The sequence below is a fragment of the Patella vulgata genome, chromosome 1 (genome assembly GCF_932274485.2).
Source record: "Patella vulgata chromosome 1, xgPatVulg1.2, whole genome shotgun sequence".
NCBI lineage: Eukaryota > Metazoa > Mollusca > Gastropoda > Patellidae > Patella > Patella vulgata.
The window spans coordinates 42,235,059-42,307,147 of record NC_065879.2 but is presented as its reverse complement, the minus strand read 5'-3'; the positions used below and the strand labels follow the sequence as shown (position 1 = coordinate 42,307,147).

General features: G+C 36.2%; 1 protein-coding gene and 1 long non-coding RNA gene across 2 annotated transcripts; one reads left to right on the top strand and one right to left on the bottom strand.

The window, feature by feature from the left end:
• Window positions 1–44,295: 44,295 nt before the first annotated feature.
• Window positions 44,296–48,449, bottom strand: LOC126820746 (uncharacterized). Its single transcript, XR_007680121.2, has 3 exons — window positions 48,324–48,449; window positions 45,246–45,356; window positions 44,296–44,331 (listed from the first exon to the last, which is right to left on the bottom strand). It is a non-coding gene; the product is annotated as an uncharacterized LOC126820746 (long non-coding RNA).
• Window positions 48,450–48,723: 274 nt separating this feature from the next.
• On the top strand, window positions 48,724–59,042 carry LOC126809916 (protein zer-1 homolog). The gene is made up of 9 exons (XM_050534784.2): window positions 48,724–49,122; window positions 50,336–51,108; window positions 52,502–52,684; window positions 55,990–56,104; window positions 56,620–56,763; window positions 57,185–57,243; window positions 57,447–57,509; window positions 57,730–57,784; window positions 58,995–59,042. Exons 2-9 carry the CDS (start codon window positions 50,372–50,374, stop codon window positions 59,040–59,042), a joined length of 1,404 nt encoding a protein of 467 aa, XP_050390741.1. The 5' UTR covers window positions 48,724–49,122; window positions 50,336–50,371.
• Window positions 59,043–72,089: the final 13,047 nt, after the last annotated feature.

The following is a 72,089-nucleotide window of genomic DNA, read 5'->3' as shown; positions in this document are numbered from 1 at the left end:
TGTCCATTTAGAAATAATTATGATATAAAAGAATTAATTGTTTCGGTAATTGTAGATTATTTTCTACTGGTGGCATTTCCACGTAGCCGAACTTCGATTGTCATTTCATTATTGAACCCTCCTTGCAAAGTAAATTGAGTATTTTAAATATGTTTTATTATCTCTTAAATGATTTATTTTAGTTCTGAAACTTTAGTGTTTTTATTTTATAATTGTATTGCATTTTAATCATTTAGTTTTTGGTCATTTGCTATGTCTGGATTTGGAAAGAGCTATTTCAATCTATGTCTGGAATTGGAAGGGGCCATTTCAATATTTATAGTATTGTATAATGGACTTTCCCATTATCTATTATCTTTAAATTTATAGGGTTACCAATTTCATGAATTGTTTAGATAAGTTGATACTACCTCAAGCTTTGCAGGGAGTGTTAATAATAATGTAACGTATACAAAACTTCGAGCGGGAATTAATAAGACATTAATTTCCCGTGATATATTACAAATGACAAATGCTATATGAACTTTGTGCTGTATGAACTATTTATATAGTCTTTAGTGAATGAAAACATTTTTGGCTACCATTCCTGGTTTTGAATGTCAAATATGATATGAAAACGAATATCGGTTTGTAATTTTTTGAACCGTTTCACCAGTAGTAACCGATGAACGGTTAACCAAGTCACTGTATACATCTGAATTATTAGGCAACCAAGTCTACGATCTTAATTAAAAAGATAGGTTGACACGCAACAAAACATATATGCTCTGAAAATTAAATCTTGTACTTTGTCGATCTACGGACAGGTGGATATAATGCCGGGCTAGTGCGACTGTTAACACCTCAGCTCTTTAATTGCATGCTTGTGGGTTTTAGATTTAATTCAAGTGAAGGGTAATTTTATTATTAAATGTACAACATCAATATTCATGAGCATACACCTGCATAATTGAACTGACATTGATTGTAAATATTACAGTGATTGAAATATAATAATATACTAGATGTGTTTCATTTATTTCATGTTATAGCTATAGGTAACCCATCTGATGAGCCTTGGTGGTTACCAGTTTAAAGTCGTATTCTTTCTTTTGAAAACAAATTGATAAAATAATCGTACACTCGTTTTCCAATCGTCTTCGTCTTAAAGGAGTCAAGTCTCTAACTCAATATCATCCACAGTCTTCGACATTGCAACCATGGGACTCATTGTTTAATTTAACCCAACATCAATGTTGTAACCGTGCAAAGATGGGCTTCTAATGTCCAATATTTAACACAAAGTTAAAGTTTTGAAATTGCCACACGAATCGCGTGCAAGAATGCTTTCAAGTTTCATTTGTAATAGAGAGACTCGAAGAATGAAGTTAAATATACCCAAGAGAATACTATATGCGGGTGTAAACTTGAATAACCAGGCGCCAAAGACTGGCATTCAATTTGGACTCTTCGCGTATGGGGGGGTTGGATGGCCGAATGGTTAGCACGCGCACGCTGTATCAAACGGTCTGTCATTGAGTCAACTGGCGGGGTTTCGATTCCCCGGTTGTACGTGACAAGGAGTTTGGTCGCCTGTCCAACCTGGTGGGTTTTCTCCGGGTCCTCCGGTTTCCTCCCACTGCTAAAAAGACCCCTACGCGCTGGCGAATTATTGAAATAAAATTGAACCATGTGTTAGTCCCGAAATGACCTAGTTTGTGTCAAGTGGACGTTAAACCCCATTTCTCTCTCTCTCTCTTCGCGTATTTCACCGAACATAACTGATTAGACATTACAGTAAAAACAGAAACGATTGAATGTAAATCAGTTAATAAACATTCATATTACATTATTATATGCGTTGCAACCCACTTATGTCCATTTCTAGGTGTCAAGGAATGGAAAGTCAAAATTCGTGGTATTGTCAAACGCATAAACAGTATGTCTTTTTATTTTAAAAGATATATACTACACCAATATTACATGTGTTGCAGAATTGGTTTAACACATTTCAAATATAATTGTAACATGGATATTTGCAATGGTTGATCCATGACAAAAGATTTGAAATATTTTGAAGAGACGCAAAAGGTTACGCCATACAGTGTGCTATGAGGGAAATTTTGCCCGGGCAGCAACGCTATGGCCTACTCTTGTATCGAATTCCAACTGCCAGGGGATCTTTTATGTGCATGCCAATGTGTACACTGGACCTTGTTTTTTTTGTCCCATCCAAACGACTAGACAGCTGTCCTCGTCAGGCCCTCCGTCCTGCATCACTGACAATGGGAAACCACACCGGAAAATCAGGATGAACTTTCTCGGCCAATGCAGGGGGTCGAACACCCGACCTCAAGGCTAGCGAGTCAGCGTCTTACCCACTTAGCCACATGATCCCCCCTTGGCCTATGTACATGTAGAGATGAATTTTGAGCTACCTTTATATATATATTTCTATTTTTAAAACCCGCGACAAGTATATTTATATCAAGGATGTAACCCTCTGTGCCCGCAGCTGATCAATTTATGTATTTTAGTTTAACGGTTAGAGGGAGGCAACTCTCTTTATTAAAAAGGATGATGTAAGCAAGCGGGAAGCGTGCAAAAGAAAGATGGCGAAGTAAACAGCGGTCTCAAACTATTTGAAACCGTTGTCAACGGTATTAACGTTAAAGTTTTCCTATAGATGCTCAATGCTTATGTCACACGGTTAACGGATATTGAGTGTCGATGGCGAACTGTATAAGCTGCTAGTTTAAGGTCTCAATTCGTCGTGTCTATGTGAAAGGCTAACGGTAAACAAGACATCGGCTATTGAGTATTGGTAACGGCATGGCTGCAGTTTCAAGTTAAAGGGACGGTGACGCGTTTCAATACCGCTATGTACAAGGTTTAAGGTTTACTTATAAATCCTATGGTGGACAGAATAAAGAAATTTTATGGTTTAAATGTATTTACTTTATCGAGTTTACGGCCACCATATTAGTTTCAAATAGTAAAAATTATTGACTTCTCGCCATACATACGTATTGTCAAATGGTTGAAATAGAATAGCCGCTCATATAGACTGAATGAACGTTGTAAAACTGTTTCGTTTAATGGTTATTAAGTGACTTTCCATAGATTAAAGTGCATGACACGTCCTATAGTGTTTTGATAGTTTGTCTACAGTCAATTGTCGACAGTTTATCAACATGGATTCACGTAAAGACTTGATAATAGAACTTCGTAATAACAATAATGAAGATACGGTAGCAGAACGGGATAGCGATGATGATAGTACTTTACACACCAGTTCAAATAAATCAAGGCACACGAAGAAAAGTCACAAAAGTTCAAATTCGTCTAGTTCGTCAAGATATTCAAGTTCTATGATCCGAGCAAGGGAAAAGGCCAAAGTTGCAGAACTGCTGACTGAACAGGCGATGTTGTCTAAAACTCAACAAATTCAGAAATTAGAACTTGAAGTGAAAATCGCTAAAGCTCAAGCCAGAGAGAAGGCTTTCCGTGAAATCGTTGATGAAGATAATGTAAACAGATTGTCAAACGAATATATTGTTCTTTCAGAAGTCAACGGATCCTCAAGTAACAGTGATCATTCTAGTACGGTAAAACCAAGTGATCTTCCACATACAACCATACCGCCATTGATACATGTAAATGATAAACAAACAAGTGCAAGTAATTTAAATCAACCCATCTCGAGTACACCGCTTATTTATCGTCAACCGCGAGAGCAAACCCTGCCTAACTGCACAAAGAATACCACACCGCAAGGTCAACGTCTTAACCCCACAGTTCGATCCCTGCATTGGCCGAGAAAGTTCATCCAGATTTTCCGGCGTGGTTCTCCCTTGTCAGTGATGCAGGACGGAGGGGCTGGCAAGGAAAGCTGTCTAGTCGTTCGGATGGGACGAAAAACCGAGGTCCCGTGTACACATTGGCGTGCACGTAAAAGATCCCTTGGCAGTTGGAATTCGATATAAGAGTAGGCCGTAGTGCCGCTGTCCGGGCAAAATTTCCCTCATAGCACACTGTATGGCGTATGCCCGTCTTCATTAGCCCAGGTTAGGAGCAGAACAGTATGACGTTAAACCCCATTTCATTTCATTTCATTTCATTTAACCCCACAGCCAATGAATTTCAACCGACAAACACTGAATGTTTGGATTCAACACAGTTACAGACAAGGTCAAACGAAAATCAGAATGCTACAAGCTCTAATATTCAACACGATGTGGTTTTGATGCATAGACAATTAATGGCTGCAATGACATTACCTCAACCGGAAGTAAATAAGTTTAAAGGCGACCCGATAGAATACACGCCATTCATTAAAGCCTTCAACGCAAGGATTCGGTCTAAAGTCTCCAACAGTGCCGATTGTCTCTATTATCTTGAACAGCACTTAGAAGGAGAGCCTAGACATTTAATCGACGGATGTTTACATCTAGATCCCGAAGAAGGATTTGAAGAAGCGTTACAACTTTTGGATCAAGAATATGGCGACCCATACAAGCTTTCAATATCGTACACAGACAAAGTTCTTAATTGGTCCTTAGTTAAAGAAGATTCGTCAGCATTAAAGAAATTTTCTCTGTTTCTCATCAAGTGTAGAAACGCCATGAGTAGTTTATCTTATATGTTAGTCTTGAATCACCCACCAAATATGCAGTGCATTGTACAGAAACTCCCATACAGTCTTCAAGCAAGATGGAGAGAACGTGTTGACCGAATGCGAAAGGTTGAAATGAAAACTGCATTATTCACTGACCTGGTAGACTTTATAAAGGATGCTGCAGAAGCTGCAAACGATCCCATATACGGTAAAGACGCTTTGGTGAAATCGAGTTCAACGAACAGTCAAGCTACTAAACCACATTATCAGCATAAAGATTTACACGGACATGGTAGGAAACCGTTTATACCCAAACAGAAAAGCTTTGCTACAAATACGAGTTCAGTATCGTCGAATTCCGGGTGCTCAAACGGGACCGGGTACAAAAATCAGTTATCAGAAGTTGGACTAAGCTGTAAACTTTGTAAGGGCGCTCATGGTTTAGATAATTGCCCAACCTTTGCGAAGAAAACAATGGAAGATAAGAAGACTTTCTTGGTAAACAATAGACTCTGCTTTAGTTGCTTCGGAACAAATCACATGGCTAAGGGATGTTTACAAAAGGCCACATGCAGTAAATGTCAAAAGAAACATCCAACAACTTTACATATTGATGGATTCAGTCTTCAAATGGTTGATAATCATCTTGAATCGTCTAAGGCTAGTGAAAATACAGCTAACTTGATATCAGATGTTATTCCTAAAACAGTGTGCAATGTAACCAGATCAGTAAACTCTATTATTTTACAACCCATCCTTCCAGTACGTTTACAGTGGAAAGATAAAATGGTTATTACGCTTGCTTTTTATGATAATGGCAGCAGCGGTTGTTTTCTACTAAAAGACACCCAGACGAAATTAAATGCCAAAGGAGTCTCAACGAAAGTACAACTGGGCACCATGCATGGTCAAGACATGTTAGACTCAGAAATGATAAATAACCTGTTGGTGCTTGACATCGATGGCAATAATGGAATAGAATTACCTAAAACGTACACAGTAGGTGAAATACCCGTCACACTCTCACAGGTTCCTACACCAGAAATCATTAGTAAATGGGAACACCTTCAAGATATAGCAAAGAAAATCCCTCAACTTATTCAAGGATGCGACATTGGGCTTCTCATCGGTAGTAATTGTCCCGTAGCTCTAGGGCCGTTAGAAGTAAAACCTAGTGAAGGAAATGGACCATTTGATTGCGCTTGCCTCATGGTTGGACCGTGTGTGGGCCAGTTGCCGTAGAAGAATCTTTGTCAACAAACGAAGTCTCAGTAAATCGCATAACTGTTAGAGAAGTAGAAAGGTTCAAGGAAATATTCTCACCGCAAACAGTTCTTGAAATGTTCGAAAGAGACTTTAACGAGGATCCGATCAATCAAAACTCAGAAGAATATGGTTTGTCTCAAGACGACAGGAAGTTTATAGCAATTGTCAATGATGGTATAAGTAACGTAAACGGCCACTATCAGATCCCACTTCCTTTTCGTAAAGAGCATATTCTCTTCCCAGATAACCGACTTCAAGCTGTTAAACGCTGTGAATGGCAGAAGAAAAAGATGTCAAGCGATTCTCAGTATTATGAACATTATAAACGTTTTATTCAAGACAATATCGATAAGGGTTTTATCGAGAAAGTTCCTGAAAATGCCTCACCGGAACCAGGACATTCGTGGTATCTTCCTCATCATGGGGTCTACCACCCTCGTAAATTAGACAAGATACGAGTCGTGTTCGATTGTAGCGCGCAGTACCAAGTTATCTCTTTGAATAATCAGCTACTACAGGGCCCAAACCTGACAAACTCATTGATTGGTGTATTAACTCGATTTCGGGACGAACGTATCGCATTCATGGGAGACATCGAATCAATGTTCCATCAGGTAATGGTCCCACCTCACCATCGAGACTTTCTACGACTTCTATGGTGGAAGTACGGCGACATTGATAACGACTTAGAGGAGTTCCGTATGTGTGTACATCTGTTTGGAGCTGCCTCATCCCCCAGCTGCTCAAACTTCGCATTAAAGAAGACTGCGGATGAATCAGAAGAAGAGTTTGGTAAAACTGTCTCAAATGTTATTCGTAATAACTTTTATGTAGACGATTGCCTCAAAAGTGTCAAGACTCCAGAAATCGCTAAAGACTTAATACGAAGGTTACAAGGTGCATGCCTTAAAGGCGGATTTAGGTTGACCAAGTTCATCTGTTCTGATAAAGAGGTTCTTGAATCTATTCCAGAGGACGAAAGGGCTAAGGAAGTTCGGGAGTTGGATTTGAATTTAGACCTACCAGTAGAACGAGCACTTGGCGTAAAATGGGTTGTTTCATCGGACACTTTTGGTTTCACAATCACCTTAAAGGACAGACCTTTAACTCGCAGAGGTATCTTATCCATGGTATCGTCAATCTATGACCCACTCGGATTTGTTTCCCCGGTAACGTTAACAGCCAAACGAATATTACAGGATTTATGCCGCCTTGATCTTGATTGGGATGACGCTATACCAGTGGAGTATCAACGACAATGGTTAAACTGGAAAGATAATCTTCTGGCTTTAGAGAAGATAGAGATTCAACGATGTGTTAAACCGGTTGAATTTGGACCTATACTATCAAAGCAAGTTCATGTATTTTCGGATGCAAGTTCTACAGCGTATGGAGCGGTTGCTTATCTTCGACTCAAGGATAATAACGATCGAATACACTGTTCATTTTTACTAGGTAAAAGTAGACTCGCACCCATAAAGACAGTTACTATACCGAGACTCGAACTAACGGCCGCTACAGTATCAACACGCATTGGCCAACTGTTGTTAAATGAGTTGACTGATAAACCGGATTCTGTCTTTTATCACACAGACTCAACTACTGTCTTAAGATACATTCATAATGACCAACGACGATTCAAAATCTTTGTTGCGAACAGAGTTCAAACGATTCGTAACTGCTCAGAACCATCCCAATGGCTGTATATCGACACTAAAAGTAATCAAGCTGATGACGCCTCACGTGGTTTAACAAGCTTAACATTCCTACAGTCAAACAGATGGCTTAAAGGTCCCGAATTCTTATGGAAGCCAGAAGAGGAATGGATCAAACAACCAGTGTTACCTGGACTAATTCCCTCATCAGATCCTGAAGTAAAGGATGAAGTTTCTAATTGTGTAACGAACGTAACTTGTTCTGATAATAATCCTGTGAAGTTGTTTATTGAACACTATTCAGATTGGCACAGATTAAAACGTGCTGTTGTTATATTTTTACGGTTTAAATCAATTCTACTGCGTTTGAGTAAGGACAGAAAAGATCATAATCATTTAAATAGATCAGAAGAAGCCTTTATGACTGAACGGAGGAAATCCTCATTCATATCCTTAAACTTACCCAGAACTGTATTAGAAATGGAGAAAGCAGAAAGTAGTATTTTTAAGTACGTTCACGAACATCAATACGCTGAAGAACTTAAAGTTCTTAGATCAACAGACTTCAATCAGAATAATCGTCGCCAACAGTTTAAGTGCAAAAAGTTGTTAACGAAGAATTTGTCAAATTTATGGAAGCTCGATCCAGTTATCGATAATGGTGTTCTCCGCGTTGGTGGACGGTTAGACAGAGCCGACGTCTCGGAATCCTTAAAGCACCCTGTAATCGTTCCCAGAAAGGGTCACTTAACAGAACTCATCATTCGCCATGCTCATCAACGACTTGCTCATGCAGGAAGAGGTCATGTTCTAGCATCGCTACGAGAAAAGTATTGGATAATAGGAGCCAACGCCGCAGTACGCCAGGTGATAACTAAATGTGTTCCCTGTCGACGCAACCGAGCTAAACCAAACATACAGAAAATGGCGGATTTGCCAGCCGAAAGAGTCAACCCCTCACCACCGTTTACCTACGTGGGATTAGATTATTTCGGACCGTTCTATATTAAGGATGGACGACGTGAACTTAAACGTTACGGAGCTATTTTCACTTGTCTAGCTAGCAGAAGTATTCACATCGAAGTTTAGAACTCTATGGAAACGGATTCATTCATACAAGCTCTTCAACGTTTCATAGCCCGAAGAGGACCCGTTAGACAGATACGAAGTGATAATTGGTGCCGAAAAGGAGCTTCGTCAGGCATTAGATGAAATGGACAAGGATAAAGTTAGAAATAAATTACTGCATTTCAACGTTGATTGGATATTCAACCCCCCAACCGCAAGCCACATGGGAGGAATTTGGGAGCGCCAAATTCGCTCAATTAGAAAGGTCTTCAATTTTCTCCTCAAGGAACATGGAAGATGTCTAGATGATGAATCGTTTAGAACTTTAATGTGCGAGGTCGAACAAATCTTAAACTCTAGACCTCTTACATTCTTTTCTTCTGATAAAGACGATTTAGATCCCTTAACGCCCAATCACATCTTAACTACTAAGACTCAAGTTGTTTTATCACCGCCTGGATGTTTTCAACGTGAAGATCTATATCTACGTCGCAGGTGGCGCAGAGTCCAGTATCTCGCCAATCTGTTTTGGACCCGATGGAAGAAGGAGTATATGATATGTTTACAGGAACGCAATAAATGGTGTCATCCTCAACGTAATGTCCAGATTGATGATATTGTTCTTGTGTGTGATGACAGTCTCCCTAGAAACGAATGGATAATGGGAAGAATCGTTTCAACAGAAACTGATAATAAAGGACTAGTTAGAGCTGCTAAAATTAGAACGTCAACCACTCAACTACGCCGACCTATTGCTAAATTGGTTCTACTACTTGAGAAGGAAGATGGTGATTAACGTGTTAAAGTGACTTTTAAGTGATTTAATGTTTAATAGTATTTAAATGACTTTAATGGTATTACGGTTTAACGTGGACAATTTTTAATGTGTTTAAACGGCTGCAGTTATTAAGACTGAATATTAGTTTGTAAATTGATTTCCTAATTTAGGGACCGGGTATGTGCCCGCAGCCGATCAATTTATGTATTTTAGTTTAACGGTTAGAGGGAGGCAACTCTCTTTATTAAAAAGGATGATGTAAGCAAGCGGAAAGCGTGCAAAAGAAAGATGGCGAAGTAAACAGCGGTCTCAAACTATTTGAAACCGTTTTCAACGGTATTAACGTTAAAGTTTTCCTATAGATGCTCAATGCTTATGTCACACGGTTAACGGATATTGAGTGTCGATGGCGAACTGTATAAGCTGCTAGTTTAAGGTCTCAATTCGTCGTGTCTATGTGAAAGGCTAACGGTAAACAAGACATCGGCTATTGAGTATTGGTAACGGCATGGCTGCAGTTTCAAGTTAAAGGGACGGTGACGCGTTTCAATACCGCTATGTACAAGGTTTAAGGTTTACTTATAAATCCTATGATGGACAGAATAAAGAAATTTTATGGTTTAAATGTATTTACTTTATCGAGTTTACGGCCACCATACCCTCTATCAGTTAACCCGTCACGGATTGGTTGCATTGGTGAACCGGTTCAAAATATTCGTTTCATATCATACCTGACCTTCAAATCCAGGAATTGTAGCCACAACGGGGATCACGTTGGTTAAGTCGGTAAGACACTGGCTATCTAGTCTGGAGGTCGGGTGTTCGATCCCTGCATTGGCCGAGAAAGTTATTCCAGATTTTCCGGCATGGTTCTCCCTTGTCAGTGATGCAGGACAGAGGGCTAGACAAGACAGCTGTCTAGTCATTAAAATGGGACAAAAAAATGAGGTCCCATGTACACATTGGCGTGCACGTACAAGAGCCCTTGAAGTTAGAATTCGATATAAGAGAAGGCCGTAGTGCCACTGTCTGGGCAAAATTTCCCACACTGTATGGCGTATGCCCATCTTCATTAGCCCAGTCAGAGCAAAACAGTAGGACGTTAAACTTTCATTTCACTAGCCACAGCTCTGTTTTCTTTCACCAAAGGGGGGGGGGGGGTGGATGGCTGAATGGTTAGCGTGCGCGCGCTGTATCATAAAGTCTGTCATTGAGTCGACTGGCGTGGTTTCGAATCCCCGGTTGTACGTGGCAAGGAGTAGGGTCGCCTGTCCAACCTCATGGGTTTTCTCCGGGTCCTCCGGTTTCCTCCCACGCCTAAAGACCCCTACGCGCAAGCGAATTATGTAAATAAAAAATTAAACCATATGTTAGTCCCGAAATGACCTAGTTTGTGTCGAGTGGACGGTAAACCCCATTTCTCTCTCTCTCTCTTTCAGCAAAGGGGGGGGGGGGATCAAGTGGCTAAGTGGGTAAGACGCTGGCTCGCTAGCCTGGAGATCGGGTGTTCGATCCCTGTAAGTTCATCCTGATTTTCCGGCGTGGTTTCCCTTGTCAGTGATGCAGGACGGAGGGACTGACAAGGACAGCTGTCTAGTCGTTATGGGACGAAAAACTGAGGTCCCGTGTAGACATTGGCGTGCACGTAAAAGATCCCTTGGCAGTTGGAATTCGATATAAGAGTCGGCCGTAGCCCCGCTGCCCAGGCAAAATTTCCCTCATAGTACACTGTATGGCATATGCTCGTCTTCATTAGCCCAGGTTAGGAGCAGAACAGTAGGACGTTAAACCCCATTTCATTTCATTTCATTTCTTTCACCAAAGACCACATAAATACTTCATTTAGCACTTGTCATTTGAAACAGTTATAGCCTATGTCTTGTCTGGAAGAGGGGGCATCATCACATTACCATACAGGGTATAAGTCGATGTTGAGTATAAGTCAAATTGCCAAATTTTACATTTTTCCGACCTACATCCATAATTAAGTAGAGGCGGTATATAAGATTAATGTTTTTCAACTCCACGAGTTTCGGGACTGTTATCCTAGTCAAATACCGTGCCGGTGTACGCCGAAGAAAGGTTGGGCCATATAAATAATGAGGGTCTGGGACAGTTGTCAATAACACTTGCATTTATAAACAAACATGAATCGTGATGACGAATTAGGATTCAATAAAAAAAAAAACATAGATATGGCCCATGAAGAGAGAAATTTTACAATAAAAAAAAATTAAGAGTGTTGGATATTGAACTGACAATGCAATCAAATGGACTTTCGGAAATGGCATTCTTATATAAATTTCATGGGCGTCAACATCTTGTTTTAGGACTAGTTACCTCCCTTAGACTTTGTTTATGATAATGTAAAAGACCGGATAATCTAGACTATGACCGATTATTCTCAAATGTTGACAACGCACCCACACTAATATTCGTAGAATATAGAATATTTTTTTCTAGATGATAGAGACTAATAATATGCCAACATTGAAATGTGTGCATAAATATGGTATATACTTAACTACACCAATATTATACCTATGTCATAGAATTTGTTACACACATTACAAATATAATCTTAATAGAGATCTTTGCTATGGTTGATCTATCAGTAAAAATTGGAAGATTTGTAAGGAACGCAAAAGGTTATTGTTTACTGGCTGCAGCAGGGAGCAATAACAGGAACACAGATGATTTTCAACTCACTGATACAACTCAGTTTAAACTTTAAGCCAAAGAGCTGTTATATAATACTGTGACAGGATATCTGCTCTAAACTAACTAGTCATCAAAGAATTGACTGTCAAAAGTTCAGACAGAAAGTATTTTAGGCCTACAATGCTTGTAAAGCTTTGGCCTACATTCTGATGATATTTGTGCTACCATAGATACATATATATTTATATCATTACATTATGTGACAAGTAGTAGTGTTTGGCAAGTAGTAGTGTTGTCTAACTTTCATTATAAAGCCCATATAAATCTTTTTAGAACTTCTTTGTCATTACTGCCACCAAGGGTGCTCAAATATACATGTAGGATCTGTAAAAAAAACAAAATAAATAAAAAGCAACTTTATACTCCCCCCAAAAAACGTAATTGGGTTAAACGGCCTACTGTTCAGCTCCAACTGGGCTGACAGCCAACCTACTGTGGATCTGTAACGAAATGGGGTTTAACATCATACTGTTCTGCTCAAACTGGGCTAAAGAAGTTGGACAAATGCTTGAAAGTGTGCTGTGATGGAAATTTTGACTGGACCGTGTGTACAAAAGAGCTTGGTTTTTTGTCCTATCCGAACAACTGTACATTAGCCCTTATCAGCCCCTCTGTCTTGCACCAGTTAAAAGAGGAACCATGCCAGAAAATCCTGATGAACTTTCTTGGCCACCACAAGAAAAAAATAAGCAGGGGAGTAAGACTGAAACCTTTATGTACAAGTATGTACGGCCAAACTTGTTATTTAACGTTATAGGCCTATGTATGTATATAATTAGAGTCTTGATTATCCATTTTTCAATTAAATTAAATCATTAACATTAACCTCCAGTGTTTGAATCTGTGAACATCTCGAGTACCCGATGGCATTGAGACTTGATTATAGACTTAGCAAGTTAATACATTAAAATGTCTTATAAAAAATTTTAACATTTACAGTCGCAAGAAATACCTACTTAACCTACGTACAATATATAGATTTAGCTCTTGCATTATGCATTATTAAATTTGCAAAAATATCAGTACAATAACAACAAAAAACAACAACCTGAAACACCCATAAAAATGTTTAGAAAATACTACATGTACTTATATTATAATTAGCACAGCCTGAATTTTAACAGTCTACATCATTAATAAATTCGTTATGTGTTTGATAATTTTTGGATCCAGATTTTTTAAAAACAATTTTGGAACCAGTATTACTTTCGATAACTTAAAGCAATGTTGATTTTGTTTATGAATAGTATGGTTTACGGACAATGTAACTGCATCGTGTTAAAAACAAATACTGACTGTCTGATATACAAAGTTGCGTGCAAACTTTTTCCACGGCCAGATTATTTTTTTTTATCAACATTAGATCTATCGGTATACTGTCAACGGAAGTTCGCATAAAAAGTGCACTTAACTTCAACTTTACTTTGCTGAATCCAAAATCGTGTGTGTATGTGTGGAATAGCTTTATTTAACTTTAAATCACGGCATCATTTCTTCTTTGGGAAAAATAATAACCTATGCCGCCATTTTAAATCCCAGAATTCCATACGTTCCGGTCAAACGAACAAACAAAAAATATTTAATAAATGATTGAAGCAATTTAGATAAATAACAACAATAACCGTAACCTATAAAAAAATATTGTAATATGAATAGAAATAATAAGATATAAACCGATTTAAACACAATCATCAACCGTGAACAGATCGTGACCTTGACCTTGCCCGAGACGATAAAAATATATTTGTACATCTATGTAGGTCTAAAAATGGCGGCTGTTCGTTTGAAAGGCCTGTAATATTTCTGATAATGAATCTATTCATATAATTTGTTTGTATACGCTCTACCATATTTTATATGAGGTTACATAATTACGTTATATTAAAAGAATAATCAAATCGGGGAATTTTAATTTTCAGAGATAGGTCTTTTATCGAGAGACGATAAATATATGGACTCGTATAGCTAGAGTAGATCTCTATGTTAATTGACTGGGTCATTATTATCTATTTTTCAGATTCATAACTTAAAAAAATGGAACTAGTCTTGGTCCAACCTTCATTTTTATATGGTTTTACAACTTATATAATTAAGTGTTGAACTTTTAAATTCGAAATAAAAAAACGGCAACAATCGACTCATGACCTATTTTATATATTGTATATGTAGACAGCCGCCATTTTGAATGACATTAACAACACACATTGATTTAAGCAATATTTTATTTAGATAGTTTCATATTAAGAACTAAATTTTCAAAAATTTAAGGATTCATGAACAAGGCCAAAGGTTATTATAATTGATCTCCATATTGTTAATGGTAATACAATTCCAAGAATGTACACTTGTACAAACATACATGAAGGCCTTATATAAATAATGATCATGAATTTTATATTTACTGGTGCAAGGATCATTAATTTTATATTTACTGGTGCAAGGTTGATGAAGGCCTTATATAAATAATGATCATGAATATTATATTTACTGGTCCAAGGATCATTAAGTTTATATTTACTGGTGCAAGGTACTACATTTAATAACTTTAATTATAAAAACACTTAATGCATTGTCGGCCTATGAATTTTATATTTACTGGTGAAAGGATCATTAATTTTATATTTACTGGTGCAAGTTACTATATTTAATAAATTTAATTATAAAAACACTTCATGCATAGTCGGCCTAGGTGTGGACTACTCCGAACATTTGGACAGTGATAACCTTTTAGTAGAGAACAACTCTGCTTTATGAAACAGTTTCCGACAATCAATCATTATTTGTTTTGTCAAATTTTTGGGTATCAAAATTGAGAGAGAGAGAGAGAGAAATGGGGTTTAACGTTCACTTGACTCGATGATACAACAAAAAACACAATTACTATTTTAATTAAAGCGACGTTTCGTTGAGGGTTCTCTCAACGTTTTCAAGTAAATGATGCTCAATAGTCAACGGGTGCACTCGTCCGCTTGCCAGCCTATCTTTTATAGTCCCATTGGTGTAGGAAAATTAAATAAAATTAAATGAGATTAAACATCCTACTGTTTTGCTCTGAGTGAGCTAATGAAGACAGGCATACACTATATACAGTGTACTATGACGGAAACTTTGCACGGATAGCGGCACTATGGCCTACTCTGATATTGAATTACAACTGTCGGAGTGAATTTTACGTGCATGCCAATGTGTACATGAGGACTTGATTTTTCGTATGACCCGAACAACTATACCTTATCCCTTGCCAGATACTCCACCCTGCCACAGTCCATAGAAAATTTCCGTCATAGCACTCTGCATTGCGTATGACTATCTTCAATAGTCCGATTGGTGCAGAAAAGTATGAAAATGAATTTTAAATGGGGTTTGAACATCCTACTATTTTGTTCCAAGTGGGCTAATGAAGAAGGGCATATGCTATAATGGTTAAAATGTTGTGATTTCGGGTTAAAATGCCGTGATGTTGGGTTATCGCCTTACGAAGGGTGATATCAGTCACCATATCTACTGGGTTTCTTTAATACTCATATTTATAGTATTTTATAGAGTCAGACTAGTGGACTAGTGAATGCACGGATTAGTGCACCCATGGACTAGTGAACCCGCAGACTAGTAATTGGTAATGATGGAAAAGTGTGTAAAGACCTCTTTTACAGGTTGGCGTGCACTTAGAACTATTGGTAATGACTATATGCGGAAATGCTGCTCTCCAGGCAAAATGTCTTTCCTAGCACATCTTCATTAGTATGTGCGGTAATGCTGCTGTCCAGGCAAAATTTCTGTCATAGCACATCTTCATTACTAATTTTGATAAAGCCACGGTGGCTAAGTGCGTAAGATGCTGGCTCGGTAATCCGGAGGGCACGTGTTCGATCCCTGCATTGGTGGAGAAAGTTCATCAGGATTTTCCGACATGGTTTCCCCTTGTCAGAGGTGCAGGAACAAGGACAGTAGTCTAGTCACTCAGATGGGACAAAAAACCGAGGTACCATGTATACATTGGCTTGCACGAAAAGATCCCTTGGCAGTTGGATTCGATATTAGTAGGCCATAGTGCCGCTGCTGGGGCAAAATTTCCCTCATAGCACATTGTATGGTATGTACCTGTCTTCATTAGCCCAGTCGGAGCAGAACAGTAGGACAATAAACCGATTTCATCAGGACAAACCTACATGAGGAAAAAACCTAAATTTCACAAACTTAGTAATTAGTAACGGGGGGGTTGGATGGCTGAATGGTTAGCGTGCGGGCGCTGTATCATAAAGTCTATCATTGAGTTGACTGTCGTGGTTTCGAATCCCCGGTTGTACGTGACAAGGAGTAGGGTCGCCTGTCCAACCTCCGGTTTTCTCCCACTGCTAAAGACCCCTACGCGCAAGCGAATTATGTAAATAAAAACTAAACTAATGTTAGTCCCGAAATGACCTAGTTTGTGTCGAGTAGACGTTAAACCCCATTTCTCTCTCTCTCTCTAGTAATTAGTAACACACTGGCTAGCAAATGAGGGGTTCAATTTCCGTGTTGGTCGAGAAAAATGAAATGAAATCGGGTTTAACGTCCTACTGTTCTGCTCCTAAACTGAGCTAATGAAGACGAGCATACGCCATACAGTATGCTATGAAGGAAATTTTGCCCAGGCAGCGGCGCTATGGCCTACTCTTATATCAAGTTCCAACTACCAAGGGATCTTTCATGTGCACTCCTGTGTGTACACGTGACCTCAGTTTTCCATCCCTGACTAGACAGCTGTTCTTGTCAGGCCCTCCATCCTGTATCACTGACAAGGGGAAAACACGCAGGAAAATCTGGATGAACTTTCTGAGCCAATGCAGGGAACGAACACCGGACCTCCAGGCTAGCGAGTCAGCGTCTTACTCACTTAGCCAACGTGATCCCCATGTTGGTCGAGAAAGTTCCCTTTGTTAGTAGTGGTGTAGGACAGAGGACCTCAAAAAAACAGTGTCTAGTCCATCACGTGGGTGTGCACGTAAAAGAACCCTTGACATTTGGAATTTGAAATGAGAGTAGATCATTCATTCATTCGTTTTCTCTTTGTGTGTCACCTACAGTTCGCAACTATTAAAGGAGCTAGATCTCTATTCTTGGGCACTTAGAAATGGATACAAAATGTAATGAAATGAAATGGGGTTTAACGTCCAACTGTTCTGCTCCGAACTGGGCTAATGAAGATGGCCATACACCATACAGTGTGTTATGAGGGAAATTTTGCCCCGACAGTGGCACTACGACCTACTCTTATATCGAATTCCAACTGTCAAGGGATCTTTTACGTGCATGCCAATGTGTACACGGGACCTCGTTTTTTTTATCCCATCTGAACAACTAGACAGCTGTCCTTGTCAGGCTCTCCGTCCTGCATCACTGACAAGGGGAAAAAACGCCGGAAATCTGGATGAACTTTCTCGGCGAATGCAGGGATCGAACACCCGACCTCCAGGCTAGCGAGCCAGGGTCTTACCCATTTTTGTCCCATTTTAATGACTAGACAGCTGTCTTGTCAGGTCCTTAATTGTTAGTATCATGACATTAAACTGACATTTGTTTTACATTTTACAACTAATATCAGGTTTATGTTAGAAAACTAACGTTAGATTTATGTTAGAAAACTAAAGTTAGATTTATGTTATAAAATTAACATTAGATTTACGTTAGAAAACTAACCCTAAATTAACGGTTAAAATTATGACATAAAACTAACATTACATTAACGTTAGAAAACTAACATTATTATAACGTTAGAAAACTAACGTTAGATTTACGTCAGAAAACTAACGTTAGATTTACGTCAGAAAACTAACGTTAGATTTACGTCAGAAAACTAACGTTAGATTTACGTCAGAAAACTAACGTTAGATTTACGTCAGAAAACTAACCATAAACTAACGGTTAGAAACCTGATGTAAAATTTACGTTAGATTAACGTTAGAATTATAACCAATAATACATATATAATTATTATGTCTGAATTCCGACTATATATCAATTGTTAGAATGTGCACCAACTTGTAATGTTATTTAATCAAGAAGTATTCAAAGGGAAAAAATTGGTTAGTTATCCGTCATAAAGTTTACGTTACATTTACGTCATTTTCTGACGTAAAAGTAACCATAACCATTATGACGTAAAAGTAACGTAAATTTAACCAAAGAATTTTACCATTATTGGACGCTAACCAAAATCTAACCATAATGACGTAAACTTTACGTAAATCTAACCATCAATGTTAACTGGGACAATATCTATGATAGTACTTTTCGAGTTATTTAAATATCTACGGTCTGAGATTAATATACTTTTTAACTCAAACCATAACGGCCTAAACGTGGCACGAGCCACCCACTTAATGTTAGTTCTACATGATGTTCTCGCTAGGATGATGTCTTCGCCCTAGCCTCTAAGCCGAGGAGGCTATGGGTGTAATGTTCCCGAGCTCCGAATGATGTCTGTTTCCCAGCCTCTCAATAATGTCTGGAGTGAAATTAAACTCGCTCGCTTTCTTATATAAAGATGGTACATGCATGAGTCAATATTGAGCTCCTGGAAATTGACCAGGTACTTCCTTTATCGGATTGGTCAGATGCATAGACGCAACTCTGGATTTTAACAAAGTGTACTTATATGGGCACCTAGGAGGGCGCCTAACCACGTTTCTAACGCACGACATTAATATATTTGGATTAGCAGACTATCAGACAAGTCACTGGTACTAGCTAACAACTTCAATACATTAACCAGAACATATTTACAGAACTTGGGTAACCTCTACAGTATTATAATACGCCCCTTTGCAATTCGTTAAATAAGCACCGTTGCTTAATTAACGTCGTTATCTAGCATGCATTAAATACAATACAAATACTTTCAGAATGACATTTCAAATTTGTCATTCCATGTCGTGAACAATCTTTAAATAATCACTAATAATAGTTACATATACTAAAAACTTCTACTTGTCCATTACATATTTCAAGTCCTACTTCTACTATATCAATACACTGATATGCATGCTACAATGACATAAATATACTGATTCAGGTTATAACACAATAAATAACACTGTTTCTAAGTCAATATAAATTCACTTTTGTTTAATAAATTCCATGCCCTATTGTTCGTTTTCTTCCACTTTAACCTAAACACAGAAATATATAACTAAAATGTTCCTGAATTATTCAAGTGTCCTAATTTAAAAATACTGTTAAACTTCACTTAATGTTGTTAAAGTTCAGTTTCACTTTAACTTCTGCAATTCATCCTCTTGGATTTCCATTGCTCTGTTCCAGCTACCATCGTCTTCTAAGTAAGGTATTCGTTTGTCAGAAGTCCCAACTTCTAAGAATTTTCGATCAGCACTTCGTTTGAAGACTTATGTTGGGATAAATTCATTCATCCTCAAATCAAACATGTCATTGTCATCAGACCAAAAACTAAGTAGTCCTACTTTAAAACTTTATTTCATGTTAGCCTAACATTATTTCTTAACCTTATTATCAACTCTTTCTCTTAATTAAAACTAACTTCATTTAATTATTAATAAACTTTGATGTTTCTCTTTAATCATCAGAATTCTAAAATAGTATTAAATTACCTTTGACCTCTTAACCATAACTCATTATATTAGCGTTTTATAATTTCCTTTATTTTTACAATTCCGCCAAAACAATTACATGGTTACCTTAACAACTCACCATCAGTAATTTAACGTTTTGACATAGTCTCATTAATATCCCTATTTTTTTCTCAGTGTTACATTGCCACTATCTGAATGCCATCCTGTTTTAATTAAAACTATATCCATGGCGAGTGGTGTGTACCCCACTCAACCCACGTAATATTATAGCTTCGGTCATTAATAACTTAAAGCCTCATTACATTACTAACGTTTCATCAATTAGTATTACCTGTTAACTGTGAACAGTTTCTACCTCATTAGTACTCATTAGCAAATCGTCTACAAAAACCAGATTCTGTACTGGCATTCCTTTTATTTCCTCTCGTTAAGACTATACCCTTCTTAGCACTGGAGCTATACGCAGCTTTTGTATACCCTCCATGCTTATACAGCAAGAACCGTGCCGTCTATTTGGCGGCCTCCATTAATCATATTTTTGACAGGTACGCCTCTTTTCAACATCAGCGCTACCGTATGTTTCCTCCGAATTCACACGACACCGCATTTTATTTAATTATCAAACAGCGTCTTGAAATAAAGTGATCGATATTTATTCAAGACCAAATTGTATTATACTCATGGTTCTATGTTTCTAATGTCCAATAAAACACAATTATTATATTTATTAGATTTCTAACTTTTAACGCATATAACAATTGACTAATAAGTTCGTGACTTCTTCTTTGACATTAAGTATGGTTTATGTATACACTACGCATGGTATTTTCGAGAATTCAAAATTTATTCGACAGCTAACCGCACATCCGAATCCAACCTTAAATTACCCATTCACCATAGTATGTTTTCACACTTTTAACTCATACTTTGAACTTATTCTCCTTTATACATGTTTTTTTTTACTAAACAACACGAAAATCTGGAAACAGATACATTGCATAAGCTACACGCTATATGTTGCAGGACATCGTGTTTCACGTTGAATCTTTTATTTAAAACCATATACCGACCCACACGCTTATCTCGCGAATTTACAAGGGGCCATTCAGTTTTAAATTGACCTGGGCATTTTCCTTTACCCTAAAACCTAACAGCTACTCGCGATTACATAGGTTTATACTTTAACCTAATTCTACTAAACACAAATACATATACAGGTACATTGCATTCATATGTACAAACAAAAATCAAGTCAACCTCCCTATAGACTTTTCGAAATATGTAGATACGATCTATGCCTGAAAAAGAACAATTCTTATGGAGTTTTGTGTCAACCGCGCAAAATCTCCATTTCCGAACTTTCTTCCTAGTTATACCGGTGAGGAATGTTTCCAACAGGTGCTAGGAATATTTTACGACTGTGAATAATTCGTGGGAAAATTCGTGGGTATTCTTGAGTATTTGTCACAACTGTCTTACAAGAGATTGTAAAATTATTAAAGTAATCAACAAAGGCCTACGCGAGCGAGTTTTAATCTCACAGATAATTGTTTGGTGATTGCTTGTTAATCTTTTGTGACTTCGCACCCACCGGTTGAAGGCCGGATTATACAGTATTGATTCAATGGAAATCGCGTGACGGGGCGGTTGATTGATGTCGTAATTCGGAATACAGAGTATGGATTACTCAAAGATTTTTTGGCAGGAATAATAAGGAAATAAATCGGGCGATGAAAATGATGTCGGACTTCACGGATTGTCGGAGTATTCAGAGGTCGGATGTGACAGAGTTCATTGTATAATAATAATAATGTATATTTATATATCGCCAATTCCATCCAAAATCACATGTTCAAGACGCAGTTATGACACTCTGTACACTTTACACTAGTAGCTTGATCACTTGTATTCTAGATTAAATTAAAGATTTATATCCAAAGGATTGCAATTTGAATTTCGGTATGTGTAAAAGGCACTATTCTTGGGAACGAAGATTTCTTAATGGTTTATAAACTTGCAAAAGTTCAGTCAGATATTCTTGGCTGGATCCATGTAAGCATTTAAACACAAGACACAAGATTTTGAACGTTATTCTGGAATGTACTGGCAACCAGTGAAGTTCCTTCAGAATAGGTGTTATATGACAGCGTCTTGATGTTTTACTTATTATTCTCGCAGCGGTGTTTTGAACAGCTTGTAAATTTGACATTAGTAATTGGTTCAGGCCACTTAAAACACCATTACAATAGTCTAACCTAGAGAACACTAGAGATCGAACGAGACTATGGGCTGTTTCATTTGTCAGAAGATGCCGGATATTTCCAATGGCACGGAGATGGAAGTAACATACTTTGCAAATGTAGTTGACATGTGTTTCCATTGTTAGGGCTGAACCGAGCATCACTCCTACGTTTTTAACATTGGTCAGCGCCTGAATGTACGAATCGGCAATCGTTAAAGTAGTAGAGTCTAGGTTTGTCACCATTTAACTTTAGCATATTAGATGTCATCCATGACTTGATCTGTGTGATGCAAGCCGAGGTCCGCTGGTAGAAATCAACATAACAATCTGCCGAAAAGGTACAAATAATCTGGGTGTCGTCGGCATAAGAGTGATGCTTAAAACCATGTTTACTAATTACACCAGACAGTTGGTTGGTGTAAAGGACGAAAAGTGCCAGACCTAATGCAGATCCTTGTGGAACTCCACAGGCTAGAGATGTTCTCTCTGATAAGTCGGTACCAATGAGAACAGACTGGCAGCGGTTTTGAAGATATGACTTGAACCATTTTAGAGGATACCCATCTATACCACAGCGGTTTAAAAGATTCCCCAGTAAACGGTTGTGGTTTATGGTATCAAAAGCAGCCGATAAATCGAGCAACACCAGAGAAGCAATACAGCCACTGTCTGCAGTAGAACGTAGATCCTTTACAACCCTAGGTAGGGCTGTTTCCGTGCTGTGATATTGTCGGTATGCTGATTGGAAAACATTCAACAAGGAATTTGCAGCAAGATGTTCATTTAGGCGAATATTGACAGCTTTTTCAATGATCTTTGACAGGAACGGTAAGTTTGAGACAGGAGGATAATTTTTCATGATGTTTTTTTATTATCCAGGTTGTCTTTCTTTAGGAGTGGAAGGACAATAGCCGATTTAAAACAGTCAGGAAATATACCAGTTATTAAACTGTTGTAGTCCCGAAATGACCTAGTTTGTGTCGAGTGGACGTTAAACCCCATTTCTCTCTCTCTCTCTCTCTGTTAAACTGTTGTTGATTAATTGAGTGAAGAATGGGAGAAGGTGACCAATAAGTTGAAGGACAAGGTGTGTTGGGATTGGATCTGATAAACATGTTGTAGGTTTTGATGCCATGATGATGTTTTTGATTTCCTCTTTACTAAAGGGTCTGAAACTATATAATTTGTGTCCACCAAATAAAGTTGTTTGGGAATTGTCAGAATATGTAGATGAATTTAGTCCACTGCGAATCTTCTCGATTTTGTTGATAAAGAAATCATTGAACGAGTCAGCAAGACTTTTGTTATTGTCTGAACTTGAAAGTTTTCGATCTGATTTTTTGCCAAGAAGGGATTTAAAAAATCTATGGACTTTACCATGATCGTTGTTGCAGTTTTGAATATAAGTTCGACGATACTTTTTGCTTAGATTTACTAATGATCTTTAGATTGTCACGTTTAGCTTTACAGTAGATCTGGCGGTGGATTTCTAAATGGGTCTTCCTAAATTTACGCTCAGCTCGATGACGTGAGCTTTTTAATTGTTTGACTTCATTATTGTACCAGGGAGCGCTGTTCCGTTCAGTCACAGTTTTGTTAGTTGCTGGGGCATGTTTGTCAAGTAATGCAGAAAGAGAATTATTATACTGATTAACTTGAGCATTGACATCACTCATTGGATCCAAAAGTAGTTTTGAATTTGAAATATCAACTCGAAATGTACTCCAGTCAATGACTTTTATGTTTCTGCAAATAATTTCCTTTTTAAGGTTTTGAGGTCTAGGCAATTTTAATATTACTGTAATGTAAAAATGGTCAGATATTTGTCTATTTTCTACATGTACTTCCTTGACAAGGCCAGAGTCATTTGGCGCGAGTACCCAATCAAGAGTATTACCAGATTTATGAGTTGGTTCCATAACATGTTGATTATAACCTTTACAGTCAATGAGGGACTCATATCTTTTGACATCCGACTTTAATGTGTTATTTATCTGTATGTTAAAATCACCAAGAATTGTGGTATTCGGTTTTGAGTATGAAGACAACAAAGTTGCAAATTCCTGGTAAAAATCAGACGATGAAAGTTTATTCTTTGCCGATTGGGGCGGCCTATAAATGCAAACTACTATAAAACACTGGTTAGAAGCTGTAACTCTTAAAGGTAGCTGTTCAAACGTTTTAGCTTCAAACTTGTTTGAGAGAATGTGCACAAATGAATATAACGGGGGTGTCATGGCTGTTATAAGTGTTCATCGCCATTGGGTTTAAGCCAAGATTCAGTGATAACTAGCATATCTGGATCATCTTCAGTGATGAGGTCAAAAGAGAGAGAGCGAAATGGGGTTTAACGTCCACTCGACACAAACTAGGTCATTTCGGGACTAACATATGTTTTTTTTTTTTTTTAAAAAAAATTTTTATTTCAATAATTCGCTTGCGCGTAGGAGTCTTTAGCAGTGGGAAGAAACCGGAGGACCCGGAGAAAACCCACGAGGTTGGACAGGCGACCCTACTCCTTGCCACGTACAACCGGGGATTCGAAACCACGCCAGTCGACTCAATGACAGACTTTATGATACAGCGCGCGCACGCTAACCATTCAGCCATCCAACCCCCCGAGAGGTCAAAAATTTCAGTGGTTTTATTTCGGCTTGATTGCGTGTTCCATAGCCCCAATGTAAAAGAGTCTGCCAACTTATGTGTGATGGAAATGGACGTTTCTAATCTGCAAGTATTGCTATTAGTGTTGATATTATTTGATTTAAACATGCATTATGCAAGAGCAAAATCTGCTTATTACAAGTCTTTCCTTAGGCCTGAAATGTTATCTAAATTAGCAATTAGACATTAATTAACTTATCCAGACCATAATAAACTCTGGATGTCAAGGCTAGCCTTCGATGTTGGCTGGATTAGATTCCTATATGCCGCTAACGGCCATTGATAATTAAATTAAAAAAGTGGAAAATCGAGACTATGCTGTTTATATTAATGATTTTAGTAATGATGACCGAGACTATGCAAAAATTTCACCCGCTTCTTTCTCGCTCATAGTGTATCAATTTGACTGAAATTTTCAGCAAATTCCCTTTACACTACCTAGTTTTTAACTATTATAGCGAGAACTGCCATCTCTTTATCTTATCTCCCATAATGTATCTTAGTTTCTGACGTTTTTTTCCTCCCAGAGGCACATCTACGCCTAGTTTTTTTTATATTGTTTAACGATGTGATCAGTGGAATCTTTAAGAAAAGTTTTATGTTCAGGCAATACTAAATCACAACTTGACTTAGAAAGGAGTTCATCTTTAGATATAGTGATTACATGTTTATTAACTGAGTAATTTGTGAGCATGATTAATAGTAAACAAAGGATTACTGAAAATGGCTCAAGTTTTGGTGTTAAAAATCTTGATTGTATGCTTCAGTAGTCACTCACTATATGATAATATAGAAAATAATACAAACTCAAAATACTTCAGAGTTATCAAATATTTAGGAAATAAATTCACATCCATGGGTGCACTATTTCTTTATAAAGCAACTGGTCATAAAATCCAAAATGTATAATCAAGATACCAGTATAAAACAATGAAAACACACAGAGCACAGTGTAGAGCAGCCACCTAAAATAATAACGTTTACAATATCAATCATTATACCACCACTTTTAAAAAACTGCAATTGAAATCTACGAGAACAATTGTTCCGGCAACGGATGCGTACTATCATAATTTATCATAAATTATAGTCATACTATTTTCATGCGTTACAATATGATATTTCGACAAAGATTTCCCAGTAATGAAAACTAAAACTTGCGCGCAGCGTGAGTTATTTATGATTTTTGGCAGTGGAGGGTATTCCATAGTTAAAATCCATGATTTTCTGGCTAATGTGGGCATTCCATATTTTAAGTGTGCAGTTACGTTTTTCACATATCCAAGTATATGTAAAATAGAGCCTTCGAATACCGATTTAAGGTAAAACACATTTGGTTAAGTGGAAAAATTAAGTATTTTTACTTAAATTTAGGAAAACCTTTGAATACGGACCCTCGTCTTACAGAGCTTTTGGTTTCGTCTAATAAGGCTTACGGGTGTGTGTGTGTGTGTGTGTGTGTGTGTGGGAGGGGGGATAAAAATAAATAAATATGGCAAGCTAAATGTATGTTCATACAGTTCATTTATATATATAACTAGTTTGGAAAATAGTCTTTATTTTAATTTCATATGCAAATACATTACCACATTTAAAATAGTTACATGGATGTACACTTAATCGTAATTTAAGAATATATATAATATAGTATACTCTTCAATAAAAGTAGGGAATATTCAGAAACAATACAAAACTGCGGAAATGCACTGCTGTTTTTATTAGAGGTAACCAGTGTATGTTAATAAAAGGCCAATTCCCTACACATGAACATAAACAGTGAAAATGGACGTTTTTGATTTTTGTTTTAATAATGAGTAATTGCTCCACCAATCCTCAGACATTCAGCAATTCGTCGTGGCATGCTTCTTATCAACCGTCCAATCATGATTTGGGGCAATCTTGTCGGCAGTGTTGTCGGCTGACGTTAACGAACACGTCTCCCGATCAAATTAAACGTAACAAACTAAAGCAAAGATACGCTAAACAGTAAATCTTATGCAAGAACCGATAGGAAAGCAAACGCGGATAGATAAACCAGCACGCGGCAGTTTTCATCAACTCTTCCTTGAAGTGTCAAATTTAACAATGAACCCCTCCCACGTGTATGGTGCTATTGCGTGTCGCATGTGCAGCTCAGTGGTTCTTCATTTGTGAACATACTCTCAAAGCATGTCAAATGTCCATGACTATTTATCACATCGCAACCTGCATAGGTATTTGCATTTCAATATCCCCTACTTTTTTTGAAGAGTGTATAATAAACGAGACGGAAGGTGGTCATTTTTGTGCTCCATCCTGCTTAGGTTATTGTATCAGTTTTGCGCAGGACGGAACGCTTCCCTCTTAAGGCAGTTTTTGCGAACCGTCCTGTTGTGTGTTTTGGGTTGATTAGTTTAGTTGCCAGATGGCAGGAGACTATTAAAATGGGTTCGCCCGTCTGTCTGTCTGTCCGTCACACTTTTTGAGACACAATAACTCTTTCTAATTGAGCTAGAATGTTCAAACTTGGTTTAGGTATTTATTAGGTCAATGCCTTGATGGAGTTCGAAGATGAGCATTTTCTGCTTAGGGTAAGCAGAGATAAGCAATTTGATTGGTCGAGACTTTGGAACACAATGACTCTCCTTCTAATTGAGGTAGAATGTTCAAACTGGGTGTAGGCGTTCATTAGGTAAATGCCTTGATGGAGTTCGATGATGAACATTGTCTGCTTACGGTAAGCAGCGATAAGCAATCTAACTGGTTGATGCTTTGGGGCACGATAAGTTTGGTTATAATGAAGTGAGGGCGATGAAACTCCGAATATAGATTCATTATATCATTACCTTGAATAAGTTTGACTAACAACTCTGCTTTTAATTGAGGTAGAATGTTTGAACTTGATCTAGATGTTCATTGGATGAATGTCTTGACTGAGTTCAGTGATTAACATTTCGAGTTGAAGCTAAGCAGAGCTAAACAATTTCATTGGTCGATGCTTTGGGGCAAGATAATCTTGATTTTATCTGATAGAGAGTGATGAAACTTAGTGTATAGTTTGATTGCACGATACTTTTGAAAAAATAAATAAATGTGCGATTATGTGTCATCTATTTATTTTGGGATTTCGGCGGGCGGGGGGGGGGGGCTTGTTGTATTAGATTTGCTCAGGACGGAACGTTTCCCTCTTGGGGACAGTTTTGCGAACCGCCCTGCATGCGATTTGTCATGCTTATTTTCTCAATACCTATCTTTGGGGGTAGAGAAAGGAGAGAATTGAGACAAAGTGTTTTACCTCTTCCTATCGATATGTCAATCATTGATAGACGTTCGTTCTTTAACTGATTGCAATCGATTAGTAGGTGTGAAGGGGTTGCAATATGTCCACACGGGCATTTAATTGGTGTATAGGCGTAGTCTTTGACTACATCTATTGTTTTGAGCCTCGTGATGAGTTTGCATACTTTGATTGAGGGGTGATTGATATACACCTTGTCTACAAGATTGCTATATATTTGATAGCGATAGGTGTTTTCTTGTTTTAGATGGGATTTCCATGCAATTTTGATCTACTCTTTTGCTATGCTTGGAAATTCCTGACTGCTGTCTTCTAAATAATCCAGTTCTTTTAGTGACAACCCCTCTTTCGCTAGTTTGTCGGCCTGCTCGTTGCCGAAAATATTAATGTGGGAAGGGATCCATGCAAGGATCACGTCCCTCCCACTGATTTAAATCTTTTGGTTTAGGCCCCTAACTTCGTGGATTATGTCCTGCCTGCTTTTGGAGATCTTGATTCTCTATAGATTTGATGCTACTCAGTGAGTTTCGTGACCATAATAATCATTGTTTTTGTTGGGATTGATATGTTTCCACCTTGTACTGATCAGCTGTCAATATACACCAAACGTAAATTTACTTAAATTATCTTCCGTCCTTTTAGCGAATAAACTGGATAATACTTATCCGACTGAGCCAGAATTAACGGTATTCTTAGAAAACGTGCATTTTTTTAAAAATTTAGCTGCCTCTGTAAATAAGCAGATCAAGACGGAAGCCAATTTTCAAATTTCGTCAAAACTGGCGGGAAATGAGTTCACGTCGATTTAAATGATGATTTTCTTAGAGCTTGATGAAACATCTCTTCCAGATCCTAGCGTAGTAAAGACAAGTAAAACGAAATTTTGAACTATAAAAACAAAACGAAATAGGATCTGTGTTTTAATTAGATTGGTGCGTCTTTTGACTGTTTTTCAGGGAACAACCACTTGGAAAATTTCAACCGTGCCTTTACTCAAACAAACAAGACTGATTGGCATCCCACAAAACAAATCATCATAAAAAATCAACAATTTTATTTTTGAACCACAACGGTCTAGCCATTTTAAGTTTAATAAAAATAATTCTCTTTATTTAATATAAAAATATACCATAGAATTTTATATTACTAGTTAGTGCCTTTATTCTGGTGTTAGATTGAACTGATGTGATTTGGTGATATATTGTGGATCATCTGGATTAAATGGTGCAACTAAAGTTTTCTCTATATAATTACATTCTCCTGATCCACTTACTAGAATGATTGTTGTTGTTCTGTAAATAAAAACAGTACATAAATAATGGAATCTGAATAATTTCATGAAGGTTACAATGCAACAGCCTTAAGGGGGCACCAAGCAAGGTTCCACAAACCTGAGATATTGGTAACTAGTATTATCAGGTCGGTCACAAATCATTGCCAAATTTAGATACTGTAATTATTACAGATGATTAGAGATTGGACTAACATGATACAGTTTTATTCTATAATTTGCTTGGTGTATGGAGCTTTAGCAGTGGGAGGAAATCAGATGACCCAGAGAAAAACCCTGAGGTTAACAGGTGACCCTACATATGATTGGTTTTATTAGTCCATGAAGTTCAGTTGCTGACTAATCAAAATAGTCATACTTCCTCTGGTGTTTTTATGCGCCTACATATGTCATACATATTCAAATGAGCGTTGATTAAGGTTTCTGAAATGCACTGTTCAATCCTAATGGCAGTAGAAGAAATTGCGGAATAATATATACACATTCCTGGTATCTGTTTTTGTATTTAGCCTACTTCTAAACTTGTGTAAACAACCAATGCCTATGATTAATGAGTTGAAACATTATATAAAAATGACCATATAAATTGTGATTATATTCAGGAAAAGGGCCAGCTGTGAACAGTTTTTTTCTGCCCTATGTATTGTATCTTTATTCACTACAGAAGTCGAAACAGACAAAAATTTGGCAGGTGAAATCATATAACACAGAATTATAGAAAACAAGCCAACAGTGAGGTTGATGTCCCCCGCCGAAATCACAAAATAAATAGATGACACACATTAATTAATCGCACATTATTTTTTTTTTCAAAAGTATCGAGCAATCAAACTATACACTCAGTTTCATCTCTCTATCAGATAGAATCAAGATTATCTTGTCCCAAAGCATCGACCAATGAAATTGATTAGCTCTGTTTAGCTTCAGCTCGAAATGTTAATCATTAAACTCAGTCAAGACATTCACCTAATGAACATCTACATCAAGTCTAAACATTCTACCTCAATTAAAAGCAGAGTTGTTATGTTCCAATGTCTTGACCAATCAAATTGCTTACTGCTCATTAGCCTAAGCAGAAAATTCTCACCATCGAAATTAGTCAAGGTAATGATATAATGAATCTATTTTCGGAGTTCCATCGCTCTCACTTCATTATAACCAAAGTTATCGTGCCTCAAAGCATCAACCAATCAGATTGCTTATTTCTGATTACCGTAAGCATACAATGTTCATCATAGAACTCCATCAAGGCATTCACCTAATGAACGCCTACACCAAGTTTGAACATTCTAGCTCAATTAGAGAGTTATTGAGTTCCAAAGTATCGGCCAATCAAATTGCTTATCGCTCTGCTTACCCTCAGCAGAAAATATTCATAATCGAAGTTAGTCAAGGTATTGTTGTAATAAAGCTATACACCAAGTGACCTCACTCTCACTTAATTAGAACTAAAGTTATTGTGTTTCATGTATATCAACCAATCAAATTGCTTATCTCGTCTTACTATGGTGGCTGAAAGCGTCCATTTAGATTGGCGGGTTTCTAGATACAACGCGAGAGTCGCCGTTAAGCCACGCGACGAAAAGGTCGCCGAAAAAATACATGATATACATGAAACACAATAACTTTAAGATCGGCGCCTTTTTCGTCGTGCTGGCTTAACGGCGACTCTCGCGTTGTATCTAGAAACCCGCCGATCTAAATGACGCTTTCAGCCACCATAGCTTACCCTAAGCCGAAAATTCTCATCTTCGAACTCCATCAAGGCATTGACCTAATAAACACCTACACCAAGTTTAAACATTGTAGCTCAATTAGAAAGAGAATTATTGTGTCCCAAAAAGTGTGAAGGACAGACAGACAGACGGACGGACAAACCCATTTTAATAGTCCCCTGCTTTCTTCGAAAGGCGGGGGACAAAAATTAACTTGTATACCGTGTGCCATATTCAATAGTTGGGCAACAAACACACAAAGCAGATCGTTGTTTTAATACAGATTCATCACTTAATTTATGACAGTTCTCTTCCGCCATCTTTATTAAAACTGGATCTGGATATAATCTGGAATAACAAAGAATATTATATGTAACCATCAATTCCGTTTATTTGGCACTTACTGATAGATACATCTACATAAAATAAATGTCAATGCCTCTTAATTAAACAAAAGTTGAGATACATCAGTTGAAAGGTTACTGCATAAATGAAATTGAAAATAAAAGTTGTAACCTCTCACCACAGGGGCTTCATGGTAAAAAACTACAGATCGCCAAAAGAACATCATCCATTATCTCCTTCCATGTACATTATGTGAATAATTGTACTTACAAGCAAAGTCTCAACAAAGCTCTGTGAAAATATTAGAATTGGCTCCCTTCACACGTGACACATGTCTAATAAATAGAGCTCTCTATGTCAAATTGAATGAAATCTCGTGAACTGTTTCAGATGAGTTGTGCTTACCAGCAAACATGTCAAATGGTAACAACTCAAACCAATCAGAAGTAAATATTCGGTTGGCCGTTACAATCAGTGGGAGGGATGACATCAGGGTGAGTCAATTTAGTTGGGTACGAGACCTAAAAACGTTTCTATATGACAAACAACTCTCAATAATACCTTTTTTTCTTTTGCAAATTATATTCTAACACAAACTTTTTAAATTAAGAAAAACATGAGCATTGGTACGGTACCGCTGCAATATACGTCGACATTCATGATGGGGGTCGGGGCATGCACCAAAATAAATAATTGCTGTCTTTTCTTTATAGTATAAGGAATAAATATGCAAAGTTCCAAAATGATCCATTCAGAATTGCAGTCTGTAAACGATAAACACAACCAGTGGCTGCCAGACAGGATACGTCCACATTTTGCAAGAGATGGATAGAGAACAAGCTAAACAAAACTCGATTTTTCGTAAAATAAAGGGCCATAATTCAGGAAGTTACGATCCGATATGCGCGAAACCAAGATCTTTGGGTTATAAAGCTATATTTCAAGTTTCATCAAAATCAGATATATATACCATATATTTCCACTATTTGCGTACGGGGGCGGCCATTTTGTCCAGCAGTTTTGGTCCGATTTTCACGAAAATTCTCACTCAGTCGTCATTAGGGTGTAACGGTGAAATATTCAAGCCTTTTTTCAATCGGATAAAAATTGTGACCATTAGAGGGACCACAAGCTAAAAACGCGATATTTCGATCAATCAAGGGCCTTGTCAAGGGTCATAATTTAGAAAGTTACAATTTGATATGCACGAATATAACCCAAGATCTTTGGGTTATAAACATGTATTTCAAGTTTCATCAAAATAGGATCAAAATTGAACCCAAGCGTCATTACAGTGTAACGGTGATATATTCAAACAGGTTTTTAAATCAGATAATAATTGTGACCTCTAGAGGGACCACAATCTAAAAACGCCATTTTTCGTACAATCAGGGGCCATAATTCAGGAAGTTATAAACCGATATGCGCAAATATCGAAAGGAACCGAGATCTTTGGATTATCAACTTAGATTTCAAGTTTCATCTAAATCAGATGAAAATTGTGACCTATAGAGTGTCCGCAAGCTAAAAACGTGATTTTTCGTACAATCTGGGGCCATAATCCATGAAGTCATGGTCCGATACATGCCAATATCGAAAGGAACCGAGATCTTTGGGAGATAGACATATATTTCAAGTTTCGTCAAAATCGGATAAAAATTGTGACCTGTAGAGTGTCCACAAACAAATTGTGGGCGGATGGACGGACGGACGTCCGGATGGACAGGGGCGACGACAATATACGTCCACATGAAAATGTGGGCGTGGCTCTGCCCCTGGGGGTTGTGACAGAGAGAGAGAGAGAGAGAGAGAGAGAAAGAGAGAGGGGTGGGGTTTAAGGTCGACTCGACACAAACTAAGTCATTTCGGGACATGGTTCAATTTTATTTCCATAATTTTGCTTGCGCGTAGGGGTCTATTAGCAGTGTGAAGAAACAGGAGGACACGGAGAAAACCCACAAGGTTTGACAAGTGACGCTACCCCTTCTCACGTACAACCTGGGAATCGAAACCACGCCTGTATGATAAACACAAAAATTGGGCCTACGCTCTGTCTCTGCAAAATCAATAGTTGCCGTCCTTAGGCTATAAGAAATACATATGTAAATTTCCAAGACCATACATAAAGAATTATGGCCTCTAGGCAACAGACCCACAAAGAAAAAATGGGTGTGGCTCTGCCCGTGGGGGCTGGGCATCCACCCAAAACAATAGGGATAATCCTTAGGGTATAAGAATAGGTATGCAAATTTCAAAAGGATCTGTCCAGAATTGTGGCCTGTAGGCGACAGACCCACAAAAATTGGGCACGCCAAATATTACAGGTCATCCTTAGGGTATGAGAAATAAGTATGAAAAGTTTTCAAGACGATCCATTAAGAATTGCGAACTGTAGGCGACACACAGACACACAAAGAGAAAATGGGCGTTGCTCTGTCCCGGGGGGTTGGAAATGCCCCAAAAACAATAGGGATCATCCTTAGGGTATAAGGAATAAGTATGCCAAGTTGTATAAGGAATAAGTATGCCAAGTTTCGATACAATCCATTAAGAATTGACGTCTGTAGGCAACCCACAGACACAGACACACACAGATAAGGGTGACGGCAATATACGTCCACATTATGAATGTGAAAGATAAGCTGACGTATAAAATTGTGTTGAAAGTATATCTGGATAAAAAAATATTTACTGATCATCGAATTATCTACCCTTGATTCTGAAGAGTTACCGTACATAAAATAGTACACAAAGGCGTAACTCCTGTATAAATGAAAATGTATATGTGATCCACTACTTTTCAATATGTTATACGATGGCCTGAACATATGTATCTCGGCAATAGATTATTAAATTCTTTTTAAATTTTACATATAATCTAATTGAAACATCTGTGATGTAAACGTATTGCCAAATCACTATTATTTATTGCGAAGTGCAAACCCCCAATTAAGTAAAATTTTGTTAATGTATACATGTATGTTCTTACAGTGTTCTATCCAACATCAAATTAAACAACCCATCAATAACCTGATCTTTTTCTTTAGTTCTAGGATACTGGTTTATCACAGATCGAAACTGAGGTTGACCGTTGCATACTTTCTGCCATGGTTTATGATATGGTGAATTACTAATGCCGATACATTCTGCCAAAATAAAACATTTAACATAATATTATGTGAAAAGCTGGTGTGCAAATGTAAAATTATTTTGATTTTTTTAATGTTTTGCAATGGTGTCAGGCTTTTAGAATTCTATTCTGTTGGTGTTGAAATTTGTGGTCCAACTTAATTAGTTGTAATTGTAAAGTTTAAAAGGTCACTACTTTTGAGTTCTACCCAATACATGACCTTCAAAATATGTAATTATAGAATTATCTTTCATTATGATCACTATTTCATTACATTTATCTCAGGCAGTAGCGGATCTAGAAGCTGTGAATAGGGGGTGGGGGTGCGGGTCCAAATCTAAGGTGCCAACAACAATCCCACCCCACAATGAATGTCAACAAAATACTGGCTATAACACTGTCTGATCGCCCCGGTAGAACATACACCGTATTTCTTATATAGTTGTTCGCCAACCTTTATCTCACCGAAAACCAGTTTTATTCAAGTTGGCATAAAGTTCATATGATTGTTATTGGTTTTTGTCAACCTTAGAGAAGTTACTATAACACTGAGCAACCTGAAAGGGGGGGGGGGATCTGGTGAAGGCTTCTCCTGCTGAGAAAATTTTGAAAATTTGAGTCAAGATCCTGGCTTTTGAGGTCATTGCTGGGAGAATTCTTGTGAATGAGAGGATCAGAAATGGGAGTCAATGGGACAGAATCCTGAGATCTGCCTGTTTTGTGAGAGTTAACAGAAAATTTGTACAGTCTGTGGTACGACTAACTGGGCGGTTCACTATAACCGGGAATAAGATAGTGATGAGATAGTATAAGACCACACGGGAGTGGAAGAAGAATGGTGCTATGAGGTAATCGGTAGCAAAGTATAATAAGTAATTATTACTAGCTAGCTTTTAATTTTTTGAGACTGGGCCTATTGAGTTCATCCATGGGAGCAAATTCTTGTAAACAAAAGGAACAGAAATAGGACAGAATCTCGAGGCCTGCACTGCGTGTTAATTCTGCATGTTTTGTGAGAGTTGACAGAACATTTGCACAGCCTGTCGCCTCACGACCTACCTCCCAAGGGCTACTAGTAACTGGGCGATTCACTATAACTGTGAATATGACAGTGAGAGAGTATAAACCATAGATCAGGAGTGGAAGAATGATGATATGGAATCGAGCGCCATAGGGGCAAAAAACAATTTCAGACAACTACGTATAATATTTATGTAACTGGGACTGGTCTAAGGGGACTTTTCCCCACAGGGGGCGATTACGTGGTCGCATATGGGGGGGGGGGGAGGGCTAAATTAAAAACTAATTTGCCCTACCTTCTCTATTTAGTTTATTAGAGAGATTATCTTCGTCAAAGTTTGTAAAATAGTTCATATTATAATGGCCTTTGCTGAAAAGTGAAGTTTGAGTATGAATATGATTACACTGAAATTCATAGTTTGGTCCGATCCTCAATGTAAATCCGTCGGCTTTTCGGGTAACAATCGTGGAACAAGTTTTATTTTGTAGGTTTTGATGTTTGATGACGAAAAACCAATGTTGAAATTTTTTCGGAGTAGGTCTTCATAGTGTGGGATGCCATTATTTGAAAGGCAGCCATTTTGCGATAATATTCCAACTTATATTTTGTTTTCAACTTATTTATAATCTTATCGACATATCAACTGTGATTTGGCACTGTATTGGTATTGACAGGGGTCATGACTATATTTCAGATTTTTTCCATCACTTCATGAAGATATTTCCAAGATGGCGACCATTTTTGGTGGGAAAATCGGACGATTTGCTGATTTTCATTAAGTAGTAGTGTTTGGTGTCAATATATATATACTATTCAAAAAAAGTAGGGGATATTTGATTTTTAAGTGTTATTAAAGTCACCTAATGAAACTGACGAAGAAACAAATGACAAAATGAAATGAAGTTCACATTCATCGATTTATTCCAAATGATCGTTAGACTAAGTAAGGGACAGACTGACCATTATAAGGGTAAAATGATACCCGGGGTCAAACAGCAAAGTTACCACAGCATCACAACCAAGTCAGTTACGGGTAAATCCTCCTCTGTTTGCCAAACAAGCATTGATCCGACGTGGCATACTGCTAATGAGACGTCTAAGGTCATTTTGGTCCAGATTGTCCCATTCCTGTTGCAACGCAGCAGCAAGTTCTTGGACATTGGCAGGACGTTGTTGACGTTGACGTAACCTCTGTCCAAGCATGTCCCAGACATGCTCGATGGGGGAGAGGTCGGGACTCAGTGCTGGCCAAGGTAATGTGGTGATGTTCTGTTGTTGGAGGTAACCTGTAACGATCCTGGCCCTGTGACATCTTGCGTTGTCATCCTGGAAGATGAAACGGCGGCCATGACGTCGTGCGAACGGCACAACATGGACTGCCAAGATGTTGTCCCGGTAGTACTGGCCTGTAACACGCCCTGCAACAACATGTAAAGCCGTTCTTCCAGCAACAGTGATGCCTCCCCACACCATAACAGAACCACCCCTAAATCGATCATGTCTGATGACGTTAACGTCTTGGAAGCGCTCGTTTCGACGACGCCACACCCTCCTACGTCTGTCCAAAATATCAACAGTGAACCTTGACTCATCTGAAAACATCACATTGCTCCAGCGTCGATTATCCCAGTGTTGACGATCCCTACACCAACGACGTCTTGCCTGAATGTGATGATCTCTCAAACAAGGGATCACACGAGGATGTCGGGCGCGAAGGTGACCCCTATGCAGTCGATTCCGAATCGTCTGGCCACTCACTCTCACACCAGTGTCTGTTTGAAGACGAGCGCTGATCTGATTTGCTGTGATGACACGATTTCTCAAGGCCAAGGTACGGATAAATCGATCCTGGGCTTGAGTTGTCGCCCTTGGTCGACCTGAGCGTGGTCTGTCCTGTACAGATTGTGTATCACGGTATCTGGACCATAGCCTGCTTATGACAGACTGAGAAACATTCATCGTCCGCGCCACAACCGCCTGTGTTGTGCCGATCTGTAGCATGCCAAGGGCACGTAACCTTTCATTTTGGGTAAGCCGACGCATATCAAAATTTGTTTTCTGGTCACTAAAACAATTAAACTGATGTTTCCACCCTGGAATTCAATGCCACAATGACTGTAACATTCAAAGTCAGAGTCGTGCAAATCTTGGGTTGGACCCCCATGATGATCCCAAGCATCACCTGCATTCCATGCGGTAGCTATTGGTGCGTTTGGGCGTCACATGTAACTGGAAATGTTTCTTCTGTTAGGTTCTATAGTGACTTTTTTCGTAGTCATTTGCATATTTTAGTATTATGCCCCCAAAATCAAATATCCCCTACTTTTTTTGAATAGTATATTTATGGGGGTGCAGAATCCATTTCTGACATTTACATCCTTGTAAAATGATCACATGTTTACATATTTAGCATATTTCTAAGACGGCAGCCATTTTAAGTGAGGAAAAGAGACGATGTGCAGATTTTGATTAAGTAGTAGTGTTTGGTGTCAATATATATGTTTACGGACGGGGGGGGGGGGGGGCGCCGAATCCATTTCTCACATTTACAACCTTGAAAAATGATCAGATGGTCTCATAGTTAGCAGTCAGATCGGGATGCGTTCTCACCACACTCCCGTGACGTGCCTACCAGGCGTAAGATGCTCTCTCGCTACGCCTATAACATCCTCATTAACTTTCAAAGCAGAGAACAATCAAAAGTCAAGCAATCAAGAACAATTTTTAGTTTTCTTGATGTTTCCTCTTTGGACGCTAAGTTGGAACTAACGGACGATGTTCAGTATCTTCCCTATATATACATAAAGGAGCTTCGTTCCTGCCTAACGGCAACGTGTTTCAGGGTGGTGGGGACGTGGCTGTAAACGAAATATGTGCTAAGAAACTCCCATCGCATAGATTATGTTATCAACTGACTTCCAAGCTGATTGTGGAACGAGCATGTGACCGGTTACCTTGACGTCACTGCCACCCGTTATTTCAATAAATGACGGGTAACAGCGTCATTTAAGTGGTGATATAGTTTGTTATTCCTTTCAGTGACTTCTTCCACACGCAGCTTGGGGTCAGTTGATAATATAACCTATGTCACGAAGGTTTCTTATAGCAGGTATTAATATTTCATTTGTAGTTCTTGTTTTTATTTCTCTGCATACCACTTTATATTCAATATCATACATTTCTGTTCTATTTTTAATTTATTAATTTATTATTAATTTATTAATTCTCACATTTTTAACCATTAATTTTGTATCTATAACTGACACACAACATAAACTGAAAGTCTTGATGGCACCACCAAGTCTTAAAATCAGACTTGAATCCAACTACTACAACACGATCGACCAAGTAAATGTGCTATTTTCCTGGAAAATTGATATTAGTGGTCAACTCGGATGAGGAATTTTCATTGTTGGATAATATTATACGTAATGGGCAAAACACACCACTGCTTCCACGAACATGCTACAAGCTTGTACATAGAAGAATTGGATTCAGAAAGCTTTTCAGTAATGTGTTTAGGAAACGTCCTGCCACAAATGGCAGCCAGAATTCTAAATATGTTAACGTGATCATTTTACACAATTGTAAACGGCAGAAATGAAATCTGTGCCCCGAAAACATATATCTGATACCATAGACGACTACTTAATCAATATCAGCACATCTTCCCATTTTTCCGCCAAAAATAGCAGCAATCTTGGAAACATGCAAAATATGTGAACATGTGATCATTTTACACAATTGTAAACAACAGAAATGGAATCTCAGCTCCCTAAAACATATATTCTGTTACCATAGTCGACTATTTAATCAATATCAGCACATCATCCCATTTTCCCACCAAAAATTTGGCCACCTTTGAAATATGCAAAATAGGTGAACCTGTGATCATTTTACACAGTTGTAACGGGCAGAAATGGAATCTGTGGCTCTGAAAACATATATATTGACACCAAACACTACTACTTAATCAAAATCAGCACATCGTCCAATTTTCCTGCCAAAAATGGTCGCCATTTTGGAAATATCTTCATAATGTGATGGAAAACTATCTGAAATATAGTCACGACCCCTGCCAATATTAATACATTGCCAAATCACAGCTGATATGTCGATAACATTATAAATAAGGCGGAAATAAAAAAGTAAGTTGGAATATTATCGTAAAAAGGCTACCCTCAAATAATGCCCTCCCATACCATGAAGACCTACTCAGAAAAAATATCAACATTGTTTTTTTGTCATTAAACATCAAAACCTTCAAAATAAAGTCTATTCCACGATTTCTACCCGAAAAGCCGACGAATGGGAATTATATAACAAACCGAATCGGACTAGTTATTCAACAATTTTCACAGAGCTACTATCCCTTGTAAACCTTGTAAACGCAAAGTGAAAGTTATTGCGATTTCTTTTCTCAAAATTACTGAGATTGTTCGTTTTATCCTAAGCAAGAACCAAATTGAAATTCAATGTTGTGCAATGATTTGTTTCAGTATAACTATCCCTGTCACCAAATGTTTTACCGGTGAGAGTTTGAGATTATCTTTCAATATGCCCACATTTTCATGTGGACATATATTGTCGTCGACACTGTCCGTCCAGACATCCAGAATTTGCTTGTGGATTCTCACAATTTTTTTCCGATTTTGATGAAACTTGAAATACAGCTTTATTTCCAAAAGATCTTGGTTCCGTAACTTCATGGATTATAGCCCCCGATTGTTGAAAAATCCCATTTTAGCTTGTGGACACTCTAGAGGTCACAGTTTTTATCTGATTTTGATGAATCTTAAAGTGTATGTTTATAACCCAAAGATCTCGGTCCCTTTAGATATTCACACATTTTGAACCCTGACTTCTGGGATTATTGCCCCTGATTGTACGCTAAGAGCGTTATTAGCTTGCGGTTCCTCTAGAGGTCACAATCTCTATCCGATTTAAACAAACGTTTGAAAATATTACTGTTACACCATAGTGATGGTTGAGTTTGAATTTTGTGAAAATTGGACCGAAACTGCCAGACAAATTGGCCACTCCACGTACGCACATTGTGTTAAAGTATGTAATATCAAGTTTGTGGACCCTCTAGAGGTCACAATTTTTATCTGATTTTGAAAATATGTGTTTCTATCCTCAAGATGTCAGTTCCTTTCGATATTCACGCATATCAGACTTTAACTTCCGGTAATAAGGGCCTTGATTGTACGAAAAAATCACAATTTTAGCTTGTGGAACCTCTAGAGTCTAGAGGTCACAATTTTTATCCAATTTTAAAAATCGTTTAAATATATCACTGTTACACCCTAATACTGGTTGAATTTGCATTTCGTGAAAATGGGACCGAAACTGTCCCACAAAATGGCTGCTCCTTGTATGCAGATAGTGTAAAATTATGCAATACCAATGGTTGTGGATTCTCTAGGTCACACTTTTTATCCAATTTTGATGAAACTCAAAATATATGTTTATATCCCGAAGATCTCGGTTCCTTTCAATATTCAAGCATATCAGACTGTAACTTCCTCGATTATGGCTCATGATACAGTGGACTCTGTCACATCCGATCTCTGATCACTCCGGATGGCTGTGACATCCGACTTGATTTTTATGTCCCGATTTATTTCCTTATTACTTCAGCCAAAAAATCGCTGGTAAATCTGAATTCTGTATGTTCCGGATTCCGACATCAATCAGCCGCCCCGTCACATAATTTCCATTGAATCGACACCGTATAATCCGTACTTCAAACGGTGGGTTTGAAGCATCCAATTATCGGTGAGATTAAAACTCAATGGGTGTGAAGCCAGAAAAGATTAACAAGCAATCACCAATCAATTATCGGTGAGATTAAAACTCGCAAGCGCCGGTCTGTGTTGATTACTTTGATAATGTTATAAATTCTTTGTTGATTATTTTACAATTTATAATCTCTTGTAAGAGTGCGCTTGGTATTTGATTTTAGTTACTCATGTCAAATACCGCGACATTATATAAAAAATTGCCGCGATTTAAGAATCATTATACATTATTGTATGTATTCAAAACGTAAACGGTTACATGCATTGATATTTATAAATATATTCTACGCATGCATTGATATATCATGTAAATGATTTTATGACTATATTGTACGCATGCATTGTTAATTATTTAATGTAATAAAATATTGAAAGTACAGAAAAGTTTATCATTTATAAAGGGAATAGCATTCTGGTGATTCGAAGCTACAATATAAAAATACTTCCGGTTTTCGAAGTTACAGTATTTCCGGTTTTGGAGAAAGCCCGGTATTCCGAAACGCTGTTTGCTAAATGTGGGCATATCTTACATGGCAACCATTTGTTTAAAACTTGAGGGAAAATATGCATATTGACCCAACTTTCATTAAGTTGAATGGAAAGGATTGTCTAATTAGTGCATTCAGAGCAAGACCAAAATCATGCTTTGTAATTTAAGATGGCACTGTCGACAGGATCTTTTAAATGATGTAAAAAAAACTTCATTTAGGATGATAAATCAATGTTATCTTAATCCATGTGCTGGTGACAATAAGATATCTATGTTTGTTGAGTTGTTTTTTTTACCTGTGATCTAATAGTATCAGATGGAAACCATTATAACTTGACTTATCAGATGAAATTTTAGATATATAATCTTTTGGATCTTCTGTAGATGATATAAAATCAGACACCAAAAAGCCTGCAAAATATATGTAAAGGCTGGAAACCTTGGTAGATTGATTATGGTATGGTATTAAGTTTTATTCTGATAGTGATATAGTCTTAAGTTAATACTGTAATTTAAGTGCTCTAAATGGCAGGGGCAGTAGCCTGAAATCTAATTAAAATTGATTTTCTACCTACATGGCTGAGAAAGTTCATCCAGATTTTCCGGCGTGGTTTCCCTTTGTCAGTGATGCAGGACGGAGGGCCTGACAAGGACAGCTGTTAGTCGTGCGGATGGGACGAAAAACCAAGATCCCGTGTACACATTGGCGTGCACGTAAAAGATCCCTCGGCAGTTGGAATTCGACATAAGAGTAGGCCGTAGTGCCGCTGCCCGGGCAAAATTTCCCTCACTGCACACTGTATGGCGTATGCCCGTCTTCATTAACCCAGTTTAGGTACAGAACAGTAGGACGTTAAAGATGGGTTCCCGCGTACAAACTGGGTGATTTAATGGTATATATGGACCAAAAACATATTCAAACTAATTAATTTGTCATAATTATGCTTCAAATGCCCTGCTATTAAATTTCGATCAAACCAGGTCATGTTTACGTTACGTCTTGGGAGTCAGAGGAGCACTGCATACATAAGACGATCTTGTCTTTAATCGCTTACTATTTATTATAAATATCGAATCCTAATTAAATTCTCGGATTATCCACTACCCGCGTCTTTTTCCGTCATTTTTATTTCAGAAAGTATTGTACGTCTAACTCTTCGTAAAGTTTATCAACTTGTACATCAAGCGCTCAATGTTCGCTTGTGACCTTTGACATCATGCGTGCAGAAGTTCCTAATCGTCGGGCTGTTGATTAGGGGAACCCTTACATTTTTGTCCTGTATACGTTCCATGAGTGTTTTTCGGGGAATTCAGTATTTTTCTAGTAAGATTGGATATCTCTACTTTCCATATATACAAAATTGCCATACTTTTATTGGAAATAACCACCCGATAAATACTTTTCTGGGAACCCATCTTTAAACCCCATTTCATTTCATTTCATTTCATTTCTACCTACATAAGACCACATATACTTAAGAGTTTAAACTACGTTACATGTTGTGTCTTCAAACACTGAATGAAGCACAGTCAAGCAGTGGGACATGTTTATTTGTAAAACTACTTATTATTGTGGATGGCATGAAAGTCATATTGGCCATTTAGTCTGGAATATTGGGGCTTTAATCTAATAACAACTAAGAAAATATAAAACACACCTCTTCCTTTTTTATTAGGATGCATCTCGCCAAAAATATTGAGCAGTATACCAATTCTGCCATTCTTGTTCATACCGAGCCATGTTCCACCTTCTCTTCCAGGTTCTTCATCTAAACCTAAACAAAATCATATAAAACATTAAAGATGAAATTATTTCTCAACACTTTATAGTCTCTATCACCCAGATCTATATTGCCAATATTCTTCATTGGATCGGATCTGTCAGTTGACGAAGAAAACTATACAACTAATTTGGTATGGGAACAATAAATTTATAGGAAACAATAATTTACAATGCAGGTACAAAGCTTATAAAATGTCAAAGTTTAAGTTTATAACCTTGACCAACTGTATCCTAAGATGAATAAAGGTAAGTTGCTAATAAACGAAACATTTCCCCACTGCAGCTAGTTGTCAAAGTAGTCCATAAAGGACAGTTTTTCTACTTGATCAAGGATCATAACTCTGATAGTAATCATTAGAAATAGTTGAAAATCTTCAAGGAACATAAACACAGTGGATAAATTTCTAGTCAATTGGAATATGACTTTAGCCTATATATAGAGCCAACACAAGATCTTTCTTGTTGGAAATAGTCTAATGAACATAAACACTGTCGTGTATAAACTTAAAGTCAATAGAATGATAACTTTAGCTGATTGTGGATGACAAACAATTCTTTAAAATACTACAAGATTATGGGATTATCAGTGTAATGGTGATATTATGGCTATTTTATTCCAATTTGAATTTATCAGATATGTACATAAACCAGAAATTAATATGGTGCTCACTAGTCATAACCAAAATCCTATACTAAATCAGTGTTCTTATTACCTGAAATGCAATTCAAATCTTTGGCCCAAAAATCAGCCAATTTTGTAGGTCTTTTCCAGTATTCATCTCTATTATTTACCAAGACTAGTTTGTATTCATCTGTTTTAGCGTTGTTATTTACTAATAGAAATAACAAACACATTTTTGTTCTGAAGTTAACAATAGTTCTTCATTTGCAGCACCTATAATAACAAGAATATTATGTAATATGAACATTTAAATCAAATCTAATATGTTAATAACTAACTATAACTATATTATGATCTGTTTGCCAAGTTGACATTCGTCTTCATTTGTCTTAAAAGCTCTATGATTTCCTGAAGAGAATGTTACCGGACACTTTATCAGCTTTAAAGCCACAGACACTTGTGAAACATAGCACATACATATATCCAACTTTTTCAAAATATCAACTTTCTATCTCATCCCCAGAAATGTATCTTATGAAGTGTATAGTTATATACACCAAGTATTCACGCCATGAGAAATAATCTGACAAGAGTTGTGACCCAATTTCACCCAATATTCCCTAGTCCCTTTAAATGTTATAGGTTTTCTCGTAAAAATTGTTATCTATGCATGTTCATGTATGTCCAAGTGTGTGTGAATAGGAATATTCTCTTCTCTCCTGGTCTTTTGCTTGTATTTTGTATGTATTTCCTTTATAAGCTTATATATGTAAAGTAGTTGGATGTGTCGATGCAATAAAATCTATGTTATACATTTTCAAAGAAATATCAACGTGTAGCTGTCGGATGCAGTTACAGGCAGGCTTCTTGTGCCTAAATAAATCTGTCTCAAATTACACCAACACCCAAAGACCTTCATTAACATATATAGAAGTGACTTTAAATTACTGGTAAGCTCTTAAGTCTCACGTTAATAAGTGTTTATAAACCAAAAAAAGAACTCCTTCCCTTAGCTGTACATGATCTATTTACCCAATTGGTCTCAATAAGAACATCCCTGTCCAAAATATAAACTCAAACTATTTCACATACATGTATTGCCAGTTCTATAGAATTTGTTACCCTGAACATAAAACTAGCAATCAGTCCAGAAAATTAAATTAAAAACTCATTTGTTTATAGCTTACTCTATATAATAGCCTTTAGACTTTGTGGTTAGAGTCTTTCATTCGTTGGTGAATAATCGAGTGTTGAGAAAATAATTATTTTCAATTTGAATTTACATTTACATCAGGGATCTGGAAATAATATCTGAGTCAAATCATGGTCATGGAGCTTTATTATAATATTTTACATATTAGCCTAGGCCTACAGGACGGGCTCGACTAAACACCGGAATTCACAGGAATTCATTTACAATCACCAGAATTCACATATAATCACCGGAATTCACTTCGAAAACCCACGATTCCTCCCACAAAACTAATTTATTTTAAATGCATAATACATTATAATGTAAAGAATAACTATTTTGATATCTCTATAGGCCAGATGAAGGCGCTGTAGGTCTATTCATTTGATTATGATAATGTAGGGCGCGTCGAATTATCCACTAACTCCAAAACAACACCCAGTAACTCCAAAAATGTTGACTGTGGAAACACAAAATAACTGCTTTTGTGCCCAAATCGGAGGTTCATGACTCGTGTATGTGATTTTTGTTGACCAGAAACTATGTATAACTGCTTCGTTGCAATTCGTTGTAATGTATATTAGTGATTGATTAATAGTTTATGAAAACAGTATATATAGTGCAATAAACAATTCAATATTATAGCTATATTTATTTATTTATAATTGCAAATTGTTTCGATTGTCACTTTCGAGCATCGACATCGTAACTTGTTTTGAAATAAATAAATGAAATCAATTTAGATAAGTACCGCTGACAATTAATTGTCTCTGCTCAGAGTATTCTCATGTTATGATAGTTTATTGTGTTGTGATTGTATGTGTTTTGTCACCTTTTACAATAACAATATTTAAATTTAATATGATTCGTAAATCCGATATTTTGATCATTAAAGCGAGATTACTCAACCTATGTGGAGAAAAACTTGTAACTCGTCAAATTTGCGATGTTTTAAAACAGTTATGTGTAGAACCTATTTGTAATTCATCAAAAAGCCTCTTTTATCAGCATTTCAGGCCTAATTTTAACTTACAATATTATTTGACCAAATCCATACACCGGAATTCATTTACAATCACCGGAATTCACTTACGATCACCAGAATTCACTTTGAAGATATCAGAATTCGCCCGTAAAATCTTCCTATTTACTTATATTTTCCATTAATATTAATATTGAATTACTTTAAAACACATAAAATCACCGGAATTCACATTGAAAACATATAAACAACGGAATTCACTTTAAACATATCGGAATTCGCACTGAAGACCTTCGTATTTGCTAATTGAAAACATATAAACATCGGAATTCACTTTCAACATATCGGAATTCGCACTCAAGACGTTCGTGTTTACTAATATTTTACATTAAAAATAAATTACTTTAAACACCACAATGACCGTAATTCATATTGAAAACATAAACACCGGAATTCACTTTAAAAATCTCGGAATTCGCACTTCAGACCTTCGTACTTACTAATATTTTACACTAATAATAAATTAATTTAAAACACCGGAATTCACTTACAAAATATCTGAATTTTCACTTAAGACCTTTGCATTTACTAATAGTTTACATTAATAATAAATTATTTTAAAACACCCGCAATTCACTTTGAGAAAATCGGAATTCGCCCCAAGACAATTAATTGTATTTTCCATTAATATTGATACTAGTGGTATCTGCTGTAAAATGATATTTCCAGATAGTCAACTCGGGGAAACACAATATGATAAGAACACTGCAGTAATCCATGTAAAATGTCAAACCGAACATTTCTTGAATGTGGAGCAAAACATTCTCAGTGTAGATGAGCTAAGTTTATTTGAAAATTAATTTGGTAATAATAAGCCAATCAAATAAAGTCTCATCACAAATGGTTGGATGTTTTCATAGATAATCGGTTGTAGCAAGATTAAATAAAGTGTAAAGTGTAATTGTGAGTTATCTTAAACCACTAACGAGACGCAAAAACACAGGGGTCACACAATTTCGGCTTAATCCTTACTGATTATTCCTTAAATAAACACTGACCTGTTTAGTAGTTATTTTAATAATTCATTTGCAGTGGATATGAAGTTCAAATTTATGTTTAACTTGTTTGTTGACAGGGCCCTTTTGTTGATTGTCTCTAATCATAGCTATAATATTAAATTGTTTATTGCACTATATATTTACCATAATATGTTTCATGCATATAATTACTGTTTTAATAAACTATAATCAATCTTTAATTAGAATACATACAACGAATTGCAACGAAAGTATACATTTATTTTTTGTCAACAAAAATCACATACATACACAAGTTATTTCCCGTGAACCTCCGATTTAGGTACAAAGCAGCGAGGCTTCTTAAATTCAACTAAATTGTTATTTTGTGTTTCCACAGTCAACATTTTTGGAGTAATTGGGTGTTATTTTGGAGTTATTGGGTAATTCGACGCAGATTGTTATTTTGTGTTATTTTGGAGTCAGGCCTTTTGGGTAATTTGACGCACCCTACGTTTTCATAATCATGATGCATATTTTGAAATGAATTCCGGTAGTCTTTCAAATAAATACACTTACAGCGCCTTCATATTTGGCCTGTGGAGAGATCAAAAAAGTTATTCGTTATATTAAAACGTATTATATATTTAAAATAAATTAGTTTTGTGGGAGGAATTGTGGATTTTTGAAGTGAATTCCTGTGAATTCTGGTATTGTAAATGAATTCCGGTGTTTAGTCTACCCGTCCAGGACTAGGTCCCTCTCCGATTAAATCTGTCCAGGATCTGAGGATGTTTCAACTATTAATTTGTATGAATCTTATACAAATTATTAGTGGTATTCCAAGGACTTATTTTAAATAGGACAGTATTAGATTTTGGATACTTAGATGAGTCTAATCCTATTTCAAATATTATATAAAATCAAAAGTAACTAATATTGGCGTTGTTACTACTCGTATATTTCGTAATAATAATGTAATGTGATGAATCAGAATGCCTTATTTAGATTGTTAAAATTGAGATAAATTCATGCAAAATTTTAATGACAGTCAAACAACTTTAACATCTCTCACAATAACATTGACTATTGAACTTTGCTACTTTTAGGAAGTGGTGTCTGCTTAAATTTAGACTGATATGAGACATTATAACGCAGTTGGGTTGGTTTCCTGTTTACAATAGAAAGGTCAAGGTTGTCTTAATGGGAGAAGTTGTTGGTTTAAGATGTAATAAATACAAACTCTTCAATAGTTTAAGAAACAATCCAAGAAAAATCTATTTTGCTGTGATTATATGGCTTTATAAACATATTTTGCAGTGGTACAATTTTCTCAGAATCTAAACTTTGCACAAATAGTAACGATAATACCACAAAATATCACGTGATCCCTTGGAAATTTTCAATATGGCTGCGCCCATGAATAATACACAGTAACCCTATTTGTTTGTTAAACTTGTATAATACCACGGATTGCCAGTGTTAATGTCACATTTATAATTTTCCTCAATATAACAATACACTCTGAATAAATGACATTGTTTGGTCTTAATGACAGGCGACAATATCTTCTCAATTTTTGAGAGGTGAAGGTTATTTTTTGGTAGTTTACGCCGGAAGTAATACAATTACAATAGTCAATAGGGTACATATTTTAATGACCAAAACAAGAGTAATTTACGCAGAAATAATAACAATAAATAGTTTTGTAAAATTAACCAATAAAGTTTTGGTTTAGTAATTGGAGGGATTTATAGAACAAAAAGATTATTGATTTGTATTAATTTGTAAGGAATTAAATTCAAATTGCCCCTTCGTTTCATCATCATATTCATTGATTGACTACAATTTACAAAGACTTGAACAAGTTGAAGGTATTTTTTTAGCGTTTTCTTTCTAAAGCCTATAAGGTTCAAATATCAGCAAAATCATTTTCTTACTTAGGTTTGTTTGTAGTAGTTCATTTATAAAATTTGGAATCTATAATACCGACTACTGTGCTTAATTAAGTGCATGCAGGACCCCACGAACCACATCAAAACAAAACCCATGGACAATATAGACACAAACTACGCAGACACTGAAGCAATAAACAACAAAACAAATGTAGGATATGTATATAAATCAAGTGAATGTCTATATTGACTTCCCTAATATAGTCCTACATGGACTGAAACTGTAGGCTACACATTACTTTTACTGTTGAACATTTTGGCCACAAATGTTTAAAAAGGGAGCTATTGTGACAATAAAAGCAGCTCTTAAAGAGCTAACTAGTTAGGGGGTCAACTTTGTGATGGCTGAAACCAAAAAATCACAGTTTAATTGGTTGAATTTGATGCTGTTTAGGAAAAACATGTCTGTGTAGGGTCTTCTCCCCAATACATGTAGGCCTACATGTATGTAAAGGATGTTGTTCATTAAGCTAATAATTTTCCGTGAAGCATGAGTATAAAACTGAATGAATGTTGTTACACTTGAAAAAATTTGCCATAGAGATTGTTTTCTGAGGAGGGGGTTGGATGGCTGAATGGTTGGCACATATGCGCGCTGTATCATAAAGTCTGTAATTGAGTATACTGGCATGGTTTCGATTCCCGTGTTGTGCGTGACAAGGAGTAGGGTCGCCTGTCCAACCTCGTGGGTTTTCTCCAGGTCCTCTGGTTTCCTCCCACTACTAAAGACCCAACCATATGTTATTCCCGAAATGACCAAGTTTGTGTCGAGTGGACATTAAACCCCATTTCTCTCTTTCTCTGTTTTCTGAGGAGGAACCTATCTTAATTTTCAATAGCGAATGATTATAAAGCCAGTAACAGAAAGTCAGTGTCACAAAAGCTAATATCCACCTTCTTATATATAATTTGTGACCATTCTCCTGCAAGTTTTTTGGGGGTTAATTTACAGATTAAAGCCAACAGAACAATTGTTCTCCACTAATAATATCTTTTCTTGATCACAGTGAGGTATGCAGACATCATGGTGCTGATTGCTTGAAAAGTTGTGCGTTGGTAAAACTCAGTAGACAACAGCCTTAAAGCTTGCATTTAATATTTATTACATTAAAAATTATTTTTTCACTTTCAGAATTTGAGTTGCGAGATATTTCTGTAAGTCACTAAAATGACAAATGGTTGGCCAGACAATAGTCCAGACAGATTGGAAGACATCTGTGTACAATTTTGTGCTACAAACATAGAAACATTTGCTGCCAAAAATGAAACGAGTGGTCAATATCATTTACAAGAGGGAATAACTCTGCCAAAGTCTATATGTGACAAATTGTTGAAGGCTTTGGTAGATATAAAACCATCCACTGTTCATGAAAATTTCACAATATTTTCAGACACAGCAAGATCTCAGCTTAGCTCAATTTGTCTGAGAAAGTCTAAAATTGATGATAAATGTCTTAAATTGCTGGAAAACCAGCCAATTGTTGATTTGGAGTTGTCCAATTGTCAGGAATTAACAAGGGAGTCATTAAAAACTATTAATAAATTCCAGCATACATTAAAGTCAGTACGAATTGAAGGACGTTCTATATTCTACAACTGTGATGAAAATCCAAATGTTCTTGATGAAAGTGCTGTGTTGGAATGTCCAAATTTAAGAACCCTCTGTATACAGGATTATGATTTTAACAACCCAGATGATTTGGTTTTATCAACATTTTTACTAACCTTACCAAGACTGACCCATCTTGATCTTTCCAACTGTGGTCTTTGCGCGGAGCATGTAACAAGTTTTCAATCACTACCACAACTTCGATCTTTAAATCTCAGTAACGTCATGAAAGAAGATGTCAATGACACTGACAATAAACAATTATTGGAACATATTGGTCAACTGAAAGCACTAAGGTAATCTGATGATAAAGAATAGCTTTTTTTATTATTCGGTACATATAAATACATACTAGAAGACCTACATACATGTATTTTTATACGCCCACATTTTCATGTGGTTGTATATAGTCGTCGCCCCTGTTCGTCCGGACGCCCATCCGTCTGTCCGTCCGCCTGTCTGTCTGGTCACAATTTTTATTCCATTTTGACGAAACTTAAAATATAGGTTTATCTCCCAAAAATCTTGGATCCTTTCGATATTGGCATATATCGGACCATAACTTCATGGATTATGGCCCCTGATTGTACGAAAAATCACGTTTTTAGCTTGTGGACGCCCTAGAGGTCACAATTTTCATCTGATTTTGATACAACTTGTAATGCATGTTTATAACCCAAAGATCTTGGTTCCTTTCGATATTTGCGCATATCGGATTGTAACTTCCTGAATTATGGCCCTTGATTGTACGAAAAATCGAGTTTTTAGTTTGTGGTCCCTCTAGAGGTCACAATTATTATCCGATTTAAAAAAAATGATGCTTGAGTTCGAATATCGTGAAAATCGGACCAAAACTGCTGGACAAAATGGCCGCCCCCCGTACGCAAGTAGTGTAAAAATATGGTATATCAATGTTGTGGACCCGCTAAGGTCATAATTTTGATCCGATTTTGATGAAACTTGAAATACATGTTTATAACCCAAAGATCTTGATTCCTTTCGATATTAGCGCATATAGGTTTGTAACTTCCTGAATTATGGCCCTTGATTGTTCGAAAAATCGGCTTTATAGCTTGTGGTCCCTCTAGAGGTCACAATTATTATCCAATTTAAAGAAACGTTACACTGTATAATGCTTGAGTACGAATTTCGTGAAAATCGGACCAAAACTGTTGGACAAAATGACCGCCCCTTGTACGCAAATAGTGTAAATATATGGTCTATCAAGGTTGTGGACCCTCTAGAGGTCATAATGTTGATCCGATTTTGATGAAACTTGAAATACATGTTTATAACCTACAGATCTTGGTTTCTTTCAATATTTGCGCATATCGGATCATAACGTCCTGAATTATGGCCCTTGATTGTACAAAAATTGCGTTTTTAGCTTTAGCTTGTTCTCTAACCATCTCTTGCAAAATGTGGGGGTATCTTGCCTGGCAGCTACTGGTATATATTACATTTTTCAAATTGGAGGATTTCTTGTTTGTGTGATAGGGCATGGAACAGTCCACCAGAATGTCTCTGGTTTGAATTCTCACAATCCAGGCAAAATTGCCCATGGAACCATAGAGCAAAATATTATTTCACCATTTGATTAAATACCTTTTAAATCCTGTGTCTGAAGAAAAAAGACATTATCCATGATCAGAATCTAACATTTTTGGTTATTTCCATTTTATATTCCAGGCATCTTGATATATCTGTTGCTGATGATCCAGTGAAATTTCTGCAACCAGATATAACACTATCTGATCTTGTCTCAGCTTTACCTCAACTTGTGTCTTTAGATATCTCAGGAACCAATCTACCAGGATATGAGAAGTTTACACCAGTTTCCCACCAATTACATGCTAATTCCCCCCAAAATTGGTACAGTCACATTGTATCTTATTTTTACATGGTGTCTTTAAAGATTTTACACAAAAACACATACTTATGGAAAAACAGCTACAGTGGACTCTGTCACATCCGACATCGTACGGGATCGTTACAATAATTCGGATCACACAGCGTTTCGGAATACCGAGCTTTCTCCAAAACCGGAAATACTGTAACTTCGAAAACCGGAAGTATTTTTATATTGTAGCTTCGAATCACCAGAATGCTATTCCCTTTATAAATGATAAACTTTTCTGTACTTTCAAAATTTTATAATATTGAATAATTAACAATAACAATGCATGCGTACAATATATTCATAAAATCGTTTACATGTAATATCAATGCATGCGTACAATATATTTATAAATATCAATGCATGTAATCGTTTAAAGTAGTTTGCTTAAGATTACCAGAAGCATATCGTAAGGCGGAGTCCTGGGCAACATCTTCTAACAAATGAATTGTTGCGATCATCTTTTCGTCCTTAATCTGTGCGAAGTGTTTAATGTCGTTGAGCATGCGTAGGAATTTTGAATAGGTCAAGTCTGTCGTTAATGTATATTCTTCATCGTCCCCGTCTTCGGTCAATTGTCCACTCTGTTACGTGTTCATTTATAATCTGTTGTTCTATGTCCAGTTTTTCAAGCCAATCAAAATAAACGGCACCTGTCATCCAAGCTTTGCGATTGGCCGACCAATTGACTGGCAGGTTGATCTTGTCCACTCCCTTAAAACATCTCGGGTTTACTGCTTTACCGATCAAAGTAATCAACACAGACCGGCTCTTGCGAGTTTTAATCTCACCGATAATTGATTGGTGATTACTTGTTAATCTTTTCTGGCTTCACACCCGTTGTGTTTTAATCTCACCGATAATTGGATGCTTCACACCCACCGTTTGAAGTACGGATTATTCGATGTCGATTCAATGGAAATTATGTGAAGGGACAGCCGATTGATTTCGGTTTCCGGAACATACAGAATTCGGATTTACCAGCGATTTTTTGGCTGAAGTAATAAAGAAATAAATCGGGACATGAAAATCATACCGGATGTCACAGCAATCCGGAGTGATCAGAGATTGGATGTGACAGAGTCCACTGTACTTATTTATTTGGTATTTGGGCGACGTTTCGAAGAGTATTCTCTCAACGTTTGATAACGTTGAGAGAATACTCTTCGAAACGTCGCCCAAATAAATAAGTAGCTGTTTTTCCATAAGTATGTGTTTTTGTGTATTGCTCTACCCAGTTACTAAATGCCTCTTAAAGATTAAGATTTTTAAAGATTTTGTTCCAAATAATATTCAAATCTTTCAGTTTTAATCTTATTGAAATTATTCAATATGTGACATCACACATACTACCCATGACAGCCTCTGATATACATCAACAGCTTGGCTATGTTTATTCACACCATGGTTTGGTTAACATGTTTCTTTTCACAAACTTAACCTTTCCAATATTCAATATAAGTCTGCATTATTTGAATTCATTTGAGAGACACAGTTGACAGAAAACAAAGCTGTAGTAGCTACTTTGATGATCTGTAAACTAAACTTGATTGCAGTTAGGTGCTAATTAATTATTACGTGTCTTGAACCTTCATTTGAAACACATGTTGTTTTTGTAATGGTTTTTAACTATTATTATATTATTTTATTTTTTTGCCGATTTTAGTCACTAGTTGCAGCCCAAACTGTGCATGATGGAAACATTCTACCAACGTAGCCGGTGTTGGCTACAGTGGAACTAAATATTAAATATAAATTGGGTCATTTTTGACAAACATGAAGTGTTTTACGGATGGGACAAAAAATAATCTCATATTTCCGTTATCTCAGTTACATGTATTTCTCTACAGATCTCCATCGGTTTTCATTTTTGGAGTCTTTGTACAAATCCCATAGGTTCTCTGATTGACAATTTTTGAAATTCGGAAGTTCGCTCGTTTAGTTTTAGCATCAAAGATTTGTCAAAGTTTTCTTCAGCATTTTTTCGACATTCCAGAGGGCGTATCTCCCTTAGTATTTGAGGTATTAAGTTGAAACTTGGTAGGAATAAGGGACACATGGATACCTTCATAATGGCACATTAAAAAAATTTGTGTAGGCTTTTGAAACTTCTGGAAATTACCGAGGCCTTCCGATTTTTCACGAACATGAATAGTTCTATCCATTTTAAAAATAGACCAAAAATGACATATGGTGGTGTTAGCTCAACATATTATCTTTCATTTTAAGAGACCTTGTTCGATAACATTTTCAACCGTTTGGCCACCATATTGGACTTTACAAATAAATTTTCAATCAATATTTAGCGGCCATTTTGATTTCGATTTTCAAAAACTTTTATTTTGTTTTGAACCTACTCCAAATGGCAACAATTCTTAGGGAGCTGATTTTTGAACTTTTAATTTCATTTACTTCCAGTTTCACTATGAATTTTGTTCGACTTTTCACCTTCTATCTGGTGACCTAACCTTTTAATGACCTTTGACTTTTGTATATAAGATGACCCTCATGTCTACTAACAATTAACATCAAAATTTTTTTTCAAGAAGTTTAAAATGACAGGTTTTTCCACTTTAATAGGTATTGGATGTTACTATACTCAATAATACATGGTGTAACTTGATTGTTGATCTGACGTACTGAAACATGTCAGTACTCCTTGGAGATCTAGTTCATTATTGAAATTAACAGAACAAAAATTATTGTCATAAACATTTACAATAAACTGTACAAAAAATACCAAGGTTACTGAGGAGGTGTAAATTCGAGGGCTGTAGATGTTCCAATAAAGAAAAAAACGCCCAGTTGTTTCATAGAATACCGAAAGGTGAATCATTATGAATTGAGTGAAGAGGTTTTTCTTTTACATAATTCAAATCTTGAATACAAACCTATGAGTTTTATGCGGATGAGTGTTACGGCCTTTGGTACAAATGTATTGAAGTTCTGGATTTTTCAACTGAGAACAAAAACCTTTTTTGACTTCCATTTCCACAATTATTCAATCAATTGTTCCCCTGCCCTTTTTTTTATTCAGTCAAGTGTTCAGCCATTAACATCCTTTATTATTTTGAATTAACAAGGGATTGATTGAGCTGGATATAAATATAGCATAATTTTATAACATAATATTTTTGTGTGTATCGGAAAGGGGATTGGGGGTGGGGGGCTGATGTATCAGCTATTTCACAGATATATGTTTCAATAATCAATTGTTGGTATTGTATGGGATGCAGTTGTTTTCTTAAGGGACTTTAATGTTTTGGATATCTTATTATAGTGATGAGGAGGAAGAATGTTGTATTGTTGGCTTAAAGGGGAGGCGATTCAAGTTTTTAGGATTGTTAGATTGTTTACATGATCCATGTTTTCGTGAAAATCTACCAGCAGAACAGGTAATTTATAATAGCCAATTTTTTTTTTAATATTTTGTATTTAATTTGTTTATTCTAGATTTATCTCAAGAAATTGATGTAAAGATTTAAACCTAGAGAACATAAGGATATCTCGTCCTAGTCCTGTATTAATACTTGTGAGGCTAGAATCGCTAGACCTGTGTGTACTGCAGTAAAAAAGTAGGATGTTAAACCCCATTTCATTTCATTTCTGTCCGTGTACATGTCTTAGAAGTGTAACACAGAAAATACTGTGATAGTTAGTATTTAAGGCATATTATATCATACTGTAGTTTGCACTGAGCTTTGTGTCTGTTTTCCTTTCATCGTATTTTTGATTGCATGGACAAATACTAAATCCCAAATTTCAGCATAAAATATTTAGTAATTATTTCTTTAGAATTTATTAAAAGTTTAAATTTCTACAAGGAACAATATAGAACAGTCTTGAAGTGTCAATTTAATGTTGTCGGTTTTAATTTTTTGTGAATTTTGATTTAAATGTTTTTTTGTAGGTAACGGGACATGGTACTGAAGATCAAGTTCTGTTATCGGTACAGAGATATCAAGATAGATCTGTCATGCTTTGTTCAGCTCTAAACAAATTATTTCATCTATTTCAAGCTGGTGTTGTATCAGATCAATGCAAGGCCTTAGAGGTAAGTGTAATTAATTGTATTATTGAGTTATCAAATGAATTCCTAGTGACATCAATCGAAATGATATGGTAATAGTGCGTTAGGGATCTTAGGGATATTTTCTCAATTTGAATTGATTTGTCAAATCGAGAAATCAAAATAAAAACGGTAGATAATATTCCGGTCTCGTTTCAATTGGATTAATAAGAGGCCCATCAGAAGATTTTAGTGAAAATCATAAGTGACACTGGCTTGTTTTGACCATACCCTTTCGTGTGTAGTGGATGCCAAATACCAAATATCTTTGTTAATACTGAATGGAATTGAACTATTTGGTACTGATATTCCCTTTTTAAAATTCAACTTTCACACAACCATAGTTTGTAAGGTATAAAAAATCACCTATATTATGATTAGAGACAATAAATTTGTGTAATTTCAGTGTTTATTAGAAGGAATGCATCGTCATCCTGCTGATCCTCATGTACAGATTTCTGGCAGGTAAACATGTTTTTCATTTATACAGTAGCACATTTCATAAGAAAATATTCCTGTATTGTCTGTGCTATCTTTATTTTGTTGGGCAGCTTTCCTGCACTGTCCTTTGGAATGTTAAAAAGTTAAGGGTTATTTCTGCCAACTGTGTGATTCGGGATTAGAGGGTTGGTTGTAAAGACTTATATTTTGTGTGCTTTTATTTCCAGCGCTTCATTGTTTTATATAGCTAAAGGTGATCAAAAGGAAAATTTAACGCAAAAACAGAAAAGGTCTGTATGCAATCTTTATATGGAAAGATAACCAACTAAAATGGAAATAAAAAATCATTTGGAGACCTGTAAAATATATCTCAACCTACCAGAAATTAAAATAATAAAACCTTGTTAATTTGAAGAAAGGAAGGAATTAGATTATAAATATTTCTTGTCTACAGATGCTATTAATAATAATTTAGTTTGAATTGAATACAAATATTTTATTATATTTTAGGAAAGTAATTGATCTAGTTTTAGATGGTATGGAGGCCTTTTCCAGTGAAAAAAAAGTAAGTTGAAGCAAATAGTAGGGTGACCCATGTACTCACAGAAATACAGTCCACCACTGATAGTTCGAGACTACCACTGAAGCGTGCACATTCGCCGTGCCGAGACAAACTTTCTGACAGTATGATACTATAAATAGCCATGGCACGTGCAATTCTCTACAAATCTATCAACTATTACAGCCTTAAAAAATTTATTGTTGACGATTTTGAATAGCAGTAAAATTAAGCTTCTTGGTTATTACAGCAGATTTAGATATTACGTTCGTTTCATTTTTTAAATCGCTTTATCATTAACTGTACCGTTAAGAGCAGCATCTTTTGGTTTAGTACAAATAATATCTCTGAATCACTCGGGTTAGACAGGAACATGATACTAGCAGTAGTTTCATTTTACTTTTACAAGCTTCTTAAAACGATTGTTGAGCTACCTAACGTGCTTATTTCTAAATTCAATTTCTTGTTCTAGCTTTCTGTTATGTTTCGTAAAAAAGTAGTCTTGATTATCTCGACCTGTCAATCAGACGTAGAATGGTCTATAGACTGGTTAAGTGAGACTAATTTCAAAACAAGGGCACGTAACCTATCTTTTACTCAAAAGTGTCTGGATGTTATGGACGACTCTTGGAACCAGTTTTCAGTCTATTATTTATACATGATTAATGGTCATAGCTTATTAAGTACAACATGATCGTTTATTTAGTGACTATAATTGTGTGAAACTGATTTGAGGCTTGGCATATATATAAATATTGTGGCGTAATTGTCGAGATATATGGAGATATTTATTTATGGTGGGTCACCCTACAAATAGCTTAGAATAGATTAGGATATGATCAGTTTTGAAAAAATTGAAATGTAATGAAAAGAATAGATTACATTGGTAACACCAGCAGTCTCAAAATTTTACCAGTGGTAAAAATTGATTGCAGGTCTTAGTTTAAAATGTTGTCTGTCGAAAAAGCATTGATTTAGGCTTTTTTGGAACATTTAGTGGGGTCAAAGTAATTTTCATCCCCCAAAATACGCAGCCCTAGCATTTTGCACTGTCTTGACCAGATGTTAACTTTTTTCGTTTTCATTGCTTTCTAACAAAATGAAATGAAATGATATGAAATGGTGTTTAAGGTCCTACTTTTCTGTATTATCGGTTCTAACAGATGATGAAAATTCTTTATTCTTCAATTTCGTTATTTTAATATTTATTTTTCAGATGATGAGAAATGGTTGTTTAACTCTGTTTTGTTTATATTTCAGATGATGAGAAATGGTTGTCTAACTTTATGTTATTTTAATGTTTCACAAGATGTGGTAAGTTTCAGTACATAGTAATAGTAACTGCAAATAACTAGAAACCCATACATTAATAGATCAAGGATGTAATCGTTCACTGTGCTTTTCTGTCTTAGTTCACAGTAGAATCTGTATTAAGCAGCCATTCCAGGGAATTTGCATGACTGATCGCTTAACAGGAGTGACCTCTTAATAAAATCTCAGTGTTTGTTAGTGCTGACATCAAGTCAATTTTACGCTTGGATGCATTGGGAGCAAACATGAATACTTGCATCGATAGATTTGGCCATCGCTGAAACTTGCTTGGAACGAAAATTCTTTGACTCAAATCTCTGATATAACTTCTGCAAACGTGTTATTTTGTACCAACATTGATACTACTGTCTACCATTGTGATGTATTCGATAATATTTATCCATTTTTGTGAAGAAAATCCATGAATTAATTTTATCAGAAAAGCACATGTCCAAAAAAACATCGCTGAAGTTGTCACCGATTTTCAGGGTGTGTAACTCTGTAAGTAATATAGGAGGTGCTTAAACTTCTGTTTAGCAACAAAGTGGCAATGGAAAATAGATACTAGATGATTGTGACAAAACTCGACTTTGATGGTACTTTTAATTTATTCAATCAGTATCAAATAATGTTTTTCTCGTTACATGTGAAAATAATGATCAGCAGAAAATGGTTTGTCATTTAATAAAACAAAAGATTAATTAACAGATAATTCCGGGTTTGTTGTTAGTTTCACAGTTCTTTTTAACTGATCGATGGGGGACCAGATAATTAACTATTGATCACGTGATTAGTGGAGTTGCTATGAAGTTAACGAAGTACGACAAGATGGCATCATTCAACAATGGCCGTTGAAGGGGCGATGTTTTGTTAAATTTATTAGTAAATAGTGACCGCTGGCCGCGTTAGAGGAGTGATCGTTGATTATAGAGATGAAACAATGGAATTTCTACGGGGGGCATTTATCGTGACCTCTTACAAGGAGATGTCGCTGAATAGGAGTGGCTGCTTGTACAGATTCTACTGTATAATAGCAAAGACTTCACTAAATTTATAAAAGATGACTAAATGTATATATAACAGTGATGGGATTTCAAAATTTTTCTTTTCGGACACTTTACCAAAAATAAAGGGGCATAACTCTTATCATTATTTAAGCAGACAGATTACTACCACAGTTAAAAATCATGTGTCAACAAACTATTCAAATCCCGTACGTAATAAAAATAGGTGAAACTCACTATTTTTCATATTTAATTCTCGTACGGTATTCAAATTTATGTCAGTAAGATTCCTACAAAATAACTCATTTTCGTAATACATTGAATGAAAGCTTGCCGATTCTGCATCAAATTCACAATAGTAGGGCTAATATTCCTGAAAAATTACGTGTCTTCGTTTATACGGCAGCAAATGAATGCAGAATTTCCAGAATAAGAATCATTTTCTTTTTTATAAAATCTCAAAAAAAAATTATTCAAATATGTGTGTAATAAAAATAGGAACACCTCACTATTTTTCATATTCAAATTTAAGTCAGTAATATTCCTATAAAATTACGTGTTTTCGTAATACGATATAATGAAAGCTTGCCGATCCGTACCTACTTGTAAAAAGGCATAGCTTCCTTCAGCGTATGGCGTACGTGATTCATAGCACATAGCTTCATCGTAAGCACTGCCTTGTAAGTGATTTTCGTTCAGCAATCGAGATGACAGGAAAGTGCCACTGTTGATGAGAATTTCTATAGGCAGTCTTAACAGACGTAAAAGATATTGCAGACAAAATGACTGTCCATTGACTTCAGGTGTTATATACTCTTACGATATGTGACATCTAAGACTAGTTTATACATGGTGTCGGTTGGTACATGTTGGTAAAATGTCTGACAAGTCAATGTAGAAACCACGAGGTAAACACATAGATTAAAATTATAATCACTCTTATTGGATTGATGAATAGTCTGACAAAGGTGAAGCAATGACTTCTGTTTAAGATTAGATTGATGAATTGTCTGATAAAAGATTAAGTCAGTCAATCATGGCAAATTAAGTAGTTAAAGAGTGGTTCCCGCGTACAAACTGGGTGATTTAATGGTATATATGGACTAAAAACAGATTCAAACTAAATTATTTGTCATAACTTTGCTTCAAATCCTTCTCAAACATTGTAATTGCGAAGGAATGTCCTGCTATAAAAATTCGATCAAACCAGGTCATGTTTACGTCACGTGACTTACCTCTCATGGAAGTCAGAGGAGAATTCATTGCATACACGATGTTGTCTTTTATCGCTTACTATTTATTACAAATATTGAATCCTAATTAAATTCTCAGATTATCCACTACCCACGTCTTTTTCCGTCATTTTTATCCCAGAAAGTGTTGTACGTCTAACTCTTCATAAAGTTTATCAACTTGTACATCAAGCACTCAATGTTCGCGTGTGACCTTTGACATCACGCGTGCAGAAATTCCTAATTGTCGGGCTGTTAATTAGGGGAACCCTTACATTTTTGTCCTGTATACGCTCCATGAGTGTTTTTCGGGGAATCCAGTATTTTTCTAGTAAGATTGGATATCTCTACTTTCCATATATACCAAAATTACCATATTTTTATTGGAAATAACCACCCGATAAATACTTTTCTGGGAACCCATCTTTAATCAAGGTAGGTGTATATACGGTATAACACGATAAATAGTTGATCACTTAATTACCTAATCAATCCAGCCTATTATTAACGAAAATTGAGTTGAGCGGTATTTATACACTCAGTACACTATATTAATATCTTGATGTCCGATTGGACATATTCCTGGTCAGACAATTTTGGACGTTCGGAAAATAGCGTCAGACATGTCCGGAATATGAGGGTGAAATCCCATCACTGATATATAAAAAAATTACAAAATTAGGAATATGAAAGTAACTCAAGTTGGAAGCAGTTTATAAATAAACAATATACCAAAAGTTTAACACCTAAGCACTGAGAATGCACATGGTGTGCCACACTGATCAGCAGTGAATATTTGCTAGGCCGTGACAATCACTGATAAGGATGACATCGATGCGACTTAATGAGACACAAATATTAACTTTTTTCCTCTGACAAATTAAATTCTAAAACATTTTTTTATGGATTGGAAAAATAAATAAAGACGTTTGATGTATTTGTAGGTAAAAATGATTTCCTATTTAGTGTAAATGGGTATTAAAATGGGTAAAAGTACTAAAAGACTCCAATCTGCCTGAATCAGTAAGGTTTTATGTAAATAATGCACGTGCCATTGAGCCAATGATTGACGCCGCATGATATGATGTCATGTGTTGAAGGCAGTCATCTTTTACAGAGATATTAGAATAATTTCGTAATCCTATGTGAAACAGATTGTTGGTGTGCATGTAAAAGAACTCTTGACAGTTGGAATTTGAAATAAGAGTGTGTAATAGCTCCATTGTCCGCAGAACTTTTCACTCATGACTATCTTCATTAGTCACGTCGGTGCAGAAAGTAGGATGTTAAACCCCATTTCCTTTTGTTATGTATAACTGTTGTTATTATAGTTAAATTGTTATGCATAATTTACTGTTGTTTATCATTATGTATAATTGTTGTTTATTGTTATTATAGTTATATTGTTATTCACGGATATCAAGAGTACTGTTAGATATGTTAAAAGTTGAACAGGAAGATGACTTTATACATCGTATAGGAATATATCTACTCAACTGTCTGGCCTGTCAGGTTAACAAACAACAAAAAGCTTTAGTTGGTAAATTAGGTGCCATTGATGTAAGTATTTAATGTATTATATAGGTACCTACCTAATTGTCTGACATGAAATGAATGGAATGGGGTTTAACGTCCTACTGTTCTGCTCCGACTGGGCTAATGAAAACAGGCATACGCCTTACAGTGTGCTATGATGGAAATTTTGCACGGGAAGCGACTCTATAGCCTACTCTTATATCGAATTCCAACTGCAGGTCCTCTGGTTTCCTCCCACACTGCTAAAGACCCCTCCGTGCAAGCAGATTATAATTGAAATAAAATTGAACCATGTTAGTTCCGAAATGATCTAGTTTGTGTCGAGTGGACCTCTCTCTCTGGAGTATCTTTCTACTACTACTTCATTCACAGCATGTGGCTAACAACCTGAACAATATATTGAATGTTATTTAAAACTCGCCCAGTCACGCTAATTACCACCATTAACAAGCACGGCAGTACTTGTAGATCATTATAAGTACACTAGTACACACATATTTCTAAACTATCATCCTTGTATATTATTATGTTTATATGAGCTAGCAGATAAGTGTAGATTAACTTGAAAATGTTACTTGTAGATTTTTCGAAACATACTGTGCAATAAATCTATACCTAAAGTATGATACGATTAATGTTTATACTACCACGTGAAAATGTGGTTGTATACATGTATTGCGGTAGCCCCCGTCTGTCCGGCATAAATAATTGCTTGTGGATGCTCTAGAGGCTAAAGCTACCGGGTAATATCCGTTTGATTTTAAATTTATACACATTGTTTAAGCTTATTACTGCTAGAGTTATGGCCCTTGATATTAAAAGTTTTGTAAACGAAACGTAACTGTAGGGCAGAACTAGAAGCCAAATGGTTGTTACTCGTATCAGATTTTTAGTGTGTTGTTTTTATACGGCCACATTTTCATATGGACGTATGTTGTTGTCGCCCGTGTCCATCCGTCCACAATTGTTTGTGGACACTCTACAGGTCACAATTCTTATCCGATTTCAACGAATCTTGAAATATAGGTTTATCTCCCTAAGATCTCGGTTCCTTTCGATATTGGCATATATCGGACTGTAAGTTCATGGATTATTGCCCCTGATTGTACGAAAAATCTGGTTTTTCGTTTGTGGACCCTATAGAGGTCACAATTTTTATTCGATTTGGTTAAAACTTGAAATGTTAGTTAATAACCCAAAGATCTCGGTTCCTTTCGATATTCGCGCATATCGGATCGTAACTTCCTGAATTATGGCCCCTGATTGTACGGAAAATCGCGTTTTTAGCTTGTGGACCCTATAGAGGTTATAATTTTTATCCGATTTCAAAAACCGTTTGAATATATCAACGTTACAACCTAAGGATGGTTGAATTCAAATTTCCTAAAAATAGGACCAAAACTGACAGACAAAATGGCCACCCCTCGTACTCAAATAGCGTAAAAATATGGTATATGAATGTTGTGGACCCTCTAGAGGTCACAATTTTCTTCTGATTTTAATGAAACTTGAAATGTAAGTATATAACCCAAATATCTTGGTTCTTTTCGATATTCGGGCATATCGGATCGTAACTTCCTGAATTATGGCCCCTGATTGTACAAAAAATTGCGTTTTTAGCTTCAGGTCCCTCTAGAGGTCACAATTTTCTTCCGATTTAATGACGGTTGAGTTCGAATTTCATGAAAATCAGACCAAAACTGCTGGACAAAATGGCCGCCCCTCAAACGCAAACAGTGTAAAAATATGGTATATCAAGGTTGTGAACCCTCTAGAGCTCACAATTTTGATCCAATTTTGATGAAACTTGAAAAGCTTGTTTGTAACCCAAAGATCTTGGTTGCTGTCGATATTTGCGCTTATCGGATCATAACTTCCTGAATTATGGTCCCTGATTGTACAAAAAATCGCTTTTTGTTTAGCTTGTTCTCTATCCATCTCTTGAAAAATGTGGGTGTATCCTGCCTGGCAGCCGCTGGTTATATCTGACAAACAAGAAAAGAATATGTGAACACACTTGTTGACTGCCCAGATGACTTTAAATAATTTATGCCATCTTTCTCCTGGTCACATTGATTTTATACCATTTAAATTTATTGATTTACAATATTTGTTTATGTTTAAACAATGTAAAATACAGACAATGAGATAATTCAGGTTGTTTTGTTTATATTATAGACCGGGGGATAATCTATAGCTTTCTGCTTGAAGTAACTATAAAAATAGGCCCTTCAAAGTTGTACGACACAGTGAGAACAACCCTTTATTTCTTAGGCAATTATGATTTACTTATATAAGTATATAATTTTAATGATAATTAAGGTAACTGTTTATATATATATATATATATATATATATTTATAGACAATGTTAATGATAATTAAGAAGAAATTAGATAAAGAAGAATGTGATGATATGATGGAAGTAGCCTGGAGTTCTATGTGGAATATAACAGGTAATATATGCCATCTATACTATACTATACATACTAATGACTGATGATACTCAAAGCATGACAGACTTATTCTTGTAAATGGGTGTCACACAAAGTATGTAATAGTTGTAGATGTCTTGTGATTGATTTGTGCAGCTCACTGCTTGATTCACTTTGATATTAGTGACATTTTCTGTGTTATATTCTTGTACTGTTTCATTTATATTTGTTTAGCAGTTTATTTGCATTAAACATTTGACTTTTGCTATCTATTAGTATTAGGCATTTATAGGAACTCAACTATGAGCACAAATATCAAACATGCAAGTTTTTGTCAGATTTCTTTCCTAGAAGTATTAGAAGAAGAATTAATAAAAATACTATATTCACATTAAAGTTTTTTTTTTTTTATTAATTTACAGATGAAACCGCAGAAAACTGTAAAAGATTTATAAGCTGTGATGGAATGAATCTATTTTTAAGATGCTTGAAGGTAAGTAATAATCTGTATTCATTGTAATTTATATTAAATGGGATAGAAACAGCCTCCCTTGGTTTCGATTCTTATACGCCCAGATTTTCATGTGGACGTATATTGTTGTCTCCCCTGACCACCCGTCTATCCGGACGTCATTCCGCCCGTCCACAATATGTTTGTGAACACTCTACAGGTCACAATTCTTATTCGAATTTGACGAAACTTGACTTGAAATATAGGTTTATCTTCAAAAAATCTTGATTCCTTTCGATATTGGCATGTATCGGATCGAAACTTCATGGATTATGGTATGGCCCCTGATTGTACGAAAAATCACGTTTATAGCTAATGGATACTCTAGAGGTCATAATTTTTATCCGATTTAGATGAAACTTGAAATGTATGTTTATAACCCAAAGATCTTGGTTCCTTTCAATATTCTTGCATATGAGACTGCAACCTCCTGGATTATGGCTCCTGACTGTACGAAAAATTATGTTTTTAGCTTGTGGTGTCCCTAGAGGTCACAATTTATATCTGATCAAATATGTCACCTTTACACCATAATGATGAATGAATTCGAATTTTGTGAAAATCAGACCTAAACTGCCGGACAAAATGGCCACTATGTAAGCAAATAGTGTTAAAGTATGTAATATAAAGGTTGTGGACCTTCTAGAGGTCACAATTTTGATCTGATTTTGATGAAACTTGAAACCATGCGTTTATGTCCCAAAGAACTTCGCTCCTGTCAATATTTGCGGATATCGGACCATAAGTTACTGGTTTATGGCCCTTGATTGTACAAAAAAACTGCGATTTTAGCTTGTGGACCAGAAGTGCTTGCAAAATGGCCACTAAAAGTATGTAATACCAAGGTTGTGGACCCACTAGAGGTCACAATTTTTGTCCAATTATGATGAAACTTGAATTATATGTTTATATCCCAAAGATCTTGGTTCCTTTCGAAATTCACGCATAACGGATCGTAACTTCCTGGATTATGGCCCCTGACTTACAAAAAATCCAGTCTTTAGCTTGTGGACCCTTTAGAGGTGCAGAGGGAGGGGGGAGGGTGGATGGCCGAATGGTTGGCACGTGCGTGCTGTATCATAAGGTCTGTCATTGAGTTAATTACCGTGGTTTTGATTCCCTGGTTGTAGCCTACGTGACAAGGAGTGGGGTCGCCTGTCCAACCTCATGGGTTTTCTCTGGGCCTCTGATTTCCTCCCACTGCTAAAGACCCCTAGGTGCAATCGAATTACTGAAATAAAATTGAACTATGTGTTAGTCCCAAAATGACCTAGTTTGTGTCGAGTGGATGTTAAACCCCAGTTCTCTCTCTCTCTCACTCTCTCTCTAGAGGTCACACTTTTTATCTGATTTTTAAAAAAAGTTTAAATATATCAGGGTTACAATCTAATGATGGTTGAGTTCGAATTTTGTGAAAATCAGACAGAAACTACCCGACACAATGGCTGTTCCTTGTACGGAAATAGTGTAAAAGTATGTAATACCAAGGTTGAGGACTCTCTAGAGGTCAGAATTTTTATCTGATTTTTTTGAAACTTAAAATATATGTTTATACCCGGAGATTTCGATTTCTTTTGATATTCGCTTACATTGAACTATAACTTCCTGGATTATGTCCCCTGACAATCTAATTAAAATATAGATCTATATTTCGTTTCCTTTTTTATACTTTCGATGGCCTAGACTACATGTAGATCTAACAAGTTATAGTGGGAGTTCACGTTCTATGAAGTCAGGTACCAAGCAAGCGACATTTGACCCGATTACGCCAGTCATTCCATTAACCAATTAGCGACCGCCATGTATTTTTTATCTACTTTTGCTTTGTTTTGATTTCTATTGCCGCTAATGTCTACCCACACTTCCGCGCAAAAAAGGTCAAACGCTCAATTCAACAGACCATTTGATTGGCTGACCCCTCATTTCAAACAGAACACGAGTTAAATAACAACGCTTCCAGATCCAAGTGTAGTAAAGACATGTAAAATCGAAATTTTCAACTATAAAAACGAAACGAAATTAGATCTGTGTTTTAATCAGATTGGTCCCCTGGTTGTTCGATAAATCACTTTTTATTTTTAGCTTGTTTTCTGTCCATTTCTTGCAAAATGGGGGCGTATCTTGCATGGCAACCGCTTGTTACCTACCGTTATTACTTTTGTATACATATAACAAATGTTGTAAACCATCCAAGGTTTTCCACATAAACTATCCAAATTGTATTTCTATATTTGCATTATAATTATCTAAATCATATTTTCTATAATTGTATTATACATTATCTGAATTTTCTGTAGTTGTATTGTAAGTTATTATAAATTGAATTTTTATTATTTGTATTATAAATTATATTTTCTATATCTGTAGATGTTTAAAGATAGGGGTGAATTGTTGAGAAATATGATGGGTTTAATGGTAGGTAGTACTTCTATTATGTAACAGTGTATTTACCAAGCACCAGAAATTCAGCATGATGTAATGCTCAGTGGCATTATTATTACAATAACAAAGAAAATTTAAAGGAGCCGTCATTAACCTGTGCAACTATCTGAAGCTTTGTGAAACTTTAGGTTTTCATGTGAGGTTATATGCTATACCAGTACCTGGATAAACATGTCTATATACAGTGGTTAGTGATCTTTGAGATTATCAGGTTATTTGTATAATAGATTAACATTACCTCTTAGATCTTTTAGAACTTTATACACCTGGCCATTACGTACATCATATAAACTACTTTTAAAGCCCCAAACTGTTCAACTAGTCTCTTATGGTCAGTGCTCTTTTAGTTATCAAGCACCTGTTTTATGGAATAATCTACCATTTAGTTTAAGATGTTGTACATCTCTATATTCTTTCAAAAAACAACTTAAAACACATTTATTTAATCAGGCTTTTAACTGACTCTGTATACAATCATTAACATGTCCATAATCTTGTTGTTTATTTATGATTACATTGTCACTTTGTGAAGTGCCTCTGAACATGTTATATGAAAGGGCGCACTATAAATATGCTGTAATAATAATAATAATAAACATTCCTTAACAGGACAAATTTAGCAACCATTTACAAATGGCTCAAAATTTTGATTTGAAACTTTCAGGCTGGGTAAATAGACTGTTACTTCTTGGTTTGCATACTTTAACCCACATTTATGTATGTTTGTTTTTTTGAATCTTAAACATACATTATGCAAGTGCTAAATCTGCCTATTGCAGGTCTTTCTTTAGGCCTGAAATGTTATCTAAATTATTAATTAGACATTAATTAACTTATCCAGACCATAATCGACTCTCGATGTCATCGCTAGCCTGCGATATTTATTGGATGAGGATTCGATTTGCTGCTCAACTTTCAATCATGATTTAATCATGAAATGGATAATCGAGGCTATGTTTTTGATCGTACAGACTTTAGTAATGATGATCGAGGCTAGGCCGAAATTTCAGTTGCTCAATTCTCGGTTCAGAGTGGATCAATTTGGATCTAGTTTTTATACGCCCACATTTTCATGTGGACGTATATTGTCGTCGCCCCCGTCCGTCCGTCCACAATTTGTTTGTGGACTCTCTACAGGTCACAATTCTTGTCCGATTTTGATGAAACTTGAAATATAGGTTTATCCCCAAAAGATCTCGGCTGCTTTCATCGGATCGAAACTTCGTGGATTATGGACCCTGTTTGTACGAAAAATCACGTTTTTAGCTTGTGGACCCTATAGAGGTCACAATTTTTATTCGATTTTGTTGAAACTTGAAATGTAATTTTATATCCCAAAGATCTCGGTTCCTTTCGATATTCGCGCATATCGGACTGTAACTTCCTGAATTATGGCCCCTGATTGTACAAAAAATTGCGGTTTTAGCTTGTGGACCCTATAGAGGTCATAATTTTTATCTGATTTAAAAAAACGTCTTATTATATCACCGTTACAATTGACAGACAAAATGGCCGCCGTTCATTCTCAAACTGAAAAATATGGTATATCAAGGTGGACCCTATAGAGGTCACAATTTTGATCTGATTTTGATGAAACTGTCGATATTCGCACATACTGGATCATAACTTCCTGAATTATGGCCCTTGATTGTGCGAAAAGTCACGTTTTTATGATGTGATCCCTCTAGATGTCACAATTTTTATCCGATTTAAAAAAACGTTTGAATATATCACTGTTACACCCTTATGATGGATGAGTCTGAATTTCGTACAAATAGGGACCAAAACTGCCGGACAAAATGGCTGCTCCTCGTACGCAAATATTGTAAATATATGGTATATCAAGGTTTTGGACCCTCTAGAGAGAGGACACAATTTTGATCCGATTTTGATGAAACTTTAAATACATGTTTATAACCCAAAGATCTTGGTTCCTTTCAATATTCATGCATATCGGATTGTAACTTCCTGAATTATAGTCCTTGATTGTACGAAAAATCACTTCTTTTTTTGAGCTTGTCCTCTGTCCATCTCTTGCAAAATGTGGGCATATCTTGCATGGCAACCGCTTGTTAACTATTATAATGAGAACTGCTAGCTCTTTATCTAATCTCCCATAATGTATCTTTAAAATGTTCCTTTAAACACACAAACAAATTTCACAACTACATGGGTTGGTAGTACTCATATATCTTAATTATTATTTTATTATCTTATTTTAGTCCCCCGCCTTTCGAAGAAAGCAGGGGACTATTAAAATGGGTTCGTCTGATTGGCAGAGATAAACAATCAGATTGCTTGATGCTTTGGGGCACGGTAACTTTGGTTTTAATTAAGTGAGGGTGATGAAACTCCAAGTATAGATTCATTATATCATTACCTTGGCTAAGGAGCAATAAGCAATTTTATTGGTCAAGACTTGGGAACATAACAACTCTGCTTTTAATTGAGGTAGAATGTTTAAACTTGATGTAGATGTTCATTATGTGAATGTCTTGACTGAGTTCAATGATTAGCAGAGCTAAGCAATTTCATTGGTCAAGGCTTTGGGACAAGATAACTATCTGATAGAGAGTGATGAAACTTAAGTGTATAGTTGATAATCAGTTTGATTGCTTGATACTTTTGAAAAAAATAAATGTGCTATTAATTAATATGTGTCATCTATTTATTTATTTTGGGATTTCAGCGGGGGACATCAGCCTCACTGTTGGCTTGTTTTTTATTGTATAGCTTCAAAATAGATAAGAAATACAATTTGCGTCAAAATGTTTTTGGTCATATAACATGATTTTTTTTTTGTAATATATTGAATTTCTAGTCTGTTATATAGAAAGTGGGGTTTGAAAAAATCTGTTGGTTCCTTAATTCCTGTACATACTTGTATGGCTAATTATTGTATAAATCATTTCAGGGTAATATAGCTGAAGTAAAAGATTTGCGACACCAGTTAATGAATTCTAGTTATATCACTGTCTTCAGGTAAAATATGAAACAAAAATTATTGTAGTATAAAGATTAACAGATCTACATGCCCCATGTTCTGTGCATTAGTTTGGGCTATAAATTACCTTTCGTGACTTAAAAAAGTGAGAAAAAGTATTGCAATTCATGGAGCCATGGTAGCTAAGTGAGTAAGACGCTGGCGTACTAGCTTGGAGGTCGCTCCCGGTATTGGTGGAGAAAGTTTATCAGGATTTTCCGATGTGGTTTTCCCTTGTCAGTGGTGCAGGACGAAGGGCCTGACAAGGACAGCTGTCTAGTCATTTGGATGGGATGAAAAACCGAGGTCCTGTGTACACATTGGCATGCACGTAAAAGATCCCTTGGCAGTTGGAATTCGATATAAGAGTATGCCATAGCACACTGTATGGCATATGCCCGTCTTCATTAGCCCAATCCGAGCAGAACAGTAGAACGTTAAACCACATTTCATTTCAATTAATATTTTGATTGCTTCAAATTGTAATGTACTGGTGTATTTAGAACCCTGTTCTTATTAATTAACATCTGTATCAAAAATTATTAGCACCAGCCTTCTTTCTCGTTGGGTAATTGATTGGAAGACAGAAAAAAAGGGAAGAACAAATCAGGAACAAGTTAATAAGCTTGTATACTGAACCAACTTTAATTGAATTATCTCATGGAATGAGTTTTCACAGCCAGTTCTTATTTATTGTGTTGTTCAGTATAAGCAGTACAAATAAAACAGGCATTTGCAGTACTGTTTTGATTGTTTTACTTTCTCCCTCGCACAAGGCTTCATATTCATAGGTATGAGAATTTGACTACCGCTAAATAATACAATCACTATGCTCTGTATTCATTATGTTTTTTTAAA

Coding starts and splice junctions, on each gene's coding strand:
- LOC126809916 (XM_050534784.2), top strand. CDS start 50,372: ATGACAAATGGTTGGCCAGACAATAGTCCAGACAGATTGGAAGACATC. Junction 56,105..56,619: donor AAAATCTACCAGCAGAACAG/GTAATTTATAAT, acceptor GTTTTTTTGTAG/GTAACGGGACATGGTACTGA. Junction 57,510..57,729: donor TTAACGCAAAAACAGAAAAG/GTCTGTATGCAA, acceptor ATTATATTTTAG/GAAAGTAATTGATCTAGTTT.